This window comes from Cyanistes caeruleus, unplaced genomic scaffold, assembly GCF_971803275.1.
Source record: "Cyanistes caeruleus unplaced genomic scaffold, bCyaCae1.hap1.1 HAP1_SCAFFOLD_102, whole genome shotgun sequence".
Taxonomy (NCBI): domain Eukaryota; kingdom Metazoa; phylum Chordata; class Aves; order Passeriformes; family Paridae; genus Cyanistes; species Cyanistes caeruleus.
The window spans coordinates 281,242-342,189 of NW_028255904.1; the positions used below are offsets into that span (position 1 = coordinate 281,242).

General features: G+C 49.6%; 5 protein-coding genes across 6 annotated transcripts in view; 3 read left to right on the forward strand and 2 right to left on the reverse strand.

Annotated features, from left to right (window-relative positions):
* LOC147646296 (uncharacterized) overlaps positions 1-9,265 on the reverse strand; it is a 13,534-nt gene extending 4,269 nt beyond the window's left edge. The window contains exons 1-10 of the mRNA XM_086873632.1: positions 8,883-9,265; positions 7,194-7,231; positions 6,619-6,750; positions 5,002-5,136; positions 4,388-4,729; positions 3,852-3,941; positions 3,281-3,452; positions 1,738-1,801; positions 993-1,041; positions 502-614 (exon numbers count right to left, since the gene is read on the reverse strand). Of these exons, the coding sequence (XP_086729758.1) occupies positions 502-614; positions 993-1,041; positions 1,738-1,801; positions 3,281-3,452; positions 3,852-3,941; positions 4,388-4,729; positions 5,002-5,136; positions 6,619-6,750; positions 7,194-7,231; positions 8,883-9,159 (1,412 nt within the window). The 5' untranslated portion in view covers positions 9,160-9,265. The remainder of the gene's footprint in view (positions 1-501; positions 615-992; positions 1,042-1,737; positions 1,802-3,280; positions 3,453-3,851; positions 3,942-4,387; positions 4,730-5,001; positions 5,137-6,618; positions 6,751-7,193; positions 7,232-8,882) is intronic.
* A 3,468-nt stretch (positions 9,266-12,733) lies between these two features.
* LOC147646297 (uncharacterized) lies at positions 12,734-15,698 on the reverse strand. The gene is made up of 2 exons (XM_086873658.1): positions 15,518-15,698; positions 12,734-14,639 (listed from the first exon to the last, which is right to left on the reverse strand). Exon 2 carries the CDS (start codon positions 14,398-14,400, stop codon positions 13,966-13,968), a length of 435 nt encoding a protein of 144 aa, XP_086729784.1. The 5' UTR covers positions 14,401-14,639; positions 15,518-15,698; the 3' UTR covers positions 12,734-13,965.
* Positions 15,699-16,378: 680 nt separating this feature from the next.
* On the forward strand, positions 16,379-41,342 carry LOC111943714 (uncharacterized). 2 transcript variants are annotated; one of them, XM_086873651.1, is made up of 3 exons: positions 16,379-16,569; positions 37,766-37,888; positions 39,332-41,342. In XM_086873651.1, the coding sequence occupies exon 3, from the start codon at positions 39,359-39,361 to the stop codon at positions 40,079-40,081; it is 723 nt and encodes a 240-aa protein (XP_086729777.1). In that variant the 5' UTR covers positions 16,379-16,569; positions 37,766-37,888; positions 39,332-39,358; the 3' UTR covers positions 40,082-41,342. The 2 variants fall into 2 exon arrangements, with proteins under 2 accessions (XP_086729777.1, XP_086729778.1); XM_086873652.1 differs by lacking the exon at positions 37,766-37,888 and having other exon boundaries at positions 16,386-16,569.
* A 3,873-nt stretch (positions 41,343-45,215) lies between these two features.
* Positions 45,216-51,681, forward strand: LOC147646298 (uncharacterized). Its single transcript, XM_086873627.1, has 6 exons — positions 45,216-45,291; positions 47,342-47,559; positions 48,690-49,031; positions 49,478-49,567; positions 49,967-50,138; positions 51,614-51,681. The coding sequence occupies exons 1-6, from the start codon at positions 45,216-45,218 to the stop codon at positions 51,679-51,681; spliced, it is 966 nt and encodes a 321-aa protein (XP_086729753.1).
* A 2,292-nt stretch (positions 51,682-53,973) lies between these two features.
* LOC147646299 (serine/threonine-protein kinase PAK 1-like) lies at positions 53,974-57,610 on the forward strand. The gene is made up of 4 exons (XM_086873657.1): positions 53,974-54,146; positions 54,611-54,807; positions 56,162-56,299; positions 57,416-57,610. Exons 1-4 carry the CDS (start codon positions 53,996-53,998, stop codon positions 57,515-57,517), a joined length of 588 nt encoding a protein of 195 aa, XP_086729783.1. The 5' UTR covers positions 53,974-53,995; the 3' UTR covers positions 57,518-57,610.
* Positions 57,611-60,948: the final 3,338 nt, after the last annotated feature.

Sequence of the window (60,948 nt, forward strand, 5' to 3'; positions counted from 1 at the left end):
GGCAGAAGTAAAGGCATAGACATTGCCTCTAGGCTGTGCAGTGTTTGCAGTCTGTGCTGTCTCAAGGAGAAAGGCAGTTTAGGAAGAGCCCAGATAAAATACTTGTCACGCATGGCATTTCTGGAAATAAGCACCTAGTCTTCCTGGCATACACAGCAATGGAAAAGAGGGGCAACAATGCAAGGGCAATCCTCTCTTGGATGGTTCATCAGCATTTAAGAAACTTGAAAAACTCAAGCCCAAAGAACTGTGGAGACAATGAACTTAGAAGGTATTGAATTCTTAAGATAGGGCTGATGCAGGTTTTTGAACAATTTTCAGTCTGCATTTGCCAGGGTGGATTCATGCAGACAAAATGCAGTCTCTTCCCATCCATTGGAGATAAGTAGAGAAATAATCATTAACAGCTCTATTTCCTGCCACTGACCAAAGTGGGTTTTTAAGCTCTCATGCTTGTAGTATGTAAAGAAACATTCAAGGGATAGGACCGTGACCACTCACCTGGCTAAGTAATTCACGATCCTGGGACTCCTATTACTCTCCATGATCCTGATTTCATTCATGGTTAGTATCTTCCTACTCACTCCTTGCACATTTATTTTCTTTATGGCCACCTCAAATGACATTGAAAAGGAGTAATTTGAGAAAATTGGTAGCATGAGACCACAACACACATGGAGCAAGTGATTTTGGAATGGCACAGCCAAGCTGTGCCCAAGTGCCTTGTGATTAGACCTCATCACTGGAGTAATTAGGGAGTGACATTGCAACAGCCCATTTCTCTGCTCCCTTGGGGGTCAGTTACAGGACATGTGGCCACTGGCGATTTGCCTTGTCCACAAAGCCTGTTCCAAGTGCAATTTGCAGGCTGGCTCCAGTCTGTGCTTCTTATGCCTTTTCAGCACAGCTCTGCTCAAAGCTCCAGCCCCAGCTGTCAGCAGTGGGGAAAGGCCTGGAGAGCAGCAGAGGCTGCAGGGGCTGTTGACATTTACCTCTCCTCCTGTTGCAATGTCAAGTGCTCTGGAAACCTCTCCAAAACCCCTAGAAACAAAACAGCAGCAAAGAAAGGAGAAGCCATTTAGATCTTGCAGTGGAAGCCAGTCCAGACAGGAGAGCTCTGCTGTAAATGCCTAAAAGCTGCAGGTTGCAGGAGGGGTCTGCCAGAAGGCAGATGATGCATTTTCCCCTCAAGTGCCTGGGCACTGGGCCTGTTCCTGAAGCCTTGGGCTTTACTGCCTCAGCTCCAAAAGGCAGCTTATTCCTTCATCTCGGCTATCAGCTTCTAAACTGTGCAATTCTAATCCTGAGCACGGAGTACTTCCTTTAGCAAACTCTTGGAGAGAAATGTTCCTGAGAACTGTTATCTGACAGCTCTCATTGGGGGTAGGTTGTGCTTTCAGGCAAGCAAGATTCTTCTCCTTTCATTAGTGTGGCCAGATGATTTGGAGACATCCAAAAATGCGAAGGAAATGAACCCTGAGCTGTCCCACACTTGAGAGACAAGCAGATTTCCCAGGTTCTGTTCCTTGCTGCAGGCAAGACTTTGGCAGCATGGAGATGTCTTTGACAATGCCTTCTGAGCACACTTGACAAATTCTGGCCAGTACTGAGAGATGGGGCAGACTAAGCCCGCTGTCTAAACATGTGGACAACTTGTCTGACTTCCCACTTGATGGATATTCCCCCAGTGAAACACCTGGCCCATGGCTGTGTAGAAGTGACTGTGGTTGGACTCACCCGCTGCCAAGACTTTCCAGTTCAATGTATTTTGTGATGGGATTTTCCTTGCTCACCATTCTCCCTGAGGGAAACAAAATGCAAGATGCTGACTTTCAGGCAGAGATCCGAACTTGCAGGAGATGCCAAAGGCAGCCCCGCTGTCTGGGGCTCTGAACCCTCTGTGGTCAGCTGGGCAGCAAGCACAGCAGCAACAAGGCAGGCAGTTGTGCAGTACAAATGGGCAGCAGAGAGACTGATTTTGTCCAGTCCTTGGAAGGAAATGAAGCGCAGAGAGCACAGCAGGGCACAGCACAAGGCTGGCAAAGGCCAAGCATGAGCACTGACAAGCAATGGCAAGAAGACACAGCCAGCCTGAGCCCCTGACAAGCTGTGGCCCCCGTTCAGGACACAGCAGCATTGCCTTGGAGATCAGACACAGCCAGGTGCAGATCAAGGCCCTTTTGTGTCCCAGCAGGTGAAGGTAGACACCAAATCAGCTGGGATCTTTTCTCAGCCCCACCAGGTCTTTTCTGAGAGCACAGCACTGGCAACTGTTATGGGCAAGAAGCAGATTAAATGGGTTCTGCTGCAGAATCACAGAGGGCTTGATGTGTTTTCCCAGAGACTGATCTGAGCAGGGCTTGGGCCAATAGGTAGGATTCTAAGAGTCATGGGAATGGCTGGGAATCAGGGATGAAAAAGTGCCATGGATCTGAGGAATACACAGCACAGGGGCTGCAGGCTCGCTCCTGAGAAATGCCTGCAGTGCTGTTTTATCTGATCACACCACGTCGATGTGTCTCTTGGACACATCTTTAGAAAAATAAAACTAGGATATTAATTACAGATTGTTATACAAGTATCTGTTTCTTCAGTGTGGGCCCAATGAAAACATCTCTTGCTCTCTGTTTCTGCTGTCACCTGATGTTCTTTCAAACGAGTCATCACTGACAAAAATACAGCATTCTCATAAAAACCTTGTAGATATAGTAGAGGCAATAAAAACAGTCCTAAAAATGACACCAGTAGGACACATGGGGCAGAACAGCTCTTTCAGGATGGAGAAAAAAAAAACTCTACCAAAAAACCCCAAATCTGAAACCAAAGAGTATAGAAACTGAAAACTAAAAACGGAACCACAACAAAAAGACAAAACCCCAAAACCAATCAGTATCTCTGAAGTCTTTTGGTTCTGACAAGTGGTGGGAAGTCTGGAGTCTAAGGAGAATTTAGGAATCAAATATTCTGTTCAGTCTGGCTACTAGCACACAGGACTTGCATAGATCATTTGCTAGGCCACAGCCTTCTGCTGATCCAAGAACAATTCCTGCTGCTGCCTTTAGTGGCAAGGGAATGCCAGGCAAAGCCGAGCCAGTCCAAGCTGCCCTCAGAGGCAGCAGGAGCAGCCAGAGCGCTCTCTCGCTGCCTCAGAGCACAGCAGTTCCTGTGGGGAGTCCTAAATGTCTCTGGGACACCAAAGTGAGGAGGATCATTTGCTACAGCTCTGCTGGCACGTGCACACAATACACTGTCCCTCAGACAAGAAATACACCAGACGTACTCAGTTGCTCCACGAAGTCTCCCAGGCTCTCCTGGAGCTGAGCAGCAGATGTGTCACTGCTGGAAATGGACAAACTGCCCCGGCTCCACTGCTCAGCTTGGGGAACAAAGGCTCCTTTAGATGCTGCTGCTGCTGCTGCTGCAGCAGATTGAATGGAAGAGCCTGCGTAGATCTGCGAGAAGAAAGGAGTTTGTGTCAGAAAGCTGGCTGGCAGAGATTACCCCGAGTTCCCTTTTCAAATGCAAGCCCTTAGGAAGTTGCTGTTAGCCACATGCAAAGCTCATCAGCTGGATTTTTTGGATGCCCACTTCTGGAACCAAATGGTCAAAACCCAAGGTTGGTTTTAATCAAGTTGATGGCCAGTTTCATATTCCATTTTCCTGGATTTTCTGAAGGATGACTGCAACAACGACCATTCCACTTTCTCCCAAGGATCCCTTTCCCCCTCCAAGGGCTGCAGACACATTTGCAGCTCCTTGTTCTAATGTTGGAGCTCCTCCCCCTCAGTCCTCTTTTCCTGCACCATCTTCAGAAGGTGCTCAGCCTGCAGCACTTGTGCTTGGGACAGTACCTGTGCCTCCCGCCGACCTTGGGGCTCTTCATCAGCCGGCATTTGCTGGAAGCCTTCGCAGGCTGCCAGGTGAGATATCAACACATCCACCTCAAGTCAAAGAGAACAAAGCAGTCAGAGACCACAGCTTGTCCCTGTGTGCCAAGGCTCATTGACTGTGAGCAAAGGGAAAGAGCAGGACAGCAGCAGATTCACCAAGGGATACAGACAGCTTGCAGCTTGTATTCCAAATCTGTCTGGGGGACTGAGTTCACTTGCAAAAAGCCCTGAAGAAACAAGGAGAGCAGGAGCAGGCCAGCAGGAATCCCTTGAGATGAGTGCTGGCAAAAGGGGCAAATGACTGGTGCCACTGTCCAGGGCAGCAGCTGAGATTGAGCACAGCAGGAAATGTCCTTCCAAGCAGCTGGGATAGACACTACAGCAGGATGGCACTGAGAGGCATCAGCCCAGCCCCCTGCTGCTCTGCAGAGGAAAGGCAAGAAGGGCAGAAAGCACCAGACTGCAGTGACTGCTGTGCCTATCGCTCTTTCACTCACTCGATTTTCTAGAGCCTCTTGCTGCTGAGCGAGGAGATGGAATTTCTCTTGGATGATTCTCCTTTCTTCCTCCAGCCTCTCCTCCCTTGCCCTGATCCTAGCCTCAGTTTCCTGCAGCTCTGCCAGAAGCTCCTCCTTGGAGGCCTGTGAAGAACGTGAGAGAGGAATTTCCATGAGTGGAGTGTCTGCCACTCTGTCACTCACCTGGTTCTGTTGATTTCCTCTCTGCCAGGGGAGATTCATCTCCTCTTCGATGCTTCTGTCTTCCTCGTGCCTCCTCTTCACTGCCATGATGGCCCTCGGAGCTTCGGGCAGCTCTGCCTGGGGCTCTGCCTCGATGTTCTGTACACACAAATGGAGAGCAAGTGCCTGGGAGCTGCCATCAGGCTCAGCTTCTTCCTCAGTTTCAGCCTCAAAATCACACTCATTCAGTCACTTCTTTCTGCTTCCCTACCCACCTCTGCTTCCACTGTAACCTCCTGTCCCGCTGCTGATCTCTGCAGAGGCTCTTTGCTTTCAGGGCCTCTGGCACTCGTGGCCTGCTCAGTCCCAAGAGCTGCGTTTTATGCCCCTCTTCCTGCCCTTCACTCTGTCCCCTGCTGAGTCAGCCTTACCTGGCCATTCTCCAGTGGCTCTTCCACCTGCTGCCCCAGCTGCTCTTCCTGCTCTTGGGCTGGGAACAGCTCTCCCTCAGGCTGGCACGGCCGTCCTGATAAAACAATCTGCTCCTGCTCTTTCTCTGGATGGACCTGCAGAGAAAGCAAGAGAAGATGGGCTTCAACTTCTCATCCAACATTTGTGGGCCAAGACTCAAAGGCTGATGGGCTCCCACGTTCCCAAAGCTCTGTGCTGCTGCTCTCCTGCCTTGTTCTGTGCCCATGGGGAAGCACAGATTCCAAAGTGACCCTGGCAGTGCAATCAGGGCCCATCTGGCACTGAATCTCCAACAGACTCTTGGGCAGCTGACAGGAAATGTGGGGCATTTCTCAAGGGCCTCCCTCCCCTTCTGCTGTGTCCTGCTTGTCTCTCCATAGTGACCGACAGCCAGCCCTGTCCCACAGCTCCATCCTGGCTCTGCAGGGGCTTCCTGGGTGAGCTCAGCCCTTGGGAGAGACACTGCTGGAGTTCATGTTCTTTTCAGGCCTGCCCTGCCACTCCTGCCCTTCTGACATCTACACTCTTGTTAGAAATCCTGCTCATTCAGGAGACAAGGATGTGTGCAATTGAATCCTCTGCTGCAGGTCAGAGAGCCTCTATGGCCACCTCAGGATATGGAAGAGGACCAAGGTGTTTCTCCTCCCTCTTTTGTCAGCTGAGAATTCTGAGTGGCACTGACAGAGATCCTCAAAAGGCCCCACCAACAAATTAATTGACACACCCCTAGGGATGCTAATGAAGGAAGCCATGGGTCATGTAATGCATGTATGACCAAAGTCAGCAAAAACCACCTAAACCATGGAATTGTCCCACCTCACTAGGACAGGCAGAAATTTATAGGTTGAACAGGGAGTGTCAGGACAGAAGAGGCAGGAGGAGGAAAACAGCTCTAAGGAGAAAAAACAACCATCTCTAAAGGGGTTCTTAGCAACAAAAGACAGCACTCAAGGACTTGCAGCTTTGCCCCCACACTAGGCTCCAGTGCAGTTTCCAAAGCTGCAGACTTCACCACAAAACGTATCAAGAGAAACTTGCCACTTGTGGATTTTGCCTCAGAAGAAGGGTTCAGAACTACACAGTTTGTTTCTTTGGCCACACAGGACAAGAATGGCCGGCCACAGCTTCATGGACAACACAATCATCTCCTTGCAGCTTATCAAAAGCCAAAAGACAGGTGGCCTAAAAGACTCTGCAGAAGTGAAGAATTACTCCAGAAAACTGCAGAACACTTCTGCAGGTCATCCAGAGGTTTCCAAAAAGGGACAGCAAACAAAGCAAGCCCTGTGAGCCCCAGAAATGCCGTGTGAGCCCTTGGCCATGGCTTGGCAGAAGCCAAGAGACAGAGCTTCCCTGAGCCAAGCAGCCAGCTGCTCACCCGCAGGCAGCAGCGCTTTGGGGCCTCAGCACGACGGCTCAAAGCCCAATTTCCAGCTGCCACGGGATGGGGGAATGGCTGGGTGCTGGCAGGACTCCAGCACTCAGCATCCTCAGCCAGCAACAGCAAGTGCTGGCTGCTCAGAAACTTGCAGCTCTGCCTTGCACTAAAGACAGCAGCACCCAGCACTGGCACTTACTGTCTGGGCATGGTCAGGCTGGGCTGTGACCACAGCTGGAGGCTCGTGCTCCTTTTGCTCATTTTGCTCCTCTTTGGCCTCTTCTCCAGGAGCAGAGGGAGCCACAGCAGAGTCTGCTCTTGCTTCTGGGCTCTGTGGACAGATGGTGGAGTTAGGGACAGGCAGCTCCCTATCATTTAGAACCTTATTTCTCTTCAGCTCGATTTCTACAACCAGCTCTACCAAGCACAAATCATCAGCTTTGATAGCAATGGGATTCTAAGTCTCTCCAACTAAATTAAAATGGGTTAATTCAGCCAGGCAGAAAATAGTTCTGAATTAGAGAGTTCACCCTGGCTACTATCAGCAATCAACGTTCTCTCTGCAAATCTGAGCTTTGAGTTCTTTTAAAGCTCTGCAATGGAAAATTAGGAAATAGCCAACAATGCCTTTGCTATTGCTGCTGTAAACATGGAAATGGATCTTCTTTCAGCCCACCCAGCTGGCCCTCTGCACTCTACTGCCACAGGCCAAGCTCACAGTTCCCTGCACAATTCTGAAACTCCAGAAACATCAAATGTTCCTTTCTGACTCACCTCAGGATCGGCACCTCTGAACACACGGCTCAGATGACCTGCAGTGGGCAAGGAAAATAAACCAAATTCTTTGAGAAAACTGGAGAGAACCATGGCCTATTTAGAACAGCATCTGAGAAGATCTCCCAGTCTGCATTTTCAAAGGTGTCCTGCTTTGGTGTGGTTTAAAGCAGCAACTAAAAAATCACTAGAAAACTTACTTATTTCTTGCTGTGAGATATGGATTAGAACAAGAGCAAAACAGGCTGAAAACTTAAATGGAATAAAGGAAGTTCATTAACAAAAAGTACAAGAATAAGAAACCAGAATAAAACTTCCAGAACAACCCTTTTCTCCCCCACTACCCAACCATTCCCTTGTTTACATGACAACATGGAGACAAAAAACTTTGGATCTTTGGTGTTTACAACAGTCCCAATTCCTGCTGGAGTCTTTTCATCAGTCATTGTAAAGAAACAAAAGTCTTCTTCTGCTATCTATGGAGTTTTTCACACAAAAACTATTTTTCTTCATAGCTTTCTATTTCTCTGATGCCAGCTGCCCGCAAATCTGCCATCAGTTGTCTCCTCCCATTTCCCATCACTCTGAGGTGTGTTATGGGTCATGAGTCTAGGGATGTCATTTTTATGAATGAGTTATTCAAAGGCAAAAGTTCTCTTTATCTGTTTTTGTGAGCCCTCCTGGAAACAGAAGTTTTCTTTTTGCTTCTTAAAAGCCCAAATCTTCAACTCTTACTTCTCCCGCTCTGTTCCAGCATCTCACAGTGTCACAACTACTTCATCATTTGCTCAAAATCCACACTTGGAAACACTCCATTCCTCCCAATATACTCTGTCATGAATTAAAGGAGTCTTTTTCAGAACACTACTGTCCATCTCCATAGCTTAACAGAAAAATATTTCAGCTTATTAAAGCATCTCCTTATTTCTCTTCCCCCTCTAAAGTTAATTTTTTTCGTCACTCTCTTTGATGGGTTGATGGTTGATCACTCCCTCTCTCTCTCTCTGGAAAAACAGGATTAATCTGCAAGTCTCATGCAGGTAGTAAAAGAGTTAAAATCTTGCTAAAGCTGCAGATGTTGATGGTGTCAGGTTTCAGTTCAGTGGCAGAAACTGCAAACCAAGTCAGGCCGGCTCCGTTTCTCCCCCCACCCCGCCCTCTGCAGCCTTGTCCGGCCTGGAGGGGGGGAGGAGGCCGAGACAGAGCCCTGTGACCTCGTCAGAAGCCAGAAACCAAAGAGAGCAAGAAATTCCCGGCCTCACATCTTCAGGTGGTGTTCACAGGTTGATCTCACTTCTCAATAGTTAAAACCGCTGCCAATTCTCACCCATGGTCAGGAATTAGTCAGGAGAAAAAACTCCCATCAGCCTCCAGCAGTTTCAGCTTCCCGAGCTCTCAGAGCTATCTTAAAAGTAAAGTCACCCCAAGAGATTGAGCCAGCAAAGTGAGGAAATGCCAGACTCTGCTGCCACAGGCTCTCCCGTGGAGGGAACAGAAGCCCTGCAAATGCTGCTCGCAGCCCCCTGGCTACAGACACCCCGTGTTTTGCTGAAGGTGTTGACAGGAGCTTTACCAAACCAGGGGCATCCTCATGGTCTTTGTGTTTCAATAGCAACCCGGTCACTAAGAAAGAGCAGGGAGACCTACAAAAGCCAGCTCAGGTTCCAGCCAGGGAAAACTTCTACTTACGTGCCAGGTTAGTGAGGTAATAGCCAGAGTAGCCGATGACATAAATGGTGCAAACGGCAACAGCGAGCTGCTCCATCATTGTAGCACTGCTGTGCCAGTTTGCACACTCTGCTCCACCACAAAAACAAACAGGGCTCCTGTCAGTGTGCAGCTGCCCACTGACAAACGCCTCAAGCAGGAGGATGCTCCTGCACTGAGCAAGCCCAAGAGCTGCTCTGACCCTGAGGCCTTCCGTGCACCAAGGCAACCTTGGGATGTCACCACAACAAGGTGGCATCCATGCCCTGACATCACAAAGCCAATGCTCTGCGCTGCTCTGGGAATTGATGCAGAGCAACCCAACCTTCCCTACAGCAAACACAAAATTGCCTGGCAGGTTCTCCTCTGTCACAAAGTGTCACAAATCCTTTGGTGGGCTGTGGGAAATGGAAAGACAGAAACTTCCACAGATACTGAAGGGTTTGATTGACAGCCTTGGAAGGAGCTTGGGTTCATGCAATGCTAAAGGTTCACAGATGTTGAGTCGAGAATTCCTAAGTTTATGTTCCTATAGCTGTAAGTAAGAATATGCCATAAGCAAATAAAAAACTGCATAGAGTGAGATGGTGGAGAGTTTTCAACTGTAATTGTGTGATTTTATAGAGTAGGCTATGAATCTAAATATTATCCTAAGAAGCACATGTGTGTAGGTGAGCTAGCAGTGCGTTGGGTGAAAAGCAGACACAGTGCAGCAGAACTTGGCAAAGGTGAAAGGTGATTAAGTAATAATAAACCTCTTCAATTTAGTGCATTAGCCAAAAATCTCAAATTAGCGAATCTAAGCCATCACTGCACCAGGCTGAAGCTGAGGATCCCCAGCCAAGCTCAGAGGGAGGAGAACACAGCATTTGTGGGATCCTTTCCAGTCTGACTTGCTTTAGCTGGAGCCTGGGGGAGGAGAGAGCAGCAGAAGGGTTGGCTGAGTCCTCTCCCCTCTGCCTTGCCCTTCTCTGCTGGATCCTCAGTTCATCCCACACCCACCCCAAGACTCCATCCCCATCCTACTGGTGCTGATGGGATTAAAGGAGATGAAGAGGAGATTAAAAAGATAGAGAGGAGAGAAAAAGAGAAGTTTAAATGCAGTTTAAATATGAAAGAAATGCACATGTTAGTGACTGCTGAGAGTTCCAAGGGAGCTGAAGGGTTTGGGAAGGGCCAGGAGCCCGTGAAGGGCTCAGGAGCTGCTGCTGCCGGGAGGGAGGAAATGCACCAATGGCTCCCAGCAGAGTCTGTGCTTTGAGGCTCTTTCCCAAACAGCTGCAGGAGGGAAAGCAGCTGAGTTTGGAGGAAGAGTTTTCTGCTGAGGTTTCCTGTTTGGAGCTGTCCCAAGCTTGAGCTGCTCAAGGGAAACGCGGCTCTGCTTCCAGCAGGGCCCAACTGCCCGGGAGCACAGCTTGGTTCCCTGGCCCTGAGCCAACGGGCAGCAGCAGCTTCTGTTCCCTCCTGGCTCTTGTGTCATTTCCAGCAGCACAGGACACACCAAGAAAAGCTCCTCCAGAACATGCCATGAGAAACACAACCTGATTTCATGGCATGAAGGAGCTCTGACAGTCCCACGGGCTCAGGTTTGTTTGTCAGTGAACAGAGCAGGGAAAAGCACAGCCACATTCCCTGCACAGGGAATTCACAGGAGGAAAGTGCAGCGCTGGAGGATGTGCTTGGATACAACGTTCCCATGGCAGTTTTGGGGATAAAATGGTCAGCAGAGAGAAAAGAAAAAGTGCTACCAGGGGTGGGCTGGGGAGGGCTGGTGCTTCCCGGGAGGCTCCCGAAGCTCAAGAGGACAAAGCCCAGACCTTGTCCAAGCTGCGAGCTGGGTCTGAGCCAGAAACCAGGGGGTGGCAGAGACATTGCTGCTGAAGGGCTTCAGATTGCCAAAGCTAAAGTGCCCAGCATCAAGGAACAACTTGAGGTTACAGAAGTTCCACTGTTCCATCCCCTCATTTCAAGCTGAAAGCAGAGCTCCACTTGTGATTCTGCTTTTTAATAACGAATGTAAAAATTCAACAAAATTCCCTTAAAGACCCCATGAAGGTTCACACTGTGAGAGCTCACTCGCGGCAGCCCCAACTCCTGCCCTGGTTCAGTCCCTCTCAAGTCCAATGTGCTTTCCAGCTGCTTTGCTCCAGCTCCCCCCAAATCACCACGAATTCCACTGAACTGAAACAAATCCAAATCCTCGTGGGTCGGGACAAGGGCAGGGAGAGGTCACTCAGGGATCACCATCAGGGGCACAACAGCCCGACATGGGGAAATGAACTGAACTTAGGACTGAGCAAATCAGACCAGGAGAATGAGGATTAAAATCAATCTTGAGAAACGCCTCCTCCCGCTCCTGAACTTTTCTGTCCGGGCCGCTGCTCGCGGGGCACAGAGAGGGGCCCGGCCTTGTCCCTCCAAACCTCCCTGGGAATCACCCCAGGGCCCTCAGCCTTCCGTGTGCCCATCCCCGGGGCCCCTTGTCCCTCCCAATGGCTCCCGTGGCTCTCCCAGTCCATCCCAGCCTCTCCCAGTCCGTCCCAGCCTCTCCCAGTGACCCCGCCTGTCCATCTCGCCTCTCCGTGGATCTGCCGCCCTTCAGCCAATCAGAGCGCGTCTCTCTGATGACTCATCAGTTGCCGGGCAGATCCACAGAGCCGAGAGCCCCGCGCTGGACTCGGCCGCCCAGTGCAGCGAACTTCATTCCCAGTCCCTCCCAGTGCCACCACAGTCCCGCCCAGTGCCACCACAGTCCCGCCCAGTGCCACCACAGTCCCGCCCAGTGCCACCACAGTCCCGCTCACTCCTTTTTAGCCATACCCAGTCTATTCCTAGCACATTCTCACTTCACTCCCAGACCTCTATGCCCTCTTCCAGTGTCCCAGTATCCACTCTCATCTCTTTCAGCGCCATCCCAGTCCCTCCCTGTCCATTCCCAGTCCCTCTCAATGCCACACAACTCCTCTCCACTCTCTCCCAGTGCCCATCCCAGCGTGTCCATCTCCCTGGCGCCCTCCAGCTCCCAGCCCGGCCCCGGCCGCCTGCTCTGCTCCCTGATGGATTTCTCCCCTGCCCACATCCAGCTGAGCTGCTCCCAGGGCCAGCAGCAGCTCTCGGGCCACGTGCTGGCCACTGCCGTGCTCCCCAGCGGGGACTGGAGCCAGCAGCTCCTGGTGCTGCTGGAAACCGCCCCCGGCAATGCGGGCTCAGCTCCAGCTGCCAGGTGGAGCACGGCAGCCTGGAGCACCCCCTGAGCCGGCACTGGGGCACGGCCCGGCCCCCACAGCACCGGGGGCAGCGGGGGAGGCACTGGGGGGGCCCAGAGGGGGATTGGGCTGTGCTGGGAGGAACTGGGAGGGAGTTTGAGATAGCCTGGTTTAAACTGGGGAAGGGATTGATGTGCTTAGGATGCCTGGGAAGGGGTTTGAAGAATGTTGGGGAGGATGGGATGGGGTTCTGGGGGTCCTGGTGGACACTGGGAGGGAGTTTGGGGGTGCTGGGTGTCACTGGGAGGGATTTGAGTGAGCCTGGAGGGGCTGGAAGGAGATTGGGCATTGGAAAGCAGGGATTGGGATGAGGTTGGTTGTGCTGGGCAGAGACTGGGAGGAGTCTTGATGAGTCCTGGTGGGGCTGGGAAGGGACTGGGAGAGGGTCTGGGGGTCCTGGGGCAGTGGGGGGAAATTGGGAGGGGGCTGTGGGATCCTGAGAGGAACAGGAGGGGCTCTGCTGGGTCCTGGAGAGGCTGGGAAGAGACTGGCAGTGATTTACCAAAACAGCAATATTGATCCAGTATCAATATCAATCTGTTAATGGACAAAAAACCTCTCCAACAGTTTAAAGTTACAAAGTGGATGTTTAATCACAGCACTGGGCGAGTGCAGGAGTCACCCCTTAATATGCACTGCAAGTTGACAAAAGATTCCAGTGTGAATTTATTTACAAAAGTCTTAAATATCCTAAATATGAATACATATTCATAATGCTAACACCTCCCATTCCCCACTTTGGATTAAAATTCACAGTAATGAGTTTAAAAAGTCATTACACCTGCCTGGTTGGCTCCCTGATTTGAAGAACAAGTCGTTTTGGTGAGGAGGGGTCATCAGGAGATGAAGGAAAACCGCTCTTCCCCACTCTCACCTTTCTACCTTTACAGTGGTTGACATTACAAATGACATTTGGTACAACTCCAATTTCCTCCCTTGTGACTTTGAAATGGGTTTCCAGATGTAAGGTCTGTGATCTTCCTGAACCCATTTATCACTTTCTCTTTTCTCATTATAAGCACAGCTGAACATACAATGACAAGTAATTTTTTACCTGAGATTCATTATCTCAAATCCTGCTTCTCACTTCATCATTAACTCTAACTAGTTCTGGCAAAGCCTATCTCTAGCCAAGACTCCTAATTTTTCTAAAATACCTAATTTTTTAAAATTAGTGACTCTGAAGGAGGTTTCAGAGGGTCCTGGGTGGGCTGGGAGGGACTGGGAGGGTGCTTGGAGGGGATTGAAGTGTCTGTGAGAAGTTTTGGGGGTCCTGACCTCTGCAGATCTCCCAGGGATGCCGACAAACGCTGCCCACAGCAAGATGCTGACGGGGATTGGAGTTTCCGTGTTGGGCTTCGTCTTCCTGGCACTGGGGCTCGGCTTCTCCCTGTGCAGGAAGGTGAAAGGGGGTCCTAGGGGTGGTGTCCTCCCCCCGTCCAAGAGCGTGTGTGCTCCCCTCGGGCCCCCCAAGCCCAGTGTCACCCCCTTTTCTCTGCCCACACAGCTCCTGAGGCAAAAGGTTCTCAAGGATTGAAAGTCAACAATTCCCATTGTCATTCTGTATCCCATTGGATTTTAATTCCCTTGCTTTCATCCAGGTGCCCACAGGGAGCCAGGAAGATGTGGAGCCTCCCAGCCACGTGTCTTCCCAACACAGATCACCAAGACCACGGATCACCAGGGCTCTGCCCAACGGGGGTCACTGGGGATCATCCAACGCCCATCCTCCCATGGGGGATGGAGCTGGAGCAGCGCACGAAGCTCTTCCCGCACTCGGGGCACTCGCAGGGCTTCCTTTACTGGTGCCTACGTTGGTGTCGGGTCAAGTGAGAGCTCTGTGAGAAGCTCTTCCCACACTGGGGACACTCGTAGGGCCTCTCCCCAGTGTGGATGCGCCGGTGGATGGCGAGGTTGCCGTTGCGATTGAAGCCCTTCCCGCATTCGGGGCAGCGGAAGGGCCTCTCCTCTGTGTGAATCCGCTCATGTACGAGGACATGGGAGCTGGTCTGAAACCTCTTCCCACACTGGGGACACTCGTAGGGCCTCTCCCCAGTGTGGATGAGCTGGTGTTTTCTCAGGGCGGCGCTCCACCCAAAGCTCTTCCCACATTCCAAGCAGGTGTAGGGCCGTTCCCCCGTGTGGATCACTTGGTGTCTCATCAGGTAAGATGTGCTGGTGAAGCTCTTTCCACATTTCCCACACTCATAGGGCTTTTCCCCAGTGTGGGTCATCTGGTGCTGGAGCAGGTCAGAGCTGTACCTGAAGCCCTTCCCACATTCCAAGCACTTGTGGGGCTTCTCCCCCTGCTCTGAGCTCTGGCTGGATCTCTGGCCGTGTTCCTGGCACTGGGGGGATCCTTCCTCCTCACAACTCCCTGGACTGGGTTTGCAGCCCCTCCTTGTGCGGCATCTCCAGGGCTTTTCCCTCCTCTTCCTCCATCTGGACACGGTTTGGGAATGTAAAATCCTGGCTGGGGAGAAAAAAACAACAGGAGAGCACCTTGGGCTGGGGGTTCCTCCTTGTCCAAGTTCATCTCAGAAAATCACTGGGCATCTTGTATCTGGAAGAATCTCCAGAACACTAAGATTCAGCCCAAACACCCTCCAAACATCAAAACAGATCAAAAACTAATCAAACAAGATTTAGTCAAAATCCCCTCCAAAATAGAAATGTTCAGCCCTCACAAGAAACCAAAGTACCAACATTTAGCCCAATAAAGCTCAAAAACACCAAGATTCAGCCCCGGGAAAATCGTGCATCTCCCTGCCCAGGCACTCGCTGCATGGGGGGTGAGGGGGGCAGTGAGGCCGGGCCGGAGCAGGGGGTGCCTGAGAGAGGCCCCGAGCCCGGCAGAAGCCCCTGCACAGCCATGCAAGTGGCTCCTGGCCGGACTCGGGGATCCCCCTGGCCATCCCCGCTGGAGCAGCCTGGTCCTGAGGGACTCTGGCCCCTGCGAGGGACCCCAGGCTGCAGCAGGACAAGGATTCCTGGCCCTCAGGGGGAGGCAGTGACATGAGCTGACTGTGATCCCCATCCCTGTGCCTCTGGGCGGGGAGGGGGACGGAGAGGGGCACAAAGTTAAGCCCGGGAAGGAGGGACAGCTGGGGGGAAAGATGGATTTCCGTAGGAATTACTTCTAATTTTCTTCCTCTGAAAAGTTGGATAATAAATTCAATTTAATTTCCCCAAGTCAGGTGTGCTGTGCCCGTGACCAAGGATTGAACTGTCCCCACCCTCATCCCGACCCCCGAGCCTTTCCTTGACTGTTCTGCTCCCCGCCCGGGCCAGGAAGGAGAGTCACAGAGTTTTGGCCTCGCTCCGGCATCCCTTGCTCCATCCCGGACTCACCCCCAGCTCGCAGCGCCCTCAGCTCCCGGGCACCCCGAGCTCCCGGCGCTTCAGCGCAGCGGCGCTTCCTTGGCCTCCTGCCCGGGCCGGGCCCAGCGCCGGGGCCGCTCCTCAGCCCAGGGGGCCGAGAAATGGCGGAGCGCAGTCCAAGGCAGGCGAGGCCGTGCCGTGTGCAGAGCCCGCCGCTGGCTGCGATTGGCTGCTTCTGCCGTCACTCGTGGCTCTGGCGCGCGCTGATTGGGCAGAGCGGGGACAAGCCCGGCCCCGCTGGCGCCCCCAGGGCGGCCGTGGGGCAGGAGAGCCGCCATTGCCGGAGCGTCTGTGCGGGCCCGGCAGCGGCGGCAGCAGCGGCCGGAGCCCGGTGAGGCGGCGGCGGAGCTCGGAGGCGGCCCCAGCGCAGCGTCCCGGGCACAGCGCAGCCACCTCCGGCCTCCCGACACGAAGCGGGACGAGCCAGCGCTGCTCCGCCACCGCCTCCTGCCGAGGCCCCAGCGGCAAGGAGACCGCGGGCAGCCGCTCCCGCAGCGCCCTCAGCCCAGAGTCAACACGGGCCGGCCACGACACAAGCCACCCGCCACAGCCCCCTGCCGCCCCCTCCCGGGCCCGCAGCGAGCCCCGAGCCCCCGCAGAACCGAGCGCGGCTTCCACCTGCGATGGCCGGGGCCGCCTCCGAGCTCCGCCGCCGCCTCACCGGGCTCCGGCCGCTGCTGCCGCCGCTGCCGGGCCCGCACAGACGCTCCGGCAATGGCGGCTCTCCTGCCCCACGGCCGCCCTGGGGGCGCCAGCGGGGCCGGGCTTGTCCCCGCTCTGCCCAATCAGCGCGCGCCAGAGCCACGAGTGACGGCAGCAGCAGCCAATCGCAGCCAGCGGCGGGCTCTGCACACGGCACGGCCTCGCCTGCCTTGGACTGCGCTCCGCCATTTCTCGGCCCCCTGGGCTGAGGAGCGGCCCCGGCGCTGGGCCCGGCCCGGGCAGGAGGCCAAGGAAGCGCCGCTGCGCTGAAGCGCCGGGAGCTCGGGGTGCCCGGGAGCTGAGGGCGCTGCGAGCTGGGGGTGAGTCCGGGATGGAGCAGGGGATGCCGGAGCGAGGCCAAAACTCTGTGACTCTCCTTCCTGGCCCGGGCGGGGAGCAGTACACACAAGGAAAGGCTCGGGGGTCTGGATGAGGGTGGGGACAGTTCAATCCTTGGTCACGGGCACAGCACACCTGACTTGGGGAAATTAAATTGAATTTATTATCCAACTTTTCAGAGAAAGAAAATTAGAAGTAATTCCTACGGAAATCCATCTTTCCCCCCAGCTGTCCCTCCTTCCCGGGCTTAACTTTGTGCCCCTCTCCGTCCCCCTCCCCGCCCAGAGGCACAGGGATGGGGGTCACAGTCAGGTCATGTCACTGCCTCCCCCTGAGGGCCAGGAATCCTTGTCCTGCTGCAGCCTGGGGTTCCTCGCAGGGGCCAGAGTCCCTCAGGACCAGGCTGCTCCCGCGGGGATGGCCAGGGGGATCCCCGAGTCCGGCCAGGAGCCACTTGCATGGCTGTGCAGGGGCTTCTGCCGGGCTCGGGGCCTCTCTCAGGCACCCCCTGCTCCGGCCCGGCCTCACTGCCCCCCTCACCCCCCATGCAGCGAGTGCCCGGGCAGGGAGATGCACGATTTTCCCGGGGCTGAATCTTGGTGTTTTTGAGCTTTATTGGGCTAAATGTTGGTGTTGTTTTTTTTTTTGTGGGGGCAGAATCTTTCTATTTTGGAGGGATACTAGATTTTTTGTGTTTTGGAAGTTTTTGATCTGTCTTTGTTAGCGTTCAGGAACACACATAATCACAGACTGATTGTATGCAGGTGCTTTATTGTAGCATGCAGGAACTGGGGGTATCAGCAACCCAAATCTACCTCCATCGTCTTTGTCCAAAGTGCACATGTTTATACAATTTCAGCTGTAGCAGTAATCACTATAACAACCTTATCAATATTGCTTCATTAATATTGCTTCATTAACTTTTATCTATATTGCGTCATGAGAGTTAGCTCATCCTTGCATGAACATGTCCGAATCTTATCTCTGGGTGGGTATCTTGGAGACCCCAAGTACCAGTTCCTGTTACCGTAAACATTTCCGCTTGCTAGATCATCCCCAATACCAAGCATTCTTGTGGCCTACCTCTACATGATTTTTAGAAACATTTTCAGAAACATTTAACCCCATAGTAACATATTTCCGTCCTTTGAAAACATTTCACTTTACTATAATAAGTGTAATGCTTTCACTATATACAGTCCTTTTTCTGTATTTATACTTGATGTTCATCTTCGAATCCACAGTTGTCGTAAGCGTTGTTACACTCTGGAGGACTTGGAGATGACAAATGTGGATGTGGATCCCTGTCCCGTGTCAGCGCCTTTATTATCTTCTGGTTCCAGGTTCCTCTTTTCTTTATCTCTCCTTTCAAAACTGCATAGATTAAGCAGATTGCTAAGAACACAATCAGTAGGATTATCAGACTCTCAAGAATAGATTTGATTTATGAGCTCACATTCCATCCTAACCCTTCAAAACTTTTATCTACCCAACTTGTGGTCAGATCTTCCCTCTCTTTCTGTGCTTCCTGTTCTATTTGTTTTAATGGATTAATGTTGTGTTCTACATCTGCAGTTCCATTTGGGATGTGGATGCAGCAGTGATCAATTTGTCCTTTTAGGTACCCGCACACTCCGTGTTCTTTCAACAATAACAGATCTAAAGCCAATCTGTTTTGCAGGGTCATTTTAGTTGTGGCTTGTAATTGTACATTTAGCTCTCTAAATCCCTCTTTGGTAACTCTTGCCAATCTTTCTACCTGGCCTGTAAGTTTGTACAACATCTTTCTATTTGTTATAATTTGCTATTGGACCAAACAAGGATTCCAGAACCCACTTAAATTTTATACTACTGCCTGGGGTTCCTGCCATATTTCTTCATCTTCAGCTTTGTTTTCCTGAACTTCTCGTCTTGTCCTTATTTGCAGAAGTTCAAGCTCTCCCTTGAATGGGGACCTTTTCCAAATTGGGCATAAGGTGGGGAGGCCTAAAGTAATCTCTTTTACTTTTTCACCTACTGGCAAATGTGTTGTCCAGGTGCCATCGCTTGCTGCCCATCCAAATTGGCCTGGACTCTGAATTGTACTTGTGCTACATATTACCTTTTGGATCACTTGTCCTATCTTGTCATTTATTTCACCTTGTTTATGTGTGATTCCTCTGCAGGCACATCCAATTTGCACAGCTACCACAAGTGGTGGCATTTGTTTTATTTCTTCATCATCAGAAGTACAGTCATAAGTTTTGTTCCATTCCCACCAATTCACTTTGTCTGCCTCCATTCTCCTACTGGTTGCAGTGTTCCATACGCCTGGATCTGTTTCATTTTCAGAGCCTTCCCACTTAATGCACCAAGGGCTATCTGCCATAGATTGGAATTTCTGAAGCCCACTCATTGACCATGCACTGTCCCAAGCTTCAGCCCGATCTTTTCCTTCCTGTCCTTCACACTTCCACTTCGATACTGGAATCTTTTCTTTAATGACCTTTGCTATCTTTTCAGAACACCATCCATAATTCCCTAATCCCCCATACCAGCCTAATTTTGGTTCATACTTTCCTCCATTTTCATGACAATCCCATGTAGATGAATACTTTGGCTTCACAGCATTTTCAAACACTGTCTTATTTGGGTACTCGTAATCTATTTGCAATACACAGCTCACATTTTCATTTTTATTCTTTTGTATTTCAGCTAATTTTGATGTTATAATTCCCCAATTTATTTGGTCTCCTGCTGCCTTTGGTATTGGCAGACAGGCAGTTATTTTGCTGGTGTTTTGCATGTTGGCCAAATCTTGAATTAATCCAATCATCCCATTTTTTGCCTGAATAGTATTAGAGACTTTTATCACTTGTGTTTCTGGCTGCACCCCCACATCCCTCTTCATTCTAAAATGAAGAGTTGTCAGCTGATCCTTTTGCATTTCACATCCCAAGGTAACATTGATTCCAACTGATGGCCCTAAAGGCCATGAAATAATCACCATTACAGTCACTAGCAACCTAGACATTTGAAACAATCAAACCCGCTTTATCTGCAGCTTTGTTGGCCCTACAGTTTGTGCAGTCCACAGTGCAGGGGAAACCTTCTTCACCCTGGTGTAATGTATGCAGGGATCCAGTCCAGCTCCTTTGACTGCTGTCAAGGTAGTTAACAGTACCTGATAGGGTCCATTCCACCTTTCTTTTAATGGTTCTTCCTTCCAGCTTTTACCGTACACTTCATCTCCCGGGGGATGTCATGAACTGGATTCTCAAGAGTCAGCGGCCTGTTCCACACAAGGGTGCTCCGAAGCCGAGCTCGAGCTTTTCCAAGAGACAGAACATAATTCTACACCTCTTGCTTCCCTGTAACATGTACATTTGGATTAGGTTCAGGGCATTCATATGGTTTCCCATCCAATATCTCATAAGGACTGACTGACATCCCGCTTCTAGGCTTTATCTGAATCCTCAGCAGTGCTATTGGTAAAGCTTGTGGCTACTGCAATTTAGCCTCTTGGCATCTTTTGCTGATTTGCCTCTTCAATATCTGATTCATCCTCTCTACCTGTCCACTGGATTGGGGTCTCCATGGTGTATGGAGATGCCAAGCTATTCCCAGTAACCTACTCATCTCCCTCACTACTGTGGCTGTGAAATGTGGGCCCCTATCTGATGATATTCCTAGAGGCACCCCAAATCTTGGAATGATTTCTTGCAGTAAGCACTTGACTGTCTCCTTTGCTTGATTTGTGTGGCAGGGAAGAGCTTCTGGCCATCCTGAAAATGTGTCAAGCCCTACCAATAGATATTTGTATCCTCAAGTTCTTGCTAATTCTACAAAATCTACTTGCTGATAATCTCCTGGTCCTACTCCTACCTGAATTTTCCCTAATTGTGCCTGTCATCTAGCCACTGGATTGTTCTTTAAGCAAATTTCACATTTTGACATTACTGATTTTGCCATTGTTAACATCCGTACTAAAATTAAATTTTGTTTTAACAATTTCGCCAGTGCCTCTGCACCCCAATGACATTTGTTATGTTTAATTTGTAGAACTTCTCTCATTATCAAGGGGGGTACCACTACTTGTCCCTGTGTAGTCACCTACCACCCTTCTGAATTCTTCTGTGCATTCAGTGAACATCCCAATTTCTCATCTTCTTTTGAATATTTTGGTTCTGGAGGTAAATTGAATTGAGATACATTAGTTTTTAAAGGTATCAATGCCATTGCAGTTTGCACTTCTCGAGCAGCTTGTCGGGCTGTCCAGTCTGCTTTCCGATTTCCCTCATGAATTTTGGAGTTTCCTGATTGTTGAGCTTTGCAGTGCATGATTGCTACTTGGTCAGGCTTTTGTACTGCTTTTATTGATTGCAGGACTGCATCTTGATGTTTAATGTGTGTGCCTTGAGGAGACAGCAGTCCTCTTTCTTTCCCCAGTGCTCTGTGTACATGCAGTACTCCAAAAGCATACTTTGAGCCAGTCCATATGTTTACCCTTTTCCCTTCACTTAATTCTAGTGTTTTGGTTAAGGCAACCAGTTCTGCCCTCTGGGCAGATGGATTTGGTGATAATGCTTTTGCCTCCACTATTGTACTGACTGTTGTTGCCTGGGGGTCCCAGAGCATCTTCCTCTCTGCCTTCTTCTCCTCCATTTGTCTAATGCTTGGGCATGAGAAGTGTGGTTTGGGGGGAAAAACAAGGGGTGACCACCTAGGATTCAGGGTTCCTCCTGCCCAAGTCCATCTCTAGAAGTCTTCAGGTGTCTTGTGTCCATGAAAATCTCCAAAGCATCAGGACTGAGAGGAAAAAATCCCTCCCTGAGGTTTCCCTTTCCTGGGGTCCCCACTTTGGTGTCCCAGTGCTTCCCCCTCTGCAGGCTCATCCCTTCTCCGGGCTGCCCCTTCTCCAGGCTCCCCTCACTCCCGGCTCTCGGGGTCCCCCCTCTCCAGGCCCCCATTTCAGGCTCCGGCACTCCCGGGGCTCCCCCCTTTTCGCTGCTCCCCTCCCCCTGCCGGTACCGGGCATCTCAGCTCAGCTTTGGAGTCCTGCAAGATCCAGACATCGCTCTGCCCTGCCCGTGCCCAGAAAAAGGAACAGGGGTCCCCAAAGATACTTCGAGTGAGCTCCAAATATCCCTTCCCCTGCAAACAAATCCTGCCAGGACGGCCCAAGACCTTCGGGGCGAGGTTCCCGGCGCGAAGGGGCTGCAGATCCAGAGAGCGATGGACGCACCTGGGTGATTTGCGGAATAAAAGGAACTCTATAACTCACAGAGTAGTTATAAGAGCAGGTATGAATTTATTCAGCACTGAGGTGCATGGGGGATATCTCCTCCAAAATGCATGCACACCTTTTTGATTGGGTTTTCCCTTTTTATCCTTTACAGAGCAGGTTTACACGATACGGCTAATACATATTAATTTCCTAACCCCGCCTGTCTTCACTTCATATTAAAATTAGCCCTGTACTCCTTTCAGGCCTTTGGCCGCTTTTTTTGGGGGAGGGGGACTTCAAATCCATTTCCTCCGGCTTAGGGTCCAGGAATCTCCTTTATCCTGTGGTGCCTTTGTCTTTGCATCTTGTTTGTGTATTCCAGCTCCTTATCTTATCTTGCAGTCTGACTCTTTTTCCTGTTCTTGTGGATTAGAGTGTCAGGGTCTGGTTTTTGTCAGACAGCCCTTTTAAACATTTCTTCTTAATTCTTAATTTCTTTGTTTCATGGGGCCTCCTCTGCTGCTCCTCTTGCAGTTTCTGCTCCTCCTCTACCCCTCCTCTTCCTCCCGCTCCTCCGCTTTCCCCTCCTTCCCCTCCTCCTCCTCCATCTCTCGGCTGCTGGCGAGGAGCTCTGGGGTGAGCGGAGCGGGGCCGGGAGCCGGTGGGAAAGGGCTGGGAGAGGGGGATGAGGGGAGCTGGGCCAGGGGGAGAGGGGTTCTCAAGGAGGGGCTGCCAGTTAAGGCCAGGAGCCCCAAATCCCCTCCGTGTCCTGCCAGCCCCTGCCCCCGGCGCTGTGGGGGCCGGGCCGTGCCCCAGTGCCGGCTCAGGGGGTGCTCCAGGCTGCCGTGCTCCACCTGGCAGCTGGAGCTGAGCCCGCATTGCCGGGGGCGGTTTCCAGCAGCACCAGGAGCTGCTGGCTCCAGTCCCCGCTGGGGAGCACGGCAGTGGCCAGCACGTGGCCCGAGAGCTGCTGCTGGCCCTGGGAGCAGCTCAGCTGGATGTGGGCAGGGGAGAAATCCATCAGGGAGCAGAGCAGGCAGCCGGGGCCGGGCTGGGAGCTGGAGGGCACCAGCGAGATGGACACGCTGGGATGGGCAGGGGGCTTGGGGACCCCCCAGTGCAGATCTTCCTCCCCACAAGCCGCAGGGAATCGCTCCAGGGATCGAGTGCTGCGGGACAGGGAACCACGTTTCTTTCATCCCAGCCCCACCTTTCCCTCTCCCCTCTCCCCTTTCTCATCCTTTCCCCGATCCCCATCCATTCCCCCCAAATGCAATGTGGGTTTCCCAGCACCCTCCCCCACACTTTGTGGGTCCCAGCCCTCTCTTTTTCCCACTCTTGCCCCTTCCCAATCATCCCTCCAATTTCCAACCCCCTCCCCCGTGCTTGGATTTGGGGGTTCCAGGCCCCTCCTGCTCAGTCTGGGGGTCTGTTATAAATGTAAAGGCAATTTCGGGTTATATAAAAGAGAAAATTTATTATCAAACAATAATAAATTCGAACAAAGAGAAAAAACCACAATAAAATAAGCAGTGCAGCGCTGGGTGGACAGGGTCTATACGCAAGGTATAGGTGCTCCCAAATCCACGCCTGAGAGTCCTTTGGCCTGGGTTTTTATAGGCAGTTTGTGTCCTGAGGCCAAATTCCAAGCAGGCACCCTTTGTTAAGAGGTTCTTGATTGTTCGAAGAATAGAGTTCCTGGCACCGGAGAATAGGGTCAATAGACGTTGGGCAGAGGCTCCTCATATGTAAAGAGGTCCAGGATGTCTTTTTGATATCATTTTGGTCCGGGCCATTAGGGTGGAGTGGTGGCACCCATCCTGGAGCCGATAGCTATCTCGGCTGGCTCCTCTTCCTTTGTCTAGTTTCTCCATTTCTCCAGCACAGGTGGTCAGGGTGGAGGTGCTCAGGCTCCGATATCTCGTCCGGGCCCGTTCTTTTGTTTGTTCGATGGCCTGTGTCCTGCTCATTCTTTCGGGGCTGATGTGCCTGCTTGCGATTGTTATCTGGGTACTTGGCTGTAATCTGTTGCTTTGGAAGAGAAATCCTGCCTCGACTTGGAGGAGGATTTCTCATTCCATATTTTCATCATTTACAATTACATATACTTTATTTAAACTTTTTCTTTCGAATTTTTATTCATCTAATTCTTTATTACAGGTCCCATCCCCCCTTTCACTCAATTTGGGGTGATCCTAGCAGATTTTTTTCTGGGAGGAATCCCTGAGTTACAGGATATTTGGGGTGTGGGTTTGAAGGGGGAGAGCTCTGTCTGGCATTTGTTTAACCCATGGTCTGCCGGGGAAGCACAAAAACGTTTCCCATTCCCATCCTTTCCTCATTTGGTCTGGTTCATGAGCTGCTTTCTTGTTTCCTTTGGTATCTGTTCTCATCTATTTGTCAACAGCAGTTTGAGTCATTTACTTTCCACAAATTCTGCTACCTTCTGTATAAGTCCCTGGCCCCATCTCCAAGCAGATTCACTCATTGCCTGTGTTTTTACTTCCTGGTTGTTCTTTGGTTTTGGGGTTGCTGTCAGTGCCCTCATTCTCTGTCCTTTTGTAGCCGTTTGTGGCTCAGGAGGCCTGGCTGCCACCTGCATCCCCTTGCTCAGCTGCTGAATGAGCTGCACTCAGCAAGGTGTGGTGCATGGTAAAAAGATGAGAGTTGCTGTAGCACATGAGAGGAGAAACAGCATTTGTTAAACCCATGGTCTGTGAGGGAAGCACAAAACTGTGTCCCATTCCCATCCTTTCCACGTTTGGACAAGTACATGAGCTGCTTTGGTATTACGTTTTTTATCTGTTTTACTATTTTCCACTGCCATCTGTTTGCCAAGAGCAGTTTGATTTACGTAACTTTTCCCAAACCTCTCCTTTTTCTGCTAAAAGGTAATCTAAAAGGTGTAATAAAGAATTGAGTAAATAAAAATTCGGAATAAGAAGTTTAAATAAAGTATGTATAATTATAACTAAATGTAAGTTTGGAATAAGGAATTCTCCTCCCGGTCGAGATAGAATTCCTTTTCCAAAAACCACGAATTGCAAAAGAACCCCCCCAGATAACAGGTTTCAACAGACTCATCAACTCGGAGGAAAAGACAGGACACAGGCCATCACAGGAACAAAAGAACCAGCCTAAAAGTCTACCTCCAGAGAAAGGCAACGCCCGGCCGATTTCGGCCGGAGACCATCAAGCAAGACAAAAGGGACGAGCCCCAGGAAGATGGTCGTTGCCAGAATCGAACACCACACCTGCCAAACCCATACTACAGAAACTCAATCAAGAAAGACAAAGAAGAGACTACTCCTCTGAGATATCCATCGGCACCAGCCCGGATCTCTCAATCCCGCTGTGATGAAATATGTTAAAATACATACAGACTCACTTTGCATTTGAGGAGACTCTGCCCGGATACTTACTGACTCAATGTTCTAGGCCAGGAAATCCATTCACCCGACAATCAGGGACATTTGGTGAATGGAAACTGGTTGGAATTCTAGCCTGGGGACATAAAATCCCTATAAAAACCCAGGCCAGAGGACCCTCAGACGTGGATTTGGGAACACCTATACCTTGCGTATAGACCCTGTCCACCCAGCGCTGCGCTGTCCATTTATTGTGGTTTTTTTCCTCACTGTTTGTTGCTTTATTAATTTATAATAAATTAATCTTTGTTAATCTTTAATTTGCCGTTGCATTTATAACAGATTGGTGCCGTGACTCGGATCGGAAGAAACTGTGGGAGAATCTCGCTGTCCAGGGGGGTACCCCCGCTGATTTCAGCGGCCTGGGGAGCAGAGACCCTCCGCAGTTCGCTCCGATTGCCGAACCAAATTTAGGCTGAGGAAAAACCATAATAAAGAGGAACGGATCCAGAGAGCTCGGGAAGGCGAGGAGCCTTCGGGAAAGCCGCGGCTTGGTAGCTCATAAAAAGTCATACGTGCACGAAGACGCCCTCGCAGGAAAATTGCTGTAAGTACTGTGAGGTTGAGCGGGTGATCGGGCGAGTTTGTGAGAGACGTGACCTGGTCACGAAGCGAGTGTGGACTTCAAGGCCGCGTTTCCATCCTCCCGCGAGGGAATTGGCTGGCCGCGAAGGAAGCGATTCTGTGTGAAAGTGTCTCTCTTTCCTTACTCGTAAAGCCTGAGGCTAAAGGGAGTCTCAGGGGACCGATCAAAGGGGGCTGAGAGAGGAAGGGACGTCCAGTCGAGCTCTGGAACTGGTAAACTCTCTCAGCCAAAAGATTTAGAAAGTCGGAACATCGAGAAAACCCCGGTACAGCTAACCGAGAGGTAAGTATTGGTGCGATCTAGGACTTTCAGACGAAGAAAAAGACGAACACAACGCAGAGCAGGTAAGAATCGTAAGAAAATGGGACAGAGAAAAAGTAAAACGCAGAAACTAGATAACGAGAAAAGTCCATCAGAAGAATCAAAGCAAATGCTAGACATCCCACCAGAGAGTCCTTTAGGGTGGATGTTGAGAAATTGGGAAATTTGTCCCGAGAGACGAGAAAAATCAAAGGCAAAAATGATTTACTACTGTGCCGAGATCTGGGGAGGACAAGAATTGAGAAAATGTCTCACTTGGCCAGTATTGGGAACATTTGATAAATGGACGTGCAGGGAATTACTCGCACACGTAGAGAAAAAGGTCTCGCCAGACGGCGAGGAGAAAGAGTATGCCAAACTCTGGTTAAATACCAGAGTGCGGCTGTTTCCAGTGAAACAGAAAAACGAACATAAGACAGAGACCTGGGAACCCCTGGATCACTTACCCCCTCCGTACCGCGGGCCAGTAGAGCCTCCGGTGATGGACCAAGTAGTACCATCAGCACCCGAGGGTTCCATGGGGCAACTAGCAGAGGCACGCTCCCCTCAACCACCGGGAGTAGTGCCAGAAACCCTCACTACCCCCCCACCTGCAGAAAACCCAGCCACCGCACCCTCTTTGGAGTCGGTGTTGACGCAAGGATGGGGCTTACCCCCTCCACAAATCCCGGTCCGGCCGCCACAGCTGGGACCACCGAAAGTATCCGAAGGGAACCCTCTGAGTCACTTAGCTGCGGCAGACATCCCGCCAGCAATGAGGGGAAACCCTCCCGCAAACTCCAGTTCCCCTCCTGCAAGCAGGACTCGGTGGAAATCAAAAATAGGGAATGGAGAATGGGGAGAGACAGAAAGTGGGCACCGAATGTTCCCTCTCAGGGAAGTGCCAACCGCCCCCGGAGTAATTGGATTTGTAAACGTGCCCCTTAACTCAGGGGATGTACGAGCATTCAAAAAAGAAATGGGGCGACTGCTAGATGACCCATTTGGAGTGGCCGAAAGATTAGACGATTTTCTAGGGAGTAGTATTTACACCTACGAAGATCTCATGGCCATCCTGAGATCCCTGTTAAGCCAGGAAGAGAGAGAGATGATTAAACAGGCGGGCATCAGGGATTGGGAAAGGCGGCACCCGCAGGGAACACCCGGTGACCAAAAGTGGCCGAGCGTGAGCCCAAGTTGGAGCGCCCAGACCGAAGAAGGGAGAAGAAGCATGATGGATTTGAGGAATATCATCGTGCAAGGAATAAGAGAGGCGGTCCCCAGAGGACAGAACATTAGCAAAGTATTTGGGGAATGTCAGGGAAAAGAGGAATCCCCTACCGAATGGGTAGAAAGGCTGCGGAGAAGTCTGCAGATTTATTCCGGGACTGATCCCAGTTCTCCGGTGGGGGAGGTCCTGCTGAAAACGCAGTTTGTGGCTAAATCATGGGAGGACATTAGGAAGAAACTGGAGAAAATTGATGGATGGCAGGAGAAGAGTCTCCAAGAGCTTCTAAGGGAAGCTCAGAAGGTTTATATGAGGAGAGAAGACGAAAAACAGAAACTTCAAGCCAAAATATTAGTGGCTGCAGTAAAAGAAGTTCAAAAACACGAACAGAAACAGGGAAAGCCGATACCTAAAAAACAAAAAGGATCCCAAAAGGAGGAAACTCCTCCTCGAAAGGATCCTCCTGAGTGCTTCTACTGTAAGAAAGTAGGACACATAAAAAAGGATTGCAGGAAACGAATAAAAGATGAACAAATATTTAAAGAAGATTAGGGGGGTCTGGGGCTCTTCCAAATGGGGACAGTAACAGCAAAGGAGCCCTTGATAAAATTGAAGGTAGGTCCCCACCGCCAGGAAATGAGTTTCCTGGTTGATACCGGGGCTGAGAGAAGCACCCTGCAGAAATTGCCTATAGGGTGTGAAACGAGTAAAGAAAAAGTAATTGTAATTGGCGCAAAAGGAGATCCATTCAAAGTCTCGGTAATCAAGGAGGTGGAAATCGAGTCAGAAAATAAGATATGTTTAGGAAATCTGTTGCTTGTAGAAGAAGCCGACTACAACCTATTGGGAAGAGATATGATTATAGCTTTAGGAATAAATATCATTGTGAAAAATTCAGAATTAGTAGTGAAGGTGTTGCATTTAACTTCAAAAGATGAAAAGGAAATTGACCCCCGAGTATGGCACTCAAAGGGGGAAGTGGGAAAATTAGATATTGCTCCCATCAAAATTGAAATTGAGAATCCAGAGAATCCGATAAGGATCCGACAATACCCCATCCCCGCCGAAGGGAGGAAGGGTTTGAAATTAATAATTGACGAGCTGCTTAAAGGAGGCACGCTCGAGCCCTGCATGTCCCCACATAACACCCCCATCCTGGCAGTAAAGAAAGCCGATGGGAACTTCCGATTGGTTCAGGACTTGAGAGCTGTAAATGCTAGAACCCGAACCAGGTTTCCGGTAGTAGCAAATCCTTACACTTTACTAAACAGACTCTCACCAGAGGATGTATGGTATAGTGTAATTGATTTAAAAGATGCTTTCTGGACATGTCCTCTAGATGAAGGGAGTAGGGATTTTTTCGCTTTCCAGTGGGAGGACCCAGATACCAATCGAAATCAGCAATTGCGGTGGACGGTCCTTCCACAAGGATTCGTTGAATCTCCGAACTTGTTCGGACAAGCCTTAGAGCAGCTACTCACCCAATTCACTCCAGAGGAAGGGACAAAACTGTTACAATATGTAGACGATTTGCTAATCGCCGGGATCACGGAAGAGCAGGTGAAGAAATGTACCATTTCCCTGCTGAATTTTCTGGGACAAAAGGGGTTGAAAGTGTCTAAATCCAAGCTGCAATTCACTGAGCCCGAAGTAAAATATCTTGGACATTGGATATCACAAGGGAAAAAGAAATTAGATCCCGAGAGGGTGATGGGAATCCTTGAACTTCCTGCCCCACAAACCAAGAGACAAATTAGGCAAGTTTTAGGGCTCATGGGATATTGCAGACAGTGGATTGAGGGATACAGTGAAAAGGTGAAATTTCTGTATGAAAGGCTAAATACAGATCGATTAAAATGGACAGGGCAAGACGAAATTAAATTTCAAGAACTAAAGAATGCCCTTGTCACTGCTCCAGTTTTAACATTACCAGACATCAGAAAAGAGTTTCAACTGTTTGTCGACATAAGTGGACAAACAGCACAAGGAGTTTTAACCCAGGAATGGGCAGAAAAGAAGAAACCTATAGGGTTTTTGTCCAAAATCCTAGATCCAGTCAGTCGGGGCTGGCCCACGTGTCTGCAAGCAATTGTGGCAGTAGCACTGTTGGTTGGGGAAGCCAAAAAGGTAACGTTTGGAGCTCCCCTGATAGTTTATACTCCACATGATGTAAGAAATATCTTACAACAAAAAGCGGAGAAATGGTTGACCGATTCAAGGCTTCTGAAATATGAAGCCATGTTAATCAGTTCGCCAGGATTGGAATTAAGGACAACCTCTGCACAAAACCCTGCGCAATTTTTGTACGGGGAACCAACGGGAAAGCTACTACATAATTGTATTGAAACAGTGGAATTACAAACTAAAGTAAGACCCGATCTGGAGGATCAGGAATTGGAAGGAGGAGAAAAATGGTTTATCGATGGTTCCTCGAGAATGATGGAGGGAAAACGTAAATCGGGTTATGCCATCATAAATGGTATAACAGGACAGACTGTAGAATCGGGTCCCCTAAAAGCAAATTGGTCAGCACAGGCTTGTGAACTTTTTGCTCTCCTAAAAGCCCTCAAAGGCTTGAAGGGAAAAAGGGGAACCATCTATACCGATTCAAGATATGCATTTGGGATAGTACATACCTTCGGGAAAATTTGGGAAGAAAGGGGTCTGATCAACACTAAAGGAAAAGGATTGGTACATGAGGAAATAATTAAACAAATTTTAGAAGCGGTTAGGGAGCCACTGGAGATATCTGTGGTTCATGTAAAAGGACACCAGACCGGACGACAATTCCATACAAGGGGAAACAATTTAGCGGATAAAGAGGCGAAAAGAGCGGCATTGTTAACCGTAAGTATTTCTGAGCTAGTCCCAAGGGAACCCCCAGAGGTTTCAGTGCTTCCTTCAGAAAAGGAGCAGGAAGACTTCAAAAAGGTAGGGGGACATTTCAAAGAGGGTAAATGGTGGTTACCTGACGGGAGGGAGTTGGTCCCGAAGGGAATAGCAAAAGGAATACTCAAAAGACTACATGCACAAACCCATTGGGGAACCAGGGCATTGGCTGAACAATTTTTAAAATTCTTCGGGTGTAAGGGAATCTTCGAGCTTGCAAAACAAGAGGTACAGGGATGTGCGATATGCCAAAAGGTAAACAGAGCGAATTTTCGGCAAACCAATTGGGGAGGTCGGCCAATCTCATATCGACCATTCGAAAGAATCCAAGTGGATTTCACGGAATTACCGAAAATTGGCAGAAATAAATATTTATTGGTTATAGTAGATAAATTGACACATTGGGTAGAGGCCTTTCCCAGAGCTAAGGCCACGGCTCAAACAGTGTCTAAAATTCTACTGGAGGAAATAATTCCTAGGTATGGTATTGTAGACCATATTGATTCGGATCAGGGTACACATTTCACCTCGAAAATTATCAAACAGTTGTCCGATGCGTTAGGGATCAGATGGCAATATCATACTCCTTGGCACCCTCAGAGCTCGGGGCAAGTGGAAAGAATGAATCAGACATTGAAGTCACAAATATCCAAATTGACAATTGAAACAAAAATGTCCTGGGTCAAATGTCTCCCCTTGGCATTGTTGAATATAAGAACCATGCCGAACTCAGAAACAGGACTATCCCCCTTTGAAATGTTGTATGGAATGCCGTACAAGCATGGTATGCCTGTTGAACATCCTCAAACAGAGGATGTTCAACTCCAACCTTATCTCATTTCTATAAATAAAAACTTACAGGAGTTAAGGAGAAGAGGATTGATTCCTCAAAGCAGCACGTTGGGATTTCCGATCCACCAAATTCAACCAGGGGACAAGGTACTGATCAAAGTGTGGAAAGAGCAACCCCTCAGTCCCCACTGGGAAGGACCATTCCTCGTCCTCCTGACTACAGACACCGCGGTTCGCACAGCTGAAAAGGGCTGGACACACTCTTCCCGAGTGAAGAAAGTTTCGGTTCGCGACTCCCCCGAGTGGAAAATTGTAACCCCTCCGGGAGATTTGAAAATCAGGCTTCAGCGGAACAACAAATGAGCAACGAAGACAGGATAAGTTGCACCAATTTTGAATGTTATTGTTTTCCTTTTGTACATTTTAAGTGTGCATATTGTAAACAAACGTGGGTGACTCATTGTTTGGGAGGGCAAAAACCGAGAGGGTTGTGTGCCGCGTGTTACAAAGAGGAATTAGAACAGACCAACCTTTTTCTAGCACTTGCTACCCGGGTGGGTATCTTGGAACTCGACTCTCCTGAGTGGTTCCGATTTTTTCAAAAAGGATTACGAGGCCATTTGGACTGTAAGGCGGAACCTCTAATAATAGAGTGCCGCCGGAACATAAAGGTACCGTGCAGGAGCGGCACGATCAAGGCATCTCGGTGGGCAACCTTTAAAAGGAGGTTTGCCATCAGAACATCAAGGGCCCCTGAAGACAGTCCTTGCTGCCGAGAAGATGGTTATCCCCGCCGTATGTTCCTATACGGGCGGAGGGAATGGCAGAGGGATGCGATTGTGGGGAATCCTGACGATCCTGAACCTAGCCATGTGCTGGACCGAGAGAACGGGCCCCGAGGCGTCTCCGGGGACGACCTCCCTGGGGAAGTGTGAGCAGTGCCCAACTGTCTCGCGAACCGAGCCATGGATTGCCTGCCCTCCGGAGTTGCACGCAGGAGAATGTTGGGCAAACGGTACCCAAATGGACCTGTGTAAGCTGGAAGGAAAAATTTGGTGCTCCACCCCGGGGATAGGTACTGGAAAAAGGCAACCCCATAACACAGGGGAAAAAGAGGTCCAAGCGACCCACCTACGAAATAAGAGAGATATAGGAGGGGTTTCCCCAATCTCGGTCTGCGGGCAGTGTAATAAAACTGTCTGGATTGGAGGAAAGAAACAGTCAACGTTCATTGCGTACCACAGAGTCAACCCCTTGTGTTACAATAAAGCAAACTTAAAATATTGTGCCATGGGGGGGAAATTGTACTGGGAAGGGAAGAACCTGAAACATGAAACAAAAGTGTCATTCAGTAATGAACCGATAGTTTTAGATTTACTGAAAAATGACGATGATAGAGTGTGTCTGCAGTTTGATCAGGTGATCTGTTTCGCAAAAGACGAGGATGGTTCAGACCCCGAAAATAAAATAAAACAATTAACTCTTGAACTAAAAAGGCAGGAAATGGAAAATAAGAAAAAAAGACTCGAACAGGAGAGGTTAAACTCTCTCAGTGAACAATACGAACAACTAGAAAAACAATACGATAATTGGAAGCTACCTAGCCCTAATCAGAATCTATTCATAGATCTGATGCAGGAAATAGCTACCGAATTGGGATTGACTAACTGTTGGATATGTGGTGGCCTGAAATCAGCCGAAAGATGGCCATGGAAGGGAGAAGGATTAACCCCAGAACAATTACTTAAGTGGACAGGATTAAAATTATCCAAAACAACCCGGCGACCAGAGGGGTGGGTAATTGACAAGAGGATCATTGGAACTTTTTGTGTCAGTCGGGAAGGAAGGGAATTCACCGAGCTAGTTGGTTACACCCCGTGTGTAAAAACTCTCTCGGTAAATTCAGATAAAAAAACAAAAATTTGGCAGCCGGAATCACCCGAGGGCTATTGGAGCCAATCTCGGGAAAATAATTGCGAATGGATAGATCTAATTGGTCTATGTTGGAACAAACAGGACGGGGCAAATCCCTTCCATGCCTTTCTTGGCCTGAGGGAATATTGGGAGGACCCGGCAAAACTTAACAGAGATTGGAAGGCACCGGATGGGATTTACTGGATATGCGGGAAAAAAGCATACAGTGAATTGCCCAGAAATTGGAAAGGGTCATGCACACTCGGAATAATTCGGCCTTTCTTCTTTACACTACCTAAAGATGAAAGCAGGTCTTTAGGTGCTCCCCTCTTTGAAACCCTAGCCCGACAAAAGAGGGAATTGAAACGAGAACTACCAATAGCCGGAGGTAACCACCAGTGGAAGGGGGAGGAATGGCCCGCCGAAAGAATCATACAATATTATGGACCGGCAACATGGGCAAATGATGGCAGCTGGGGATACAGGACCCCAATCTACCTCCTTAATCGGCTCATTCGGTTACAGGCTGTGGTAGAAGTTGTTTCAAATCACACTTCAGAAGCCCTGGAACTCCTAGCAAAACAACATTCTCAGATGAGAGCTTTTGTCTACCAAAACAGACTCGCTCTCGACTATTTGCTAGCTGAGGAGGGAGGAGTGTGTGGCAGATATAACGAGTCAGAGTGTTGCATGGAGATAGATGACTTCGGAGAAACTATAAAGGGTCTAGCCGCTGAAATAAAGAAAGTAGCCCAGGTACCCGTCCAGAAGTGGAATTCGATTCTCCAAGCCTCTTGGTGGGATCAAATTTTTGGGCAAGGGGCATGGTGGAAAAAGCTAGTATTCTTTATAGGATGTTCTATTGCCGGAGTCATCTTCCTACCCTGCCTGATTCCTTGTCTGATCAGACTGATACATTCTGTCGTTCAAGGAATGCAGATTGCCTCTCTCCCAATAGACCCAGAAAAGGCACAGGGAAACACTACCCTTCTTTCAAAAATCATGAAGTTAGAGGAAGAAAAAGAGAATAGAAATGCGGTTAAGGCATTGAGGGAATTTGAAAATAAACATATGTTGTCCACAGAAAATATAGAAGAATTAGACCAAGAGGAAAACGACATTATTTAACCTGATATTCCTCTGAAAAAGTATGAAAACACGAATTTTTAATGTGTTCAAATTATTAGGTGGGGGACTGTAATAAAGAATTGAGTAAATAAAAATTCGGAATAAGAAGTTTAAATAAAGTATGTATAATTATAACTAAATGTAAGTTTGGAATAAGGAATTCTCCTCCCGGTCGAGATAGAATTCCTTTTCCAAAAACCACGAATTGCAAAAGAACCCCCCCAGATAACAGGTTTCAGCAGACTCATCAACTCGGAGGAAAAGACAGGACACAGGCCATCACAGGAACAAAAGAACCAGCCTAAAAGTCTACCTCCAGAGAAAGGCAACGCCCGGCCGATTTCGGCCGGAGACCATCAAGCAAGACAAAAGGGACGAGCCCCAGGAAGATGGTCGTTGCCAGAATCGAACACCACACCTGCCAAACCCATACTACAGAAACTCAATCAAGAAAGACAAAGAAGAGACTACTCCTCTGAGATATCCATCGGCACCAGCCCGGATCTCTCAATCCCGCTGTGATGAAATATGTTAAAATACATACAGACTCACTTTGCATTTGAGGAGACTCTGCCCGGATACTTACTGACTCAGTGTTCTAGGCCAGGAAATCCATTCACCCGACAATCAGGGACATTTGGTGAATGGAAACTGGTTGGAATTCTAGCCTGGGGACATAAAATCCCTATAAAAACCCAGGCCAGAGGACCCTCAGATGTGGATTTGGGAACACCTATACCTTGCGTATAGACCCTGTCCACCCAGCGCTGCGCTGTCCATTTATTGTGGTTTTTTTCCTCACTGTTTGTTGCTTTATTAATTTATAATAAATTAATCTTTGTTAATCTTTAATTTGCCGTTGCATTTATAACAAAGGTATCCCATGGTGAAATGTTGTGTTCCTCATCTGAGTGGATTGGTTGGGAGGAAGGTCAGGAACTGGAGCTGTGTGGTTGGTTATTATTTCAATGACATCCTGTAATCTAATTATGCCATTGAAATGAGAAATGGTTTCTCTGGTACCTGATATGAATTCTTTCAGGTTCCTGGAGTCTGGTGTTGCAGGATTTGTTCTGATGGCAGGTCATCTTTTCCCGTTTTTTGGGTGCTCCCTCCAGCCAGGGCTGCATCAATTGTCAACTTTTCCCTAATTATTCATCACATACTTGGATTCTCAACTGATTTCTCTGAACTTGTGGTAGCAAATAAACCCCAGTAGTCTTCTTAAAAACGAGATTCACTTAATAAATTATAAAAAGAATTTAATATAAACAAAAGACAATTAGGAGACAAAAGAAATAAAGCAAAGGGTTAAAACGGCCGGGTGCCCTGGTGGGTTACCGGGAACACACCTGGTATCTCAGGAGTGTCCTTTTTATCCCCTCTTTGCTGTGAGAGGTTAATGCATATTCAAGCATGTCCCCTCCCTGGTTCCACCTTCTTGGATCATGTTATTTTCTGCTGGTCAGCATTATTTTGGAGTTTGGTTTCTTTTTTGCTGCAGATGGTCACTTGTTGATAACAGCCTGGGCCCCTCATCCTTCCCCTGAGGGCAGCTGGTCTTCATATCTTCCGCTGATAACAATTTGGGCTCTATTGTTCTCCTGATAACAACTTGGGCCCCACTGTCCTTGCCCTCTGGAGTTTCCTTGCCTTGTACCTAGGAAATTCTTTTAAACTTAAGACTTGTTAGCATAGCTAAAAAGTATTTAATATATAATATTCATCTGCGAAAGCCAATATCACAATACAAATTTATAACAGTCTGATACACCCTATATAACATAGACAGAGACAGCACATGTTGGAGTGGGGACAGGGATGATTCCCCCCCACTTGTTTTAGTGAAGTTTTCACAACATTCTCCATTTTCTGTTTTCCATTGCAGCTGAACCAATTTCTGCTGCAGAGTCAGATATCCTCACAATGGGCTGTGCCTTTAGCTGTGCAAATTCCATCTGTGCAAGCAGGCAGAGCTTGGGCTGAGGGGCAGAGGGAATCAGCCCAATTCCTCCTGCAGGCAGGAAGCCCCTGGGCCATTGTGCAGGCTTTGGGCCATCAGTGTTAATTTGCATTTCTAAAGCTCCTTTCCTGGCTGCCTGGAACAAAGCTTCTCTTTCTGGGCAGCTGGGGGTGATTCAAGTGTTCTCCCCAATTCCCTATTGGTGCCTTCTTTGGCCCTTTTCTTTTTTTGACAAAAAAATATTCTATTAAAGGTTTACGAGTTAAAGGGTCATCTTTAAAGCTCTTCTAGTTTTTCAAAATGCAGCTTAAATGTGAAGATAACCCATACCATTTTGCCAACACTATGAGCCACACACATACATAAAAAGAAAAATTACAAAGCAATCAAGTATTTTCTTTTTCTTCTCCTAGGACTAAAAACTGATTCTCACACCACGGTCCCAAACAGAACCGACAATATAGAAGTAAAATTATTATGAAATTTTTTTCTAATGGTGTAATTCTTTCACTGAAACTGTGAATATCAAAAATTCTTCATCAATGTCTTTAGGGAAATAAATCATTACTTGATTCTGTACAGAATGTGCAACAGGAATAATTTCATGCACACTTAGGCTGGGTGTGCAGAGAAAATCATTCCATGACACATGAGTTTGACTAGATTTTTCTAAATTTATACATTCTGACCCCATAGAAATCCCTTGGTTTAATGTTCATTGGTTTGAAGGTGTGGAGTTGTTAGGATTTGGTTTCCTGTTGCATCCGGATTTCTGTGCCTGTGATGGGAATTAGGTGGGCACTCCTGGATTTCCTGCTCAGCCTTTTCCAGACCAGGTGTCTCCAGCTGTGCCTGGGGCAGTGTCTGGGTAGATGTTGATTGATGTTTGCTGCTGGGTGTTGATGTTTTGTTGATGGTCGTTATCTTGGGGGGAATCTTTTGGGCTATTCCCAGTCTGTTGAGATGTTAATTTCATCTCTGCTGAGTGGTGGAGCATCCTTTAAAAAACACCTTTAAATTTCCTTTCTCCAAGGCAAAGGCAAACCAAGACCATTTAGAAAAATAAAATTTGAAGCCATTTTCAAGTTGGTCTATTTTGCCAGCAGCTAATCCCAGGCAGGGCAGAGTGTGAGTGGAATTGAGAGGCAGAGTGGAATTGTCCCGGTGCCTTCCCCAGCAGCTGTGGCGAGGGCAGGCACAGAAAGGCCTGAAGCTGCAAGAGTGAGAGCAAGGATTGTCCCGCAGTGGCTGGAGATGGCAAAGGAGGGTGGCCAGGCCGAGGATTTGAGCAGAGGATCTGTGGGCAGGCGCAGGGGCTTCCCCCGCTGGGGAGCCCTGGCTGCTGCTGCGTTGCCTTCAGTGCAGGCTCAGGGGTGGCCTGTTTAATATTCCCTTGCAGTTCAGATTTCTGAGTCTGGAAGAGCCATGGCTGGGGCATCAATCATTTTATTTTTCTTATTTTGTTAAGTTTTGTTCTCTTTCTTATGTCCACCCCATAACATTGAGACTATCTGGGGGTAAAAAATGCACGCAATGTTCTGGGTGGAAAAGAGAATCCTCAATCCAGCTCCTGCAATTCCCTGTTAATCCTAAGAATTGCTTCAGCTCCATTTTAGTCCGGGGAAACATTATTTCTGAGATTCCCTCGACTCTCTCAGGGTCAGTACAAGACAAACCTGCAATCAAAATAGGTCTTGAATATTTAACCATTTTCTCTACCATTTGCCCTTTCTTTTTTTTCAGATACTCAAAGCTGCTTTTTTGCCTGAAAATGAAGCCATTTCACAGAGGCTTCCTCTACCTCTTCTCCTTGTCCTCCTGACTGGAGCAAGTCATCCACATCCTGCATTAAGCCAGTCCCTGGGGGTGAGGTCAATTCCTTTGATATTTCCTGCAAGGCTTGCCCCAATCAGGCCGGTGCTTCCGTGCATCCCTGCAGAAGGACCGTCCATGTCTTGAGCATTTTCCCTTCTACCTCTTGTTGCCAGCCCAAGGCAGAATTGTGTTTGCATCCTCTGGAAGTGGGCAGATCCCCAGAAAGCATCTTTTGCATCAAGTTGTGAATGGCAGCAGTGTGAGGAGGGCACCAGGTTCAGGCTGGTGTAAGGATCTGAGAGTGTGGGGTGCCTCGGTTTCATCATCTCATTTCTTCTTCTTGGGTCCTGCAGCATTCTGTGGATTCCATTGGATTTCTTGTTTGGCAGGATAGGAGCATTCTAGGGAGCCATCCCTGGCTCCCCAAGCTGTGCCTTGAGCAGGACTCCCAGACAGGCTGTGAGCCCTTCCTTCCCTCCCTTGGAACAGGGGATTGCTTTTGGACACCTCTTGTCCTGGTTGCTTCAGGGAAATTTGGAGAGGCTCCATATCTAATTTTGCAATTTCCCTGGGGCTGCCCACACTTGTGGGTTCACTTCAGCCATGGCTCTGCCAGACATTTGACACAGAGGTACAGCAGAACCAGCCTCTGTATCCCCTTTTGCAACATTAATTTGCATTCCCAATTTAGCCATCAAATCCCTTCCCAGTAAATTACAATCACAATTGTGAGCCAATAAAAGTTCCTGCATTTTATACCCATCCCCCACATCTGTTAATAGTGGCTGAAGAAAACAGACCAGCTCATCTTTCCCACTTAGTGTCTAAATAATTAAAATATTCCCTAACACCTTTAGGTGTAAGATTCCGATTGGATGGAGAGGCCCCTGTGTCCATCAGGAAAGGTCTCCTCTGGATCCAGAGGCACCCTGGATGTTCCCAAGGGCTGCAGTGTGGTGGGTCCCTGGTGGAATGGGAGCTGTGCCACCCCTAAGAATGCGTGTCCATCAAGGGCTGGACTTGCTGGTGCTGAGGCTGCTGCTGTCTGTGCTTGCAGTGTCCTTGTGCCCTGCAGCTGGAAGGCTGATTCCTTGCCAGGGGCTGTTTGGGTGGGCTGTGCCCTGGCCAGGAGGGCAATGCCTGTGCCAGGTGCTTGTGGCCGAGGGTGTCCCCTGGGTGCTGGGGCCCCCTTGGGCCCTGGGCTTGATCCCTCAGGGGCTGTAGGAACTGTGCCATGGCCTTTGCCTAAATGTTGGTGCTTTGGTTTCTTTTGAGGGCTGAACCTTTCTATTCTGTAGGGGGTTTTGGCTGAATCTTGTTATTTGATTAGTTTTTGATCTGTTTTGATATTTGGAGGATATTTGGGCTGAGTCTTGGTGTCCTGGAGGTTCTTACAGATACAAGATGCCAAATGACTTTCTGAGATTAACTTGGGCAAGGAGGAACCCCCAGTCCAAGACGCTCTCCTGTTTTGTTTTTTTTCCCCCCAACCAGGATTTTACATTCCCGAACTGTGTTCAGATGGAGGAGGAGGAGGAAAAGCCCTGGGGATCGCACACAAGGAGGGGCTGCAAACCCAGTCCAGGGAGCTGTGAGGAGAGACCCTCCCAGTTCCAGGAACATGGCCAGAGGTCCAGTCTAGGCTCAGAGCTGGAAGAGAAGCCCCACAAGTGTTTGGAATGTGGGAAGGGCTTCAGCTACAGGTCCTTCCTGCTCCGGCACCAGGTGATCCACACTGGGGAAAAGCCCTACGAGTGTGGGGAATGTGGGAATAGCTTCAGCCAGAGCTCTGACCTGAGGAATCACCAGAGGATCCACACTGGGGAAAAGCGCTATGAGTGTGAGAAATGTGGGAAGAGCTTCACCAACACGTTTTACCTGATTAAACACCAGGTGATTCACACAGGGGAACGGCCGTACACCTGCTTGGAATGTGGGAAGAGCTTTGGGTGGAGCTCCTACCTGAGGGCACACCAGCGCATCCACACTGGGGAGAGGCCCTACGAGTGTCCCAAGTGTGGGAAGAGGTTTCAGACCAGCTCCAATGTTCTCAGACACGAGCGGATTCACACAGGGGAGAGGCCCTTCTGCTGCCCCGACTGCGGGAAGGGCTTCCAGCACAACTCCAACCTTCTCAGGCACCAGCTCATCCACAGTGGGGAGAGGCCCTACGAGTGTCCCCAGTGTGGGAAGAGCTTCTCACAGAGCACTCACTTGACCCAACACCAACGTAGGCACCACTAAGGGAAGCCCTGCGAGTGCCCCGAGTGCGGGAAGAGCTTCGTGCGCTGCTCCAGCTCCATCCCCCATGGGAGGATGGGCGTTGGATGATCCCCAGTGACCCCTGTTGGGCAGAGCCCTGGTGATCCGTGGTCCTGGTGATGCGTGTTGGGAAGACACCTGGCTGGGAGGCTCCACATCTTCCTGGCTCCCTGTGGGCACCTGGATGAAAGCAGGGGAATGAAAATCCATCAGGACACAGACCAACAATGGGAATTCCTTCAGGAGAGTGGATTTTTTGACCTTCAATCCTAGATAAACTTTTGTTGCTGCCTCAGGAGCTCTGTGGGCAGAGAAAAGTGTGTGACACTGGGCTTGGGGGTCCTGAAGGAAGACACATGCTCTAGGAGAGGGGATATCCAAACCTAGGGACACCGTCTCACATTCTTGCTCAGGTAGAAGCCAAGCCCCAGTGCCAGGAAGACTAAACCCAACATGGAGCCCCCGATCCCCATCAGCATCTTGCTGCAGGTGGCATTTTACGGCGTCACTGGGGCATCTGCAGAGGTCAGGACCCCCAAAACCTCTCACAGAACCCCCAAGTACCTCAAAGTTCCCTCCCAGTGTCCCCCAGCCCACCCAGGACCCTCTGAAACCTCCTTCAGAGTCACTAATTTTAAACAATTAGGTATTTTAGAAAAATTGGAGATCTTAGCTAGAGATAGGCCTTGCTGGAACTAGTCAGAGATAATGATTAAGTGAGAAGCAGGATTTGAGATAATGAATTTCAGACTGAGGTAAAAAGTTACTTGTCATTGTATGTTTGGTCAGCTGTGCTTATAATGAGAAAAGAGAAACTGATAAACGGGTTCAGGAAGATCACAGACCTTACATCTGGAAACCCATTTCCAAGTCACAAGGGAGGAAATTGGAGTTGTACCAAATGTCATTTGTAATGTCAACCACTGTAAAGGTAGAAAGGTGAGAGTGAGGAAGAGCGGTTTTCCTTCATCTCCTGATGACCCCTCCTCACCAAAACGACCCCCTCCTCAAATTAGGGAGCCCACCACGCAGGCATAATGACGTTTTAAACTCATTACCATGAATTTTAGTCTGAAGTGGAGCATGGGAGGTGTTAGCATTATGAATATGTATTTATATTTTGGATATTCAAGACTCCTGTGAATAGACACTGGAATCTTTTGTCAACTTGCAGTGCGTATTAAGGGGTTGACTCCTGCACTCGCCCAGTGCTGTGATTAAACATCCACTGTGTAACTTTAAACTGTTGGAGAGGTTTTTGTCCATTAACAGATTGATGTTGATACCAGATCAATATCGCTATTTTGGTAAATCACTGCCAGGCTCTTCCCAGCCTCCCCAGGACCCAGCAGAGCCCCTCCTGTTCCTCTCAGGATCCCACAGCCCCCTCCCAATTTCTCCCCACTGCCCCTGGACCCCCAAACCCTCTCCCAGTCCCTTCCCAGGCCCACCAGGACTCATCAAGACTCCTCCCAGTCTCTGCCCAGCACAACCAACCTCATCTCAATCCCTGCTTTCCAAACCTCAATCTCCTTCCAGCTCCTCCAGGCTCACTCAGATCTCTCCCAGTGACACCCAGCACCCCCAAACTCCCTCCCAGTGTCCACCAGGACCCCCAGAACCCCATCCCACCCTCCCCAACATCCTTCAAACCCCTTCCCAGCCATCCTAAGCACATCAATCCCTTCCCCAGTTTAAACCAGTCTATCTCAAACTCCCTCCCAGTTCCTCCCAGCACACCCCAATTCCCCTCTGGGCCCCCCCAGTGCCTCCCCCGCTGCCCCCGGCGCTGTGGGGGCCGGGCCGTGCCCCAGTGCCGGCTCAGGGGGTGCTCCAGGCTGCCGTGCTCCACCTGGCAGCTGGAGCTGAGCCCGCATTGCCGGGGGCGGTTTCCAGCAGCACCAGGAGCTGCTGGCTCCAGTCCCCGCTGGGGAGCACGGCAGTGGCCAGCACGTGGCCCGAGAGCTGCTGCTGGCCCTGGGAGCAGCTCAGCTGGATGTGGGCAGGGGAGAAATCCATCAGGGAGCAGAGCAGGCGGCCGGGGCCGGGCTGGGAGCTGGAGGGCACCAGCGAGATGGACACGCTGGGATGGGCACTGGGAGAGATGGGAGAGGAGTGGTGTGAGTGAGTGGTGTGTCATTGGGAGGGACTGGGAATGGACTGGGAGGGACTGGGGTGGCACTAAAAGAGATGGGAGCAGATACTGGGACACTGGAAGAGAGCGTGGAGGTCTGGGAGTGAAGTGACAATGAACTCCGAATAGTCTGGGAATGGGCTAAAAAGGAGTGGGAGGGACTCTGGGGCCTCTGGGAGGGACTGTGGTGGCACTGGGCGGGACTGTGGTGGCACTGGGAGGGACTGTGGTGGCACTGGGCGGGACTGTGGTGGCACTGGGAGGGACTGTGGTGGCACTGGGCGGGACTGTGGTGGCACTGGGCGGGACTGTGGTGGCACTAGGAGGGACTGGGAATGAAGCGCGCGGCACGGAGCGGCCGAGTCCAGCGCGGGGCTCTCGGCTCTGTGGATCTGCCCGGCAACTGATGAGTCATCAGAGAGGCGCGCTCTGATTGGCTGAGGGGCGGCAGATCCATGGAGGGGCGAGATGGACAGGCGGGGTCACTGGGAGTGACTGGGATGGACTGGGAGAGGCTGGATTGGACTGGGAGAGCTACGGGAGCCACTGGGAGGGACAAGGGGCCCCGGGGATGGGCACAAGGAAGGCTGAGGGCTCTGGGGCGATTCCCAGGGAGGTTTGCAGGGACACGGCCGGGCCCCTCTCTGTGCCCCGCGAGCAGCGGCCCGGACAGAAAAGTTCAGGAGCGGGAGGAGGCGTTTCTCAAGATTGATTTTAATCCTCATTCTTCTGGTCTGATTTGCTCAGTTTTAAGCTCAGTTCATTTCCCCATGTCTGGGGATCTGTGCCCCTGATGGTGATCCCTGAGTGACCTCTCCCTGCCCTAGTCCCGACCCACGAGGATTTGGATTTGTTTCAGTTCAGTGGAATTCATGGTGATTTGGGGGGAGCTGGAGCAAAGCAGCTGGAAAGCACAGTGGGCATGAGAGGGACTGAACCAGGGCAGGAGTTGGGGCTGCCTTGAGTGAGCTCTCAGTGTGAACCTTCATGGGGTCTTTAAGGAAATTTTGTTGAATTTTTATATTCATTATTAAAAAGCAGGGTCACAAGTGGAGCTCCACTTTCAGCTTGAAATGAGGGGATGGAACGTGGGCACTGGAACTTCTGTAACCTCAAGTTGTTCCTTTTTGCTGGACACTTTAGCTTTGGCAATCTGAAGCCCTTCAGCAGCAATGTCTCTGCCACCCCCTGGTTTCTGGCTCAGACCCAGCTCGCAGCTTGGACAAGGTCTGGGCTTTGTCCTCTTGAGCTTCGGGAGCCTCCCGGGAAGCACCAGCCCTCCCCAGCCCACCCTTGGTAGCACTTTTTCTTTTCTCTCTCCTGACGATTTTATCCCCAAAACTGCTGTGGGAACGTTGTATCCAAGCACATCCTCCAGCGCTGCACTTTCCTCCTGTGAATTCCCTGTGCAGGGAATGTGTCTGTGCTTTTCCCTGCTCTGTTCACTGACAAACAAACCTGAGCCCGTGGGACTGTCAGAGCTCCTTCCTGCAATGAAATCAGGTTGTGTTTCTCATGGCATGTTCTGGAGGAGCTTTTCTTGGTGTGTCTTGTGCTGCTGGAAATGACACAAGAGCCAGGAGGGAACAGAAGCTGCTGCTGCCCGTTGGCTCAGGGCCAGGGAACCAAGTTGTGCTCCCGGGCAGTTGGGCCCTGCTGGAAGCAGAGCCGCGTTTCCCTTGAGCAGCTCAAGCTTGTGACAGCTCCAAACAGGAAACCTCAGCAGAAAACTCTTCCTCCAAACTCAGCTGCTTTCCCCCCTGCAGCTGTTTGGGAAAGAGCCTCAAAGCACAGACTCTGCTGGGAGCCATTGGTGCATTTCCTCCCTCCCGGCAGCAGCAGCTCCTGAGCCCTTCACGGGCTCCTGGCCCTTCCCAAATCCTTCAGCTCCCTCTGAACTCTCAGCAGTCACTAACATGTGCATTTCTTTCATATTTAATCTGCATTTAAACTTCTCTTTTTCTCTCCTCTCTATCTTTTTAATCTCCTCTTTATCTCCTTTAATCCCATCAGCACCAGTAGGATGGGGATGGAGTCTTGGGGTGGGTGTGGGATGAACTGAGGATCCAGCAGAGAAGGGCAAGGCAGAGGGGAGAGGACTCAGCCAACCCTTCTCCTGCTCTCTCCTCCCCCAGGCTCCAGCTAAAGCAAGTCAGACTGGAAAGGATCCCACAAATGCTGTGTTCTCCTCCCTCTGAGCTTGGCTGGGGATCCTCAGCTTCAGCCTGGTGCAGTGGCTTAGATTCACTAGTTTGATTCTTTGGCTAATGCACTAAATTGAAGAGGTTTATTATTACTTAATCACCTTTCACCTTTGCCAAGTTCTGCTGCACTGTGTCTGCTTTTCACCCAATACACTGCTAGCTCACATACACACATGTGCTTCTTAGGATAATATTTAGATTCATAGCTTACTCTATAAAATCACACAATTACAGTTGAAATCTCTCCACCATCTCACTCAATGCAGTTTCTTACTTATTTATGGCATATTCTTACTTGCAGCTATAGGAACATAAGCTTATGAATTCTCGAATCAACGTCTGTGAACCTTTAGCATTGCATGAACCCAAGCTCCTTCCAAGGCTGTAAATGAAACCCTTCAGTATCTGTGGAAGTTTCTGTCTTTCCATTTCCCACAGCCCACCAAAGGATTTGTGACCCTTTGTGACAGAGGAGAAGCTCCCAGGCAATTTTGTGTTTGCTGTAGGGAAGGTTGGGTTGCTCTGCATCAATTCCCAGAGCAGCGCAGAGCATTGGCTTTGTGATGTCAGGGCATGGATGCCACCTTGTCGTGGTGACATCCCAAGGTTGCCTTGGTGCACGGAAGGCCTCAGGGTCAGAGCAGCTCTTGGGCTTGCTCAGTGCAGGAGCATCCTCCTGCTTGAGGCGTTTGTCAGTGGGCAGCTGCACACTGACAGGAGCCCTGTTTGTTTTTGTGGTGGAGCAGAGTGTGCAAACTGGCACAGCAGTGCTACAATGATGGAGCAGCTCGCTGTTGCCGTTTGCACCATTTATGTCATCGGCTACTCCGGCTATTATCTGACCAACCTGGCACGTAAGTAGAGGTTTTCCCTGGCTGGAACCTGAGCTGGCTTTTGTAGGTCTCCCTGCTCTTCCTTAGTGACCGGGTTGCTATTGAAACACAAAGACCATGAGGATGCCCCTGGTTTGGTAAAGCTCCTGTCAACACCTTCAGCAAAACACGGGGTGTCTGTAGCCAGGGGGCTGCGGGCAGCATTTGCAGGGCTTCTGTTCCCTCCACGGGAGAGCCTGTGGCAGCAGAGTCTGTCATTTCCTCACTTTGCTGGCTCAATCTCTTGGGGTGACTTTACTTTTAAGATAGCTCTGAGAGCTGGGGAAGTTGAAACTGCTGGAGGCTGATGGGAGTTTTTTCTCCTGACTAATTCCTGGCCATGGGTGAGAATTGGCAGCGGTTTTAACTATTGAGAAGTGAGATCAACCTGTGAACACCACCTGAAGATGTGAGGCCGGGAATTTCTTGCTCTCTTTGGTTTCTGGTTTCTGACGAGGTCACAGGGCTCTGTCTCGGCCTCCTCCCCCCCTCCAGGCCGGACAAGGCTGCAGAGGGCGGGGTGGGGGGAGAAACGGAGCCGGCCTGACTTGGTTTGCAGTTTCTGCCACTGAACTGAAACCTGACACCATCAACATCTGCAGCTTTAGCAAGATTTTAACTCTTTTACTGCCTCCATGAGACTTGCAGATTAATCCTTTTTCTCCAGAGAGAGAGAGAGGGAGTGATCAACCATCAACCCATCAAAGAGAGTGAAGAAAAAAATTAAATTGAGAGGGGGAAGAGAAAGAAGGAGATGCTTTAATAAGCTGAAATATTTTTCTGTTAAAGCTATGGAGATGGACAGTAGTGTTCTGAAAAAAACTCCTTTAATTCATGACAGAGTATATTGGGAGCAATGGAGTGTTTCCAAGTGCGGATTTTGAGCAAATGATGTGGTTGTGACACTGTGAGATGCTGGAACAGAGGGGGAGAAGTAAGAGTTGAAGATTTATGGCTTTTAAGAAGCAAAAAGAGAAAACTTCTGTTTCCAGGAGGGCTCACAAAAACAGATAAAGAGAACTTTTGCCTTTGAATAACTCATTCATAAAAATGACATCCCTGGACTCATGACCCATAACACACCTCAGAGTGATGGGAAATGGGAGGAGACAACTGATGGCAGATTTCCTGACAGATGGCATCAGAGAAATAGAAAGCTATGAAGAAAAATAGTTTTCTTGTGAAAAACTCCATAGATAGCAGAAGAAGACTTCTGTTTCTCTACAAAGACTGATGAAAAGACTCTAGCAGGAATTGGGACTGTTGTAAACACCAAAGTTCCAAAGTTTTTTGTCTCCATGTTGTCATGTAAACAAGGGAATGGTTGCGTAGTGGGGGAGAAAAGGGTTGTTCTGGATGTTTTATTCTGGTTTCTTATTCTTGTAGTTTTTGTCAATAAACTTTCTTTATTCCATTTAAGTTTTAAGCCTGTTTTCCTCTTGTTCTAATCCATATCTCACTGCAAGAAATAAGTAAGTTTTCTAGTGATTTTTTAGTTGCTGCTTTAAACCACACCAGTCAAGCAGGACACCTTTGAAAATGCAGACTGGGAGATCTTCTCAGATGCTGTTCTAAATAGGCCATGGTTCTCTCCAGTTTTCTCAAAGAATTTGGTTTATTTTCCTTGCCCACTGCAGGTCATCTGAGCCGTGTGTTCAGAGGTGCCGATCCTGAGGTGAGTCAGAAAGGAACATTTGATGCTCCTGGTGTTTCAGAATTGTGCAGGGAACTGTGAGCTTGGCCTGTGGCAGTAGAGTGCAGAGGGCCAGCTGGGTGGGCTGAAAGAAGATCCATTTCCATGTTTACAACAGCAATAGCAAAGGCATTGTTGGCTATTTCCTAATTTTCCATTGCAGAGCTTTAAAAGAACTCAAAGCTCAGATTTGCAGAGAGAACGTTGCTTGCTGATAGTAGCCAGGGTGAACTCTCTAATTCAGAACTATTTTCTGCCTGGCTGAATTAACCCATTTTAATTTAGTTGGAGTGACTTAGAATCCCATTGCTGTCAAAGCTGATGATTTGTGCTTGGTAGAGCTGGTTGTAGAAATCGAGCTGAAGAGAAATAAGGTTCTAAATGATAGGGAGCTGCCTGTCCCTAACTCCACCATCTGTCCACAGAGCCCAGAAGCAAGAGCAGACTCTGCTGTGGCTCCCTCTGCTCCTGGAGAAGAGGCCAAAGAGGAGCAAAATGAGCAAAAGGAGCACGAGCCTCCAGCTGTGGTCACAGCCCAGCCTGACCATGCCCAGACAGTAAGTGCCAGTGCTGGGTGCTGCTGTCTTTAGTGCAAGGCAGAGCTGCAAGTTTCTGAGCAGCCAGCACTTGCTGTTGCTGGCTGAGGATGCTGAGTGCTGGAGTCCTGCCAGCACCCAGCCATTCCCCCATCCCGTGGCAGCTGGAAATTGGGCTTTGAGCCGTCGTGCTGAGGCCCCAAAGCGCTGCTGCCTGCGGGTGAGCAGCTGGCTGCTTGGCTCAGGGAAGCTCTGTCTCTTGGCTTCTGCCAAGCCATGGCCAAGGGCTCACACGGCATTGCTGGGGCTCACAGGGCTTGCTTTGTTTGCTTTCCCTTTTTGGAAACCTCAGGATGACCTGGAGAAGTGTTCTGCAGTTTCCTTGAGTAATTCTTCACTTCTGCAGAGTCTTTTAGGCCACCTGTCTTTTGGCTTTTGATAAGCTGCAAGGAGATGATTGTGTTGTCCATGAAGCTGTGGCCGGCCATTCTTGTCCTGTGTGGCCAAAGAAACAAACTGTGTAGTTCTGAACCCTTCTTCTGAGGCAAAATCCACAAGTGGCCAGTTTCTCTTGATACGTTTTGTGGTGAAGTCTGCAGCTTTGGAAACTGCATTGGAGCCTAGTGTGGGGGCAAAGCTGCAAGTCCTTGAGTGCTGTCTTGTGTTGCTAAGAACCCCTTTAGAGATGGCTGTTTTTTCTCCTTAGAGCTGTTTTCCTCCTCCTGCCTCTTCCTGACACTCCCTGTTTAACCTCTAAATTTCTGCCTGTCCTAGTGAGGTGGGACAGTTCCATGGTTTAGTTGGTTTTTGGTGACTTTGGTCATACATGTATTACATGACCCATGGCTTCCTTCATTAGCATCCCTAGGGGTGTGTCAATTAATTTGTTGGTGGGGCCTTTTGAGGATCTCTGTCAGTGCCACTCAGAATTCTCAGCTGACAAAAGAGGGAGGAGAAACACCTTGGTCCTCTTCCATATCCTGAGGTGGCCATAGAGGCTCTCTGACCTGCATCAGAGGATCCAATTGCACACATCCTTGTCTCCTGAATGAGGATTTCTAACAAGAGTGTAGATGTCAGAGGGGCAGGAGTGGCAGGGCAGGCCTGAAAAGGGCAGCTCCCAGGCACTTGCTCTTTATTTGTGTGTACAGAACATCGAGGCAGAGCCCCAGGCAGAGCTGCCCGAAGCTCCGAGGGCCATCATGGTAGTGAAGAGGAGGCACGAGGAAGACAGAAACATCGAAGAGGAGATGAATCTCCCCTGGCAGAGAGGAAATGAACAAAATCAGGTGAGTGAAAGTGTGGCAGACACTCCACTCATGGAAATTCCTCTCTGTCATTCTTCTCAGGCCTCCGAGGAGGAGCTTCTGGCAGAGCTGCAGGAAACTGAGGCTAGGATCAGGGGAAGGGAGAACAGGCTGGAGGAAGAAAGGAGAATCATCGAAGAGAAATTTCATCTCCTCGCTCAGCAGCAAGAGGCTCTAGAAAATCGAGTGAGTGAAAGAGCGATAGGCACAGCAGTCACTGCAGTCTGGTGCTTTCTGCCCTTCTTGCCTTTCCTCTGCAGAGCAGCAGGGGGCTGGGCTGATGCCTCTCAGTGCCATCCTGCTGTAGTGTCTATCCCAGCTGCTTGGAAGGACATTTCCTGCTGTGCTCAATCTCAGCTGCTGCCCTGGACAGTGGCACCAGTCATTTGCCCCTTTTGCCAGCACTCATCTCAAGGGATTCCTGCTGGCCTGCTCCTGCTCTCCTTGTTTCTTCAGGGCTTTTTGCAAGTGAACTCAGTCCCCCAGACAGATTTGGAATACAAGCTGCAAGCTGTCTGTATGCCTTGGTGAATCTGCTGCTGTCCTGCTCTTTCCCTTTGCTCACAGTCAATGAGCCTTGGCACACAGGGACAAGCTGTGGTCTCTGACTGCTTTGTTCTCTTTGACTTGAGGTGGACGTGTTGATATCTCACCTGGCAGCCTGCGAAGGCTTCCAGCAAATGCCGGCTGATGAAGAGCCCCAAGGTCGGCGGGAGGCACAGGTACTGTCCCAAGCACAAGTGCTGCAGGCTGAGCACCTTCTGAAGATGGTGCAGGAAAAGAGGACTGAGGGGGAGGAGCTCCAACATTAGAACAAGGAGCTGCAAATGTGTCTGCAGCCCTTGGAGGGGGAAAGGGATCCTTGGGAGAAAGTGGAATGGTCGTTGTTGCAGTCATCCTTGAGAAAATCCAGGAAAATGGAATATGAAACTGGCCATCGACTTGATTAAAACCAACCTTGGGTTTTGACCATTTGGTTCCAGAAGCGGGCATCCAAAAAATCCAGTTGATGAGCTTTGCATGTGGCTAACAGCAACTTCCTAAGGGCTTGCATTTGAAAAGGGAACTCGGGGTAATCTCTGCCAGCCAGCTTTCTGACACAAACTCCTTTCTTCTCGCAGATCTACACAGGCTCTTCCATCCAATCTGCTGCAGCAGCAGCAGCAGCAGCATCTAAAGGAGCCTTTGTTGCCCAAGCTGAGCAGTGGATCCTGGGCAGTTTGTCCATTTCCAGCAGTGACACATCTGCTGCTCAGCTCCAGGAGAGCCAGGGAGACTTCGTGGAGCAACTGAGTACGTCTGGTGTATTTCTTGTCTGAGGGACAGTGTATTGTGTGCACGTGCCAGCAGAGCTGTAGCAAATGATCCTCCTCACTTTGGTGTCCCAGAGACATTTAGGACTCCCCACAGGAACTGCTGTGCTCTGAGGCAGCGAGAGAGCGCTCTGGCTGTTCCTGCTGCCTCTGAGGGCAGCTTGGACTGGCTCGGCTTTGCCTGGCATTCCCTTGCCACTAAAGGCAGAAGCAGGAATTGTTCTTGGATCAGCAGAAGTCTGTGGCCCAGCAAATGATCTATGCAAGTCCTGTGTGCTAGTGGCCAAACTGAACAGAATATTTGATTCCTAAATTCTCCTTAGACTCCAGACTTCCCACCGCTTGTCAGAACCAAAAGACTTCAGAGATATTGATTGGTTTTGGGGTTTTGTCTTTTTGTTGTGGTTCTGTTTTTAGTTTTCAGTTTTTATCCTTTTTTGGTTTCAGATTTGGTGTTTTTTGGTAGAGTTCGTTTTTTCTCCATCCTGAAAGAGCTGTTCTGCCCCATGTGTCTTACTGGTGTCATTTTTAGGACTGTTTTTATTGCCTCTACTATATCTACAAGGTTTTTATGAGAATGCTGTATTTTTGTCAGTGATGACTCCTTTGAAAGAACATCAGGTGACAGCAGAAACAGAGAGCAAGAGATGATTTGGCCCACAATGAAGAAACAGATACTTGTGTAACAATCTGTAATTAATATCCCAGTTTTATTTTTATAAAGATGTGTCCAAGAGACACATCCACGTGGTGTGATCAGATAAAACAGCACTGCAGGCATTTCTCAGGAGCGAGCCTGCAGCCCCTGTGCTGTGTATTCCTCAGATCCATGGCACTTTTTCATCCCTGATTCCCAGCCATTCCCATGACTCTTAGAATCCTACCTATTGGCCCAAGCCCTGCTCAGATCAGTCTCTGGGAAAACACATCAAGCCCTCTGTGACTCTGCAGCACAACCCATTTAATCTGCTTCTTGCCCATAACAGATGCCAGTGCTGTGCTCTCAGAAAAGACCTGGTGGGGCTGAGAAAAGATCCCAGCTGATTTGGTGTCTACCTTCACCTGCTGGGACACAAAAGGGCCTTGATCTGCACCTGGCTGTGTCTGATCTCCAAGGCAATGCTGGTGTGTCCTGAACGGGGGCCACAGCTTGTCAGGGGCTCAGGCTGGCTGTGTCTTCTTGCCATTGCTTGTCAGTGCTCATGCTTGGCCTTTGCCAGCCTTGTGCTGTGCCCTGCTGTGCTCTCTGCGCTTCATTTCCTTCCAAGGACTGGACAAAATCAGTCTCTCTGCTGCCCATTTGTACTGCACAACTGCCTGTCTTGTTGCTGCTGTGCTTGCTGCCCAGCTGACCACAGAGGGTTCAGAGCCCCAGACAGCGGGGCTGCCTTTGGCATCTCCTGCAAGTTCGGATCTCTGCCTGAAAGTCAGCATCTTGCATTTTGTTTCCCTCAGGGAGAATGGTGAGCAAGGAAAATCCCGTCACAAAATACATCGAACTGGAAAGTCTTGGCAGCGGGTGAGTCCAACCACAGTCACTTCTACACAGCCATGGGCCAGGTGTTTCACTGGGGGAATATCCATCAAGTGGGAAGTCAGACAAGTTGTCCACATGTTTAGACAGCGGGCTTAGTCTGCCCCATCTCTCAGTACTGGCCAGAATTTGTCAAGTGTGCTCAGAAGGCATTGTCAAAGACATCTCCATGCTGCCAAGGTCTTGCCTGCAGCAAGGAACAGAACCTGGGAGATCTGCTTGTCTCTCAAGTGTGGGACAGCTCAGGATTCATTTCCTTCGCATTTTTGGATGTCTCCAAATCATCTGGCCACACTAATGAAAGGAGAATAACCTTGCTTGCCTGAAAGCACAACCTACCCCCAATGAGAGCTGTCAGATAACAGTTCTCAGGAACATTTCTCTCCAAGAGTTTGCTAAAGGAAGTACTCCATGCTCAGGATTAGAATTGCACAGTTTAGAAGCTGATAGCCAAGATGAAGGAATAAGCTGCCTTTTGGAGCTGAGGCAGTAAATCCCAAGGCTTCAGGAACAGGCCCAGTGCCCAGGCACTTGAGGGGAAAATGCATCATCTGCCTTCTGGCAGACCCCTCCTGCAACCTGCAGCTTTTAGGCCTTTACAGCAGAGCTCTCCTGTCTGGACTGGCTTCCACTGCAAGATCTAAATGGCTTCTCCTTTCTTTGCTGCTGTTTTGTTTCTAGGGGTTTTGGAGAGGTTTCCAGAGCACTTGACATTGCAACAGGAGGAGAGGTAAATGTCAACAGCCCCTGCAGCCTCTGCTGCTCTCCAGGCCTTTCCCCACTGCTGACAGCTGGGGCTGGAGCTTTGAGGAGAGCTGTGCTGAAAAGGCACAAGAAGCACAGACTGGAGCCAGCCTGCAAATTGCACTTGGAACAGGCTTTGTGGACAAGGCAAATCGCCAGTGGCCACATGTCCTGTAACTGACCCCCAAGGGAGCAGAGAAATGGGCTGTTGCAATGTCACTCCCTAATTACTCCAGTGATGAGGTCTAATCACAAGGCACTTTGGCACAGCTTGGCTGTGCCATTCCAAAATCACTTGCTCCATGTGTGTTGTGGTCTCATGCTACCAATTATCTCAAATTACTCCTTTTCAATGTCCTTTGAGGTGGCCATAAAGAAAATAAATGTGCAAGGAGTGAGTAGGAAGATACTAACCATGAATGAAATCAGGATCATGGAGAGTAATAGGAGTCCCAGGATCGTGAATTACTTAGCCAGGTGAGTGGTCACGGTCCTATCCCTTGAATGTTTCTTTACATACTACAAGCATGAGAGCTTAAAAACCCACTTTGGTCAGTGGCAGGAAATAGAGCTGTTAATGATTATTTCTCTACTTATCTCCAATGGATGGGAAGAGACTGCATTTTGTCTGCATGAATCCACCCTGGCAAATGCAGACTGAAAATTGTTCAAAACCCTGCATCAGCCCTATCTTAAGAATTCAATACCTTGTAAGTTCATTGCCTCCACAGTTCTTTGGGCTTGAGTTTTTCAAGTTTCTTAAATGCTGATGAACCATCCAAGAGAGGATTGCCCTTGCATTGTTGCCCCTCTTTTCCATTGCTGTGCATGCCAGGAAGACTAGGTGCTTATTTCCAGAAATGCCATGCGTGACAGGTTTTTTATCTGGGCTCTTCCTAAACTGCCTTTCTCCTTGAGACAGCACAGACTGCAAACACTGCACAGCCTAGAGGCAATGTCTATGCCTTTACTTCTGCCCTTGTCTCCAAGGGACCCAGAAACAAGACTCAAGCAAAAAACCAACCTAGCCGTGCATGTTCACCTGCATGGCCTTGTTTCCTTTTTTCAGCTACCTTGTGCATGAGGAACTCTGGCTGGTGATGGAGTACATGGACGGAGGCACTCTGAGAGATCTCATCGATGAGATTCAAATGTCTGAAGGAGAGATTGCAGCTGTCAGTCGGGAGGTCAGGGATCCCATCTGTGCTTCCAGGGCCTTGAGCTGCATTGTCTGGGAAACAGGGGCTCAGAACGGGAGGGATTTCATGGGCCAGGCTTGGTTTCTGTGCTGCTGCTCGGCTATGGGCAAGCAAGAGCATCTCAAGGGAACTGTCTGCCAGTGCCCCTACACTCCCTGGACTCACTTCCTGTCCTCTTATCCCCTGCTCTTGTATTCTAGCTCTGTCTCTTGCATTGGCATTTGCAGTTCTCCACTGAGAAAGGTGCTGCTCTGCTCCTGTGGGAGCAGCAGGCTCTTGCTCTCAATGGCGCTGTGTTCTGCCATTCCTCCCCATTCCCCTGCAAAGGGAACCTTCCACAGCTGTTTCCTTGCTTGTGCGATGAACTCACAGCACTACTTTTTGCCCCCCTGGTTCTCTTTTCTCTCTCAGTGCCTGCAAGGACTGGATTTTCTTCACTCCAACCACGTGATCCATCGAGATGTCAAGAGCAACAACATCCTTCTCAGAACCGACGGCTCTGTCAAGCTGGGTCAGTGTATTCTTGCTCAGCTTCAGCCTTCCAGGAATGGGGGGTGTGGGGCTGCTTTCAGTGACTGCCAGCTCCCCAAAAATGCTGCTGCTGGCAGTGCAGGGGTCCCCCCTGCTGTGGGCTGAAGGCACAGTTGCAGGGTGCACACAGCTATGACAAGGAACCACAAGCAGCCCAGAGTGCTATTGCTCTGTGTGTGTCTGTGTGTGTTCCTTCCAGAGGGAGGGAGCTGCAATCTAAACCTTCAGGGGAACAAAAGGCACTGCTGGAGGAAGTGTAAGAAATGGGGGGATGTTTGAAGTAGCCAATTCATATTGCCTTGGCTAAAGCCCTAAGGAAAGAGAGCAGGGAGTGTTGTCCAGGAAATTCAACTGCACATTCTCCAACTTCCACTGGGGAATTCTCTGGCTTGGTTTCCTAATTGACAGTATTAAAATTAAAAGAGTATTTTGCTTTCTCCTCAGCTGATTTTGGCCTTTCTGCTCAGCTCACCCCTGAGCAAAATCAGCGGTGCTCGGTGACCGGGACTCCTTGGTGGATGGCACCTGAAGTGGTGAAGCGTCAACCATATGGCCCCAAAGTGGACGTGTGGTCTTTTGGAATTGTGGCAATTGAAATGGCCGAACAAAAAACTCCTTATGACAGTTTCACTGCTCGATCGGTAAGGAGCAAATACTCTCTGATCCCGCTGTCTTTCTCACCTGTCCCGGGTTCTCTGCTCACTGCACAAAATCCCATGGCCATCTGCTGGAAGTACTTCCACCAAGGCCCCTTCTACAAATGGCCCTGCAGCACATCAGCATCTGCTGGAGCTTTGGTTGCAGCACTGGGGGAACTCAAGCCTTACCTCGCCCAAACCATCTCCATTCTCAGGCAGCATTTTGCTTTGCCTTAGAAGTCGTTCCAGCTCTTTTGGCTGTGTAGATGGCCCCAAGATTAGGAAACAAGCATCTCAGAGCTGGTGTTATCTTTCCAGAAATGAAGCAAAGAAACTCAAACCAAACCAAGTTTCTAAAACAGCGCTTTTGAGAGAAGAAGTGCAGCCCCATTCTTCTCACAGGGAAACTTGCCTGAAACCTGGAGATGAGGCTGTAAAGCCAGAGTCTCTTCTGCTTCTTGTGCAGTGCTGCTGAGACACTCAGTGACCACCTTCTTTCCTAACCCAAGCCACTTTCTCCATATCACCAAGCTGGAGCCTGGTGACAGGGAGAGCCTGCCAAAACCTCCTGTTTGTTTCCTGGCACTTTCTGGGATGGGCACAGCGTTAATGCATTGACTTGAGAATCCAACGAGCACAGGCTTACCACAGGGATGACACTTCTGATTTCACCATGAATATTTTCCTTTTGCCACCTAAGGGAACCTGAAATTTTCAGAGTGCTGAGAGACAGAGCTGCAGGTGGCTCCTGTGTGCCCAAACAGGCATTTTCAACCCAATACATTTGTGGAGGCATCTTAATGTGTCTGTGTTGAAAATGAGATTCCAAAGGTTTGTTTCCTTCCCTGAGGAACACCTGCTGCATTTCCTTTCTTTTCTTCCAATTACCATCATTTTCAAGAGCAGGACAAAAAGCTGGATGAGTTTTGTTTTATGGCAGCTGTGCTTAAGGGACCAACAAGCACTGCAGAGATTCTTTTCATGTACAAATCCTTGGAAATAGTAGGGTTAGTTAGAATAGCAAAATCACTCTTCCAAAAAGGCTGCCAAGCTGCTGGGAATCCTTTGAGAAGGAAACACGTATTTACTGATGTAGTTGCCACTAACTAGAGCAGGCAATGAAATCAGCTGCCAAGGCAAGATCTGCTGATCTGATGTTGGCAAAGCTGTGGCTTTGGGGCTTGGGTTTTTTCATGATACAGGAAAGTCGTCATCCAAATGCCACAGGAAAGTCATGTCTGCCTCTCTGCCAGGGCAAAAACTGCCACTGCAGAGTGGAGCTGAAACAATGGGCTCTGGGAGAGCAGTTCCAGATGGGAAAGAAGCAGGTGGAGCCTTGTGTTTCCTTTTTCTCCAGGCTAAATTCCACATAGCCACAGAAGGGACCCCACAGCTGCGGCAGCCCGAGCAATTCTCGTCTTTGCTGCGTGACTTCCTGAGCTGCTGCCTGCAGAAAGGCGAGGCGCAGCGCTGGTCTGCCAAGGAGCTGCTGCAGGTAAAATGCCAAAAGGGCTGCAGGTGAAACAGCGTCCCAGGGATGGGCTCCTCCTCCACTGAAATCCAAGGCATCAGATGAGCCCCCATCCTCCTCCCTTCCAACCTTGGTGCTGTTCAGCTGACAGTGGGGAGCAATCCTAGACTGGGCTGGGCTGGCAGGGAGTGCTGGGTTTTAGCGCTGGCTAAAATCACCAGGGCACTTACTCATTTCTTGCTGGGAGCTATGGATTAGGAGAAGGGCAAAACAGGCTTCAAACTTCAAAGGAATAACAAATTTTATTATCAGGCCCACAAGAATAAGAAAGGTCTCACCTGTGCAGTGAAAGGGTTCAATCTCACCCAGGTCATGGCAGTCACGGTGTTGGATTTCAGGCTGTGCTGGGCCCCTCTCTCTGCCCGGGAGCCGCTGGGAGGGGAGGCTCGGCCTGGAGCCGTCGCTGCACGCCGGGGAGAGGGTTTAGTGTGGGCAAGATGTCAGCAGCCGTGGCCTGGCCCAGCCTGGGGCCGGGGTCCCGCAGCCTCCATCCCCCGCCCGGGAGCCGCTGGGCTCTGGCCCGGCCTCCCCCAGGAGCACAGGCCGTGGGCGAGCAGGGCCGGCCTCACCAGAGCTCCGTTACCTTCGGGCTCCGGAAGCAAAGAGGGCCAGTGCCCGGGCTGCTGGTTTTCAAAATGTGCATCATCACAGAGGCACATCTCATTTCTAAATGGTGCAAAATGTTGTCAGTTCTCAGAACTAGCCAGCCATTGGCCTGTCTCAGGCACAGGGGAAGCTCCCAGCAGCTTCTCTCAAAGAAATCACTTCCGTGCGGGGTTTCTTACTTCTTTCCCTAAATGTCAATTCATCTCAAACTAACACACAGGGACATGGAAAGGTCATCTAGTCTGTGTCCTGCAATGAGCAGGGACATCTTTCAAGAGATCAGGATACACACACCTCAGATATTTCCAGGGATGGGCCACCTACCAGCTCTTGGGGCAACCTGTTCCACTCTTGCCCCATGCTCCTGACCTACTCTGACTCAATCCCCATTTTGTTTAAGAAGTATTCCCCTGCCTTTGAAGCTCTTAGCTTGGAAAATCATGCTTTCTTGTTGTTTTCTTTTCCTTTCTGCAGCATCAATTTATAACATCGGCCATGCCTGGGTCCAGCCTGGCACCTCTCATCGTTGCAGTAAAGAAGTGGAAGGAGGAGGCAGGAATGCAACAATTAATCTAGAAACTGTCTTCTCCATGACCAACTTAGAGTAGGACTGTAGAGTAGGATTGTAGAGTAGGACTGGAGAGTAGGATTATAGAGTAGGATGGTAGTGTAGGTTTGTAGTGTAGGTTTGTAGTGTAGGATTGTAGAGTAGGATTTTAAATAAAATTTCTAAAATCTCAACTCCTTTGGAACATTTCTCTCCTTCTGACCCTGTGAGAAAGCTCAACATTTCCTTCTGAATTGTCAGTTTTTTCTTAGAGGTGGAAAGTGACATTGATGGCTTCTTTGGTACAGTTTGTAAGGGGGGAAGGCTCCTCTTCATTCATCCTCTCCAGACCACACTGCCTTTGGAATATGGCCAACTGGCCAAGTTTTGCCCAGCTCTGGCATTTCTATTTGAGGCAGAAACAGCAATGGCATTTGCAGGAAAAACCAAAGGAGGAGCAGTGCAACACAAACATCCTGTGCAGATGCAGGCTGTGCAGATGTGACTCGAGAGTATTTGGGTTCCTGCCACTTGGATTTGTATCCCTAAGAGAAATCTCTTTGGCTGGAGGAGAGTCTGGCTGAAGAGAGAAAGCAGAAAGAGCAGTGAGGGTGCTGTGCAAGGTCTCCTGTGGTGCAGAGCTGTCAGCGACTGTGAGGTGAGAGCGGGCCCGGCCTTGGCCAGGCTGGAGCCCCAGCAGAGCCCTGGCAGAGCCCGGAGAAGCCTGAGCCTCGGCACAGGCAGGCTGGAAGGAGGCCCTTGGAGCTGCAAGAGGCAGCAGCCTGGCCCTGGCTGCCTCTTGCTGGCCCCAGGCAAATCCTCCGCTCTCAGAGCCAAGCTGGCAGCTGGCTGCTCCTGAGGGGAAGCGGCGCCGTGCTGGGCACAGCACACACTGGTGCCATGGGCTGTCTGGAGTCTGCACAGGACGAGAGAAAGGCAAAGAGCAGCCCAGGGCTGCTGCCCTGCCTGACCATTGCTGCTCTTCTGCCGCCTGCCCTGGAACTCCTGGCAATGGTCAGCAGTGTGTGCAGCACTCTGGGCACAGGGGGAGGGAGCCGGGCTGCTCCGCAGGCTCCAGCACAGGGCAGTGTCCTTCAGGCACGGCATTTCTGCCAGGGGAACCGAGGCCAGCGTGAGGCACTGACAGCAAGTCAGGGCACATCTGCACGAGCCAGTGCCTCACACAGCTCTGGGACCAAGCGCCTGCAATCCTGGAGCTCTGCACTGAGCCACAGCAAAGATGTGAAATGCAGAGGGTCTTGCAGAAATATTCAGGGGCACCAGGCCAGCCTGCTTGGTGCTCTCTGGGGCACAGCAAGCACTGTGCAATGCAGCTCGGAGCTGCTGGCAGAGAGGGACTGTGGGCATGTGCCTGAGGCTTGTTCTTGAGTAGTGATTTGGGAGGGAGCAGAAGGGTCTCAGTAGGCAATTTGTGTTTTCTTCATGAATTGCTGAATGAAAGACACAATGTGGCCTCACACAGCAAGAGAACTTGCAGAACTTACTGACCATAAGTTTGTGTTGAATTCCCAGAAAAGGAAAGTGTTGAAGTGTAACAAAAAGGCCTTTTGAATTCAGTTAGCCCCTGAGCCTTCATCCAAAATGTTATAAATGCAACGGCAGATTAAAGATTAACAAAGATAAATTTATTAGAAATTAATAAAGCATCGAACAGCGAGGAAAAACCACAATAAATGGACAGCGCAGCGCTGGGTGGACAGGGTCTATACGCAAGGTATAGGTGTTCCCAAATCCACGTCTGAGGGTTCTTTGGCCTGGGTTTTTATAGGGATTTTATGTCCCCAGGCTAGAATTCCAACCAGTTTCCATTCACCAAGTGTCCCTGATTGTCGGGTGAATGGATTTCCTGGCCTAGAACATTGAGTCAGTAAGTGTCCGGGCAGAGTCTCCTCAAATGCAAAGTGAGTCTGTATGTATTTTAACATATTTCATCACAGCAGAATCGAGGGATCCGGGCTAGCGCCGATGGATATCTCGGAGGAGTAGTCTCTTCTTTGTCTTTCTTGATTGAGTTTCTGTAGTTTGGGTTTGGCGGGTGTGGTGTTTAATTCTGGCAACGACCATTTTCCTGGGGCTCGTCCCTTTTGTTTTGCTTGATGGTCTCCGGCCAAAATCGGCGGGGCGTTGCCTTTATCTGGAGGTAGACTTTCAGGCTAGTTCTTTTGTTTCTATGATGGCCTGTGTCCTGTCCTTTCCTCCGAGTTCATGAGCCTGCTGAAGCTTGTTATCTGGGGGGGGTTCTTTTGCAATCCGTGACTTTGGAAAAGGAATTCTGCCTCGACCTGGAGGAGAATTCCTTATTCCATACTTTCATTAGTTATAATTACACATACTTTATTTAAACCTTTTATTCCGAATTTTTATTTACCCAATTCTTTATTACAGTTCCCCACCTAATAATTTGATCATATTAAAAATTCGTGTTTACATACTTTTTCAGAGGAATATCGGGTTAGATAATGTCGTTTTCCTCTTTGTCTGACTCTTCTATATTTTCTGGGGACAACATATGTTTGTTTTCAAATTCTCTCAATGCTTTGACCGCATTTCTACTCTCTTTTTCTTCTTCTAACTTCATGATTTTTGAAAGAAGGGTAGCGTTTCCTTGTGCCTTTTCTGGGTCTATTGGGAGAGAGGCAATCTGCATTCCTTGAACGACAGAATGTATCAGTCTGATCAGACAAGGAATTAGGCAGGGTAGAAAGATGACTCCGGCAATTGAACATCCTATAAAGAATACTAGCTTTTTCCACCATGCTCCTTGCCCAAAAATTTGATCCTACCAAGAGGCTTGTAAAATCGAATTCCATTTCTGGACGGGTACATGGGCTACTTTCTTTATTTCAGCAGCTAGACCCTTTATAGTTTCTCCGAAGTCATCTATTTCCATGCAACACTCTGACTCGTTATATCTGCCACACACTCCTCCCTCCTCAGCTAGCAAATAGTCGAGAGCGAGTCTGTTTTGGTAGACAAAGGCTCTCATCTGGGAATGTTGTTTTGCTAGGAGTTCCAGGGCTTCTGAAGTGTGGTTTGAAACAACTTCTACCACAGCCTGTAACCTAATGAGCCGATTGAGGAGGTAGATTGGGGTCCTGTATCCCCAACTGCCATCATTTGCCCATGTTGCCGGTCCATAATATTGTATGATCCTTTCGGCGGGCCATTCCTCCCCCTCCCATTTGTGGTTACCTCCGGCTATTGGTAGCTCCCGTTTCAATTCCCTCTTTTGTCGGGCTAGAGTTTCAAAGAGGGGAGCACCTAAAGACCTGCTTTCATCTTTAGGTAATGTAAAGAAAAAAGGCCGAATTATTCCGAGTGTGCATGACCCCTTCCAATTTCTGGGCAATTCACTGTATGCTTTCTTTCCGCATATCCAGTAAATCCCATCCGGTGCCTTCCAATCTCTGTTAAGTTTTGCCGGGTCCTCCCAATATTC

Coding starts and splice junctions, on each gene's coding strand:
- LOC111943714 (XM_086873651.1), top strand. CDS start 39,359: ATGGAGGAGGAGGAGGAAAAGCCCTGGGGATCGCACACAAGGAGGGGC.
- LOC147646299 (XM_086873657.1), top strand. CDS start 53,996: ATGAACTCACAGCACTACTTTTTGCCCCCCTGGTTCTCTTTTCTCTCT. Junction 54,147..54,610: donor CGACGGCTCTGTCAAGCTGG/GTCAGTGTATTC, acceptor CTTTCTCCTCAG/CTGATTTTGGCCTTTCTGCT. Junction 54,808..56,161: donor ACAGTTTCACTGCTCGATCG/GTAAGGAGCAAA, acceptor CTTTTTCTCCAG/GCTAAATTCCACATAGCCAC.
- LOC147646297 (XM_086873658.1), bottom strand. CDS start 14,400: ATGACCCACACTGGGGAAAAGCCCTATGAGTGTGGGAAATGTGGAAAG.
- LOC147646298 (XM_086873627.1), top strand. CDS start 45,216: ATGGAGCAGCTCGCTGTTGCCGTTTGCACCATTTATGTCATCGGCTAC. Junction 45,292..47,341: donor TTATCTGACCAACCTGGCAC/GTAAGTAGAGGT, acceptor TGTGCTTGGTAG/AGCTGGTTGTAGAAATCGAG. Junction 49,568..49,966: donor AAGGTCGGCGGGAGGCACAG/GTACTGTCCCAA, acceptor TTCTTCTCGCAG/ATCTACACAGGCTCTTCCAT.